The sequence below is a fragment of the Thalia democratica genome, chromosome 4 (assembly GCF_965202585.1).
Source record: "Thalia democratica chromosome 4, ktThaDemo2.hap1.1, whole genome shotgun sequence".
In the NCBI taxonomy this organism is placed as follows: Eukaryota; Metazoa; Chordata; class Thaliacea; order Salpida; family Salpidae; genus Thalia; species Thalia democratica.
Window position 1 is genome coordinate 57,219,659 of NC_139168.1, and position 72,089 is coordinate 57,291,747.

General features: G+C 26.2%; 3 protein-coding genes across 3 annotated transcripts; 1 reads left to right on the forward strand and 2 right to left on the reverse strand.

The window, feature by feature from the left end:
* Positions 1–10,754: 10,754 nt before the first annotated feature.
* On the reverse strand, positions 10,755–19,599 carry LOC145834009 (uncharacterized). Its single transcript, XM_082941311.1, has 4 exons — positions 19,320–19,599; positions 16,432–19,030; positions 13,628–13,772; positions 10,755–11,190 (listed from the first exon to the last, which is right to left on the reverse strand). Exons 2-4 carry the CDS (start codon positions 19,018–19,020, stop codon positions 10,874–10,876), a joined length of 3,051 nt encoding a protein of 1,016 aa, XP_082797437.1. The 5' UTR covers positions 19,021–19,030; positions 19,320–19,599; the 3' UTR covers positions 10,755–10,873.
* Positions 19,600–19,610: 11 nt separating this feature from the next.
* On the reverse strand, positions 19,611–20,465 carry LOC145833461 (Fanconi anemia core complex-associated protein 24-like). Its single transcript, XM_082940637.1, has one exon. It carries the CDS (start codon positions 20,463–20,465, stop codon positions 19,842–19,844), a length of 624 nt encoding a protein of 207 aa, XP_082796763.1. The 3' UTR covers positions 19,611–19,841.
* Positions 20,466–44,946: 24,481 nt separating this feature from the next.
* On the forward strand, positions 44,947–49,091 carry LOC145832922 (tubulin-specific chaperone D-like). The gene has a single exon (XM_082940123.1). The coding sequence runs from the start codon at positions 44,990–44,992 to the stop codon at positions 48,569–48,571; it is 3,582 nt and encodes a 1,193-aa protein (XP_082796249.1). The 5' UTR covers positions 44,947–44,989; the 3' UTR covers positions 48,572–49,091.
* The last annotated feature ends 22,998 nt before the right edge of the window (positions 49,092–72,089 follow it).

Below are 72,089 nucleotides of genomic sequence, written 5' to 3' on the forward strand. Positions count from 1 at the left end.
CTAACCTTACATTTTAAATGAAAAGTTACTGTCATATGCGTAATTCTATAAAACAAGGATGTAAATCTAACAACTTAAACTATTGCTAAATGAGCAAATGTTAAACGAAATGATTATATGATGCCAAATATTGATCATTTAATTTCACTTTGAAAGTGTGGCTGTTTGCTAATTTTTGAAACCTATTTTCAATAATAAATAGTTCACAGAGTACTTAACTTTAAATAAATATTATTAATAATCAGTTTGTTGTTAAACGTAAAGTAATGTGTTGTTATAAGACTAATATATTATCTGACACGAAATTTTCTAACTGATTTTTTAAAATTCTTTGAAGATAAGTATATACACTTTAAATTTTACAATTTATTTCAGGGGCTTTTTTTTAAGTAAAATAAGGTTTCGTTAAAATCTAAGATAAATTTTACCTTAGCTAAAAACCCAAACCTAAAAAATAAAGTAAGCAGTTTCTTACAAGAAAGTATTTCTTTAAATGTTAAAAACTTTACGTGTTTTATTAGTAAAGTATACCCTTGTTTAAATAATTTTGTTGTTCAGTACAGCCAAAAAGTTTAGTAGGCTACTGCAAGTCTAAAATAAGTGTATAACAGGGGTCGAAAAATCGGAATCTACAGGACTTGGTTTGTTCCATCGTCTAATTACTTCTGTCAACGACATTTACTTTAACTAAAATTACACTTTGTCAAAATAAGTAGACTTGGTTTTTATTGTAATAGTTTACCGTTAGGCTCATAATTTATTTGTGTGTATAATATATGCAATGGTGTTAATATAACCATTATTTTTATAAATTTTTCTTTTTTTATTTAGCATAATTTTCAAAGTTGTTGCGGTCTGCAAAAGAATATTTAAAGCAAATTTAGCTGCTTACTTTTAAAATATTGCTAATTTCCGACGTAAAGTTTTGCTATAAATTAGCTAATTTTCTATTTTCAGTTTAGAAATATTTTACTCATATTTTTTTTTCTCAATTCAAAGCTTTTACTACTACTACTACTACTACTACTACTACTACTACTACTACTATAAACTTTCTTAAAAAGCATTAAATATTCCAACTAAAGAGTATTTTAAAAATGAAGTTTAAGTTTATTAAACAACCGATTTTTTAATTCCTTTGTTAAGGAAAATTAAAAAAAAAAATTAAAAAGACTTTAAGCTACTTAGATGATTACTTTTAGAGATTCATTTTAGATCGGAAATATAAAAAAATCTCTAAAGAAAATTTTAGTTATTATTTCTTAATACATTTTAAGAGAACAAATATTAGTTACAATTGTAATGGACATAAACTTAAGTTATAGAAAAATAAAGTAAAAATACTCATAAATCTATAGAATGTCTAACCTTATGATTTTATAAGTTGTGTCAAAATTAATTTTTAAAGTATAATTTTATTAATTTAAGTAAAATCAAGTTTTAAATTTACTCTTCTTTCAAATGAATTCCAAATTATTGTTTGTTTAAGTGTATCATTGTAAAACTTCTGTAGCCATTAAATACACTCACAACAATTATTTTTTTGAGAACTATACTTTGTTAATGTTAGGAGTTTTAATGAAAATTACTCAAGGTAAACAACTGCTGTCAATAATTTTATCATGTTATAGTTTTGTAAGTTTTAACTTATGTTTATATTGTTAGTATTTTGAACGCAGAATTTTAAACTGAACAACGATAAATTTAATGTACATAGTAATTGCAATACTTAAAAAGATTTCAAGCATCTTATATGCTTGAAATGGTTCAACTATTAAATACTAAGAATATTTTGTAAAACAAAAGAAATCAAAGATCATAACTATTGTAAAAGTACCTGGTTTACAAAAAACCTCTTGATCATAGTCCTGGACAATACATTAAATTGTATCGAAGTTGTTTACGAGTCGATAACTTAAAGGCTTTTTCGTACACTAAATTTTTAGTTAAACCAAACTTTTTTTTTGCGCTTTTTTTGTTGTTCAATAAACAATTAATAGAAGTACAAACTTTTATAATTAAAATATTTAAAGCTATATAAAAACGTTGAATTTTAAGATTTTTGAAATAAAAAAAACTTTAAACTTAGTAAAAAACAATTAACTAAGTAATAATTTTTTATTATAAACGATAGTCTTTAAACAGTTAATAAATTTTTTTTAAAGTTTTAAAACCTGCACAAAAGACTTTTTTAAAGCATGAAATTTAAAAAATTATTACAAACTAGTGATCTACCGGATCCACTATTTAGGATGCGAGTATTTTTTTTTAATTCAAGGTCCGGCTAGAATCGGATCCTGATCTTATTTTTAAGTTAAGATCCTAAATGTTTTAAGTTTTATGTAGTCTTAATAGAGTACAAACGTATAAAATTTAACTATTATAATACTATTAATTAGTTAAAATTGTTTAATACAAATACTTTGTTCATAAAAAACAGAATGTTATTTTTGAAAACTTTTATTTTAATACTAGGAAAAAGTACGTTGTAAAAAATAAAATAAAAAATCTACTTATACGAAATATCAGTTTAAATGTTAAATGTCAAGCTACTTATACGACTAAACTTGAATTTTGTACCTTGTATGAAGTAAAATAAATTAAATGTTACAATGCTTTAAAAAATAACGAACTATATTTGTTTTTTTAGAATAAGCTTTAAATTATACCTTAATTAAAAAAAAGAACTATAAGATGATCTATAACTTCTTTAGCAGCTGTTTACATATAAAAAAAAAGTAATTTAGTAAACAGTATCTATTAATATCAATGTCATTTAGTTACAAAGAAACATATTCTTGCTTTTTCAAGTTGATAAAAAAAAAAGTTTTTCGCAGGTTTTTGGAATCAATCGATTTCGCTTCTGTTCGTACAAGTTACAAGCTTCTGAAAATAACCTTTCAGAGTAAACAGAAAATGGTGGTGCCGAAAGATACCTTCTTGCAAACCTGGCAAAGTGCGTGTGTTTTTCTTGTTTGAGTTCCACTAAGACAAGACTTCAGCTTCTTTTACTTCTTTAGCAGATAAATTTTCTTCAGTCAAAAAAAAAAAATCTGTCTTAATTTCTTAATCAAGTGAACCTTGTTGCTCACTTTCGGGAGCGTTTGCACTTGTTTCCGATTTAAATGTAAAATAGAACGACAAAAAAATTTGGGGTTCATGTACCACAAAAAATACCGAAAAATACCATAAAAAATCATTTTTAGGTAGTTGAGCTTTAGATTTATTAGGCGGTACTAGAGGAACTTAACCACTTTGACCAGTCTCACGGCAACTACGATTTTTTACCTCTGATTTCAGTAGCCTTACAACCTTCTGTTTGAGATTAGCAGGGAAAAAGTCAAGTCGGTACCGTGGATCAACAGATTTTGTGAGTAAAAACAAGTCGTGGTTATATAGATTTATTCGTGAGCTGTTATTAGTACTAAAAAAACATCTTTCTAAAACCTTTTATATATTTTATTCCAAGGTTGCTAAAGTTGTAGAACTACTTTGACCTGGTGTCTTTATGATTAAACAACTTTTTGAGTACTGCTGCATGCAGATTTACACTTGAAAGCAATGCGTTGTTTTTACTACACTGCTGCGTTACTAATGAAAAAGTTTCGAGCAGTTCATTAAGGAGGCTAACAAGTTTCCATTCATCAGTTGTAAGAATATTTTCGGATTTAAAATTGTTGTTTGCCCCGTAGTTCTGGGCACTATTTTTTATTTTTCTAGTCTTTTCAGCATAAGGTAGGTTGATTTCCACCTTGCTTCAACATCTTGTAAAAGTAGCAAGGCTTTTTGCACCGACACTGATGAAACTAAAGTGACCTGGACTTTTTTTAGTTTCTCGCACGCTGTAGAATAATGACTAAATAGGCCAACAGTTTGATGGGCCTTGGCTTTAACACACTTATGTTATTTTCTGAAAACAGTAAATCTTTAATTATCAGTTGAAGCGTGTGATTGAAACAGGGATGGACAGAGACTCTAATGGATGTATGTACCTGTATATTTACAACAAATTATTGAAATAACTAACCTTTAATTAGTCTGTTTCGCTTGACTAATTTTATATATATTAAACATTCAAAACACAATTTTATAAGTATATAAAACTAAAAGAAGCTGAACGTGGAAAACAAAGTCTTTCCAAACAAACTGGATCCGGATCCGGCCAAATCTCAGCTAGGATCCGTTAGATGATTATTACAAACACAGTAAAAAAATGCTACAATCAGATTTGACCAATTTAAATTTAACCTTACGAATGTAGTAAATATTTACTATACTCGAAAACAGAGTAATTATAAGTATTTTGCTAAAAGATATAAAAACAACATATCTATGTATATATACTTTATGAAATAAAGAACTTGTGCATTTTGAAAAAGTTTCAATAATTGCTATAAAAGATTTTGTAAACAAGGACGGGAAAAGTGAATTTTGGTTGCAGACAAATCAAAATAGATAAAGCAGGCAACACTAAACCATTAAACAATAAATGTAGAATGTATTCATTATTAAAAACACTTTTTTAGCAAAATTAAATCTAATCAAGTTAAAATCTATGTAACATTAAGCCGCGCACACGATCAGTTTTTTTTTCTATTTCACTTTTCCCGTTTGCATGCATTTATAAAAACCTTTTTAGCAATTATTAAAACGTTTTCAAAATGCATATACAAGTTCTAAATTAATAACAAAAAGAAAAGCAGCATATGTTCCACCTTAACTTATCGTAAAAAAATCTTCAACATCATTTACTACGTTACGTTACAATACCGACAACTTTTCAAATTCTAAAGTTCTGTGAAACATATCAAATAAACTAAAGCTTTTCTGGTGATTATATGAGGTAGAAAAATCTATATGAAACTATATGAAACAATCGTCAAAAACTGTCGTTTATTGTTTAATTAGATATTTAGCTGTTTTTTTATTTTTCGAGCACTATCGAAATACGAAAATTTTAAATAACACTATACATATATGTACTTCATTAACTCGATATCTTAGTAAAACTTTCCTCAGTTCAATCTAGAACTTACTAAGACGGCTTTGCTTTTTATAGTAATAAGGTATCTTATTCTGTAATTTACTACTCTGATATTAAAGACTCTTTACTATGTATATTATTACATTTTGGTAAAAAATAGTTACCGAAAGAAGATTTTGTAGAATTTAGACTGTTCAGGACTTTATTAATATTAAAAAGTATACCAAAAATTAGTTGTAAACAAATTATTTTTGAATTTGTCCATAAAAACATTTATATAAGTTTTCATACATAGTGATATTTATATAAGTTTAAGCATTTTGTATTATTTTTATTAATTTAGGTTTCTTACATTTTTTTATAATAAATACATCTAATTAATATTTTAAAAAATATATAAAAAATATTAGACCCGTTTTCAGCCGAAATCAACAACTATCCGTGTTTTGATTAGAAATTAACTATTGAAAGTTCTTTTGGGTTGTCAAAATTGAGGTATTATTTGGATGTAAGTACACTTTAATGGTGTATTATAGTTTATTTTATCCGCATATTTAATACTGAATGTCTGCTTAGGGTGGTGCTGCTGAATGTTATTTGAAACAAATTGTTTTGAAACAAAAAGTAAAAAATAATATAAAGGTATGTTTACCGTGTGCCTGCTTTGACCCCAACAAACCCACTGTTTGTGAAAACTGCTCTGCTGAAATTAAATGATGGATTTAAATTGCAAGTTTGTAAATTAATCCAGAATAGTATGACTGAATTTGATGTTGAGCATAAACGTTTTACTTTTTCTCTTTCTCTTCACTCACACAATACAAGGTTTTCTAAAAAATAAAAAAATAATAACTGGAAGACCAAGAACAAGACTTAGTCTAAACTCCTTTAGATATTTGGGTCCAAGGTTTTGGTCTAGTGTCCCAGAAAATTTAAAAAAACTAAAAAAAAAAAAATTTAAATTCGGTTAAAAAATTTTTCAAAAAACTTGCTACAAGGAGTAAAACTGGAAGGCTTTTAATTATATGTCTAAGTAAATTGTTTTATTTTCTTGTACTTTTGTGCATTTGTGTATAAACTAGATTAATTATATATTTTGTTTTCTCTTTTGATTTTTGTCTAAATTTAAGTTTAAATATTTTATGTTATTTACCTTATTTTTATTTATAAAGGAATATTTCTGTTGAGATTTTGTACTTTTGTTAATAAAACTTTGTTACGAGAGAAATTATTTGTCAAGTTTTTAAGTAGTGATCAAGATTTGTGTTAACTTATTGCTAGCGCTAAATTACATTAGTTTTTCCTTTTTTCTTTTAGAAGTTTGTTGGTTTGTAGTTTTTTGATTTTAATTTATGCTGCTTAATAGTATTTGCTACTTTAAATTTTTGCTTATAAAGAGCTAATTGTGGAATCACTTTGGTGGCAATGATATCAAAATTGGGTTGTTGTTTTGTTCAGAACGTCGGCAGCTCTTGCTTGAGGATTTGAGCTTCATGATTTTCCACACTTTGTGGTTTTTTATGATGAGATTTTAATCTTTTGAGTGTTTGCCAAATGACCTGTCACCAGCGGTTTTTTCAATAAAGGGTTAGGATTACTTTTTATTTTGGTTAGTTAAAAATAAAAATTCTAGTTTTTTTTTTTTTATAAATAGGTTTAATTTTATTTTTCAATCAAAAGGTAACTTTTTCTTTATAAATTTAAAGAGAGGGAAGGTGGAATAACACATGATGAGCTAAAACTCACTCGCTTGACCTTCAGAAAACGTTTATCGTTGCAGAGTGAGTTCTTATGTTTTTCTACCTTAAAAAAAAATTTGAAAAGCATTAAACTTAAAAAAATAAACGTAGTGATGCAACAAAACGATTAACAAAAATAGTAAAAAAAACTGATACAACCATTTATATAATTTCATTTATTACTATTCAGATGTTTTCGTTTTTATTGATATTGAATTTCTTTAAGTCTTTTAAAAATAGAAAGCTGCAATTTGCCGTGGTTAATAGCTAGTTTCTCTTACTTATCAGTGCTCCCATTCATGCTCTTTAGGTCGCGCTTGTAGACGTCTTTGAAATGTTATGTTGGCCGACCATCGCCATGAAAAACAGAGACTTAGGGACTCGCTTGTCGCAAATCCTCAGAGCATGATTAACAATATAGTCTGATCTTACTGAATGTAAAGTTTATATTGGTGAAACCAGTACGTCGAAACACTTTTTGTGAGTTATCTTTTGTTTTCATTTAAAAACAAAGAAATGACGGAGGCATACAAGGTATTGATTTTATTCTTTTACTTACTCAACAAGGTCCAAGTTTTTCTATCGTAACGCATAATATTGTACATAAAGGCTCAATAAACGTAAGACTTTGTGGCAGTAGCTAACTTTTTGTTAATAAATAATTTTTTAAATGCACAAAACTAGTTTACGTTTACATTCAGCTTATAACACAATACTTGAGTCAAGATTTTTTTATTTTAGAACTTCTTTTCATTAATCTTGACTAGTGTCAGAATTTATGCGACAAAATTTAGGACTTTAGATTTTTGGCCCAATGGTAAGGCTGAAACTAAGCTTGCTTACAAAAACTGACTCAGTAGTTTTTGGAGATCTTTAGCAGAGTAAGCTGCGAGTGCAACACAAAGAAGATTTCGTACTTTCAAGTTTTTCACCTTTTGCATTGCTCTCTGACGTGTTAGTAAATTAACTCTTTTTTTATTTGAACTGCCCCAATACACTTTTTCTGATGTGACTTATTAGAGTAAGTTAAGGATTATGTATAAGTTTTATTTAAATATCGTTATTTTTTTTAACTATACTTAGATTTTTAAGCAAAGTGTCCTCTAGTTGAATTGGTATTCTTTTTTATTTCTAGCACGTTCGCGTTGCCGAAGCTAAATTCGTTGAATCAAATTACAAATATTAGAAAATCAATTTAAGAACAAATCTAAACAGTAACTTTTAATTTAAATGGTTTTAAACTTTTTGTTTTTAAAGATAACAATTAAAGATCTCAACTTATTGATAAAGAGAACATTGTATATTTTTTTTTCAAAACAATGTTATACTAAAAAAATGTTATCATTAAGTTGATAATAAAATATGGTAAATAGATAACAAGACAATAAGCTTAACTTAAATTGAAACTGACAATAATGTATGATAAAAAAACAGAAATTAAGTTAAAAACGAAAATACCTAGTAATCTAGCTAAAATCTTAAAGCTATTAAGCTGTTTATCAAAATGAATATATGTTAAGATTATGAAGCTTTTTTTGAAAATTTTATTTTCAAAACCATTTAAAATACTGTAAAGTAATTTCAATTTAATCAAACATGCTTACAAATTACTGGTTGATAAACTTGTGAAGTACAAACTAATTCTATAATCAACAGACTAAATAATAAATTATTGAGCTTAATGAAATTTAAAAACTAAAAAGTTAACTAGTATAAGTCTTAGAATTATTAAGCTAAATGAGTTTTATCAAAGGTTAGAAAATTTTTTACAAGAAAGGTAAACTATATTTTATTGAACGGCAAAAAAAACGCTCAGATTATTTGGTTCAAGGACCTGGTGCACTAGAAAACTTTTCGGTTATCGAGTCGCACACCACGGATACCTTTTAACGTTCTTGTCCATGACAAAACACTACTTTTAAGTTTAAACTTTTTAAAATTCTACTGTAAAATTAAAGCAATATACTTATAAACTTATGGCTGGTAAGCTTGTAAAAAAAACAACAACTTTTTAGTGAACTAGCCTACAAATTATCAGGTTTAACTTAAATAAAAACTGGCAACAGGTGTAAAATAATCAGATAATAACTAATAAACTAACAAAATAGTTAAGTGTTAATCAAAATTAGTTTACGTTGAGGTTGGAAAACTATTGCAGAAAAAAAACTTTATGGGCACCATAAATTTAAGTTAAACTATTCAAACTTATAAAATATTGGCTGGCGCACTTGCAAAATAATTAGACTCTAGCCTAACTGAACTAAAAATTGTAATAAAGCTTGTTTGCGCTAAAATAATTAACTGCTATATAGTGGGGTAATTATAAATTTTGCTAAAAAAACTCACTGAAAAAGTTCAATTGTAACCCTTGAGGCCTGCGTTAAGAGATTATTGCTGTATTTTATACATAGAGCTACAGCTCCTCTTGTTATTTCATTTAACAGCCAAAAGCATAGGGCATTTGGTGCTGAGGGCAAGACCTACATTTTCTGTAAGCTTCTTTTAAAAAAATTTTCTGACCTTAGATTGAATTCATTTTGATAAACAGCCTAATAGTTTTAAGACTTTCACTAAGTTACCAATTATTTATTTTGGTCCATGTGTACCTTAATGCTAGTTTGAACTTTAATTAAGCCCAATAATTTAGTATGTTGCTTATTAAAATTTGTACTTAATAAGTTAATCAACCAGTAATTTGTAAACGTTTTTGATTAAATTTAAACAGCCTTCAAGTATATTTACATAGTTTTAAAAGTAAAATTTTCATTAATAGCATCATAATCTTACAAATATTCATTGTGATAAACAGCCTAATATTTTTAAAATCTCAGCTAGATTACTAGGTATTTTTGTTTTAACTTTATTTTTGGTTGTTTTCATACATTATTGTCAGTTTCAATTATAGTTAAGCCTAATCTCTTCTTATATGTTTACCATATTCTTTATTTCTGAGAATGTCATATTTTGAGTGAAACATTGTTGTAAAAATAATACCTTAAAATATCGGAAGTTAAAATTATTTTAAGTAATTGAACAACTAGATTGTTGTTGTCTAATAGAGTCAGTTCTTACATATTTTCACAGATATTTAAGCTATTAGTTTCGTCTTATGTAGTAACAAATATTTAAGTAGTACTCTGTTAACATTTTTTCATGTATAACCAGTGCTTATATTGATAACATTAAATTTTTTTTTTTTTTGTTTAACTAAATAAAATATATCTTCATCAACAGTTTTTAATCAAAAATTCTTAAACTTTTTCAGTCTAACCTTAACTTAATAATGGACGACCATACTGTGGGGCTTATTTTAATTTTCAACATTTTTTTACTATATAAAAAACTCTAATTTTTCACTGTTGGTCATTAAAATAATCAACATTTTACTATTTTTTAAATCATTACAATTTGATCTGGTTTAATAAAAAGATACTTCCTGAAAGTTTGAGCTGAATTTAAAAGGAAATGAAAATATTACCTTTTAGCAAATTTTTTTAAACTTTGGGAAGGTCGGTAATGAAAAAACTCTGCTTTGTATGTATGTATCTGAAACTTGTCTTTAAACGGATTATATCAAAAGAGTAATACAAAATTTTGTTGCTGTAAAATAAGTATTTTATCGCATACAATTTAAGCTTTCAAATAAAAGTCAACATTAATTTCTGTAAAAAATATTTGATTCCTGTATGGCCCGAACTTGCTTCTTTATCTGTATGTTTAAAAAATAACTTAGCTACATCACTGAATGGTAAAATAAAAAGTTTGACTTTTTTAATATAATTGATCGATAAATCTTTAATTTTTTTCATATACGACATATAACAAAACTACAAGAATATTTACTATTTGGTCATTTTTTTTTTACAAAAAAACGAAGTTTAACTGTTTTAAATTCTCACAACCATATAAATGCAAATACATGTGATCTTTTTTAAGCATGCATTTTGCTTTACTCATTTTTAAAGAAAAGAAAAAAGAAATATTTAAAACATATATACAAATAAACTTTAAAAAGAACCAAAGCACGTTTATTTATACACTTTAAATGATCAAACAGTTCTAGTAGAAATTTCTAACTTTTAAAATACTGTTTATGTTATCTTAAAAAATAGCAATGAAATATTTTTAAAGATAAAACTAAAAGTATTAATTAAAAATCAAAATACTCATCTTCAGATAAGCTTTCATTTCGATCATTCGTTTGGTTAATTTTAAAATCCTGACGCTTCCATTGCAGTTCTTCACTGCTACAAATATTTCTTTTTTTCTTTCTGCTACCAGCAAATTTAGATTCAAATTGAAGACGGTCTCGAGTTTTTGCAAGTTTTCTTTTCTCTTTCAATGTCCTCTTTATTTCTTTTTCGGCAGCCGGCCTTTTGCTTTCCAACTCAGCTTCAATTTTTTCTATTTTTTTAGCTGTAGCAGATCTTGACTTTACATTAACTTTGCTTGAGATAGTTGACACTTCTGAAACGTAATTTTAATTTAGTCTAAATTTTTAGCTCTAGGTAAATTAGTTTTATAAAAACTTATATATTACAAACTCACTTTTTAATTAGGTTTTTTTTTAAACTATATAGATCAGAGACTTATACAAACTATAAAACTATTACGTACGAAAAAAAGTAATTACAAACTTGCTCTTTTGAGTAAAAGGGATTATTGTTCTTTTTATACTGTTAGTTAACATTTTCTTTTAAAACTAACTATAACTTTATTTGTTAAAGGTCAATGTTATTAAATATTAATAATAAAATAAGTATGTATAGCTATTTAAACATAAACTATTTCAACAAAATTTTAAAGCTTTTTAACTAAGTTTATTGTGAGAGCTTCAATATAAACACGTAAAATTACATAAGATAAAATAGAAACGATCAAAAATATAAATTTAAGCGTTTGTTAACAAAGATCCGAGCGAAACAAGTTCACTGGAATACATAATAATAATAATTTAAACAGTATTCTTAAGTAACAAATATTAAGATTTGTTATTTTATTTTGTACTAAATGTTACAAATATTATGCAGTTTTATAACAGTCAGATTTAACATTATGTATTGTATCTATTATTAACAATTAAGTTTTAAGAGTATTTTACTGTAGACATTGAAGTTTCATTTATAGGTTTTTTGCTTTTACTGTTACCTAACAAGTAAGTAAGTGCTTTAAATGATATTTATAAAACATTTAAACATCAAAAACAAAGAATTGCTTTCGTAGATTAAACTATGAATTAGTAAAAAAATTTGGACGCTAACTATTTTTTGGTTTAAACACTAAATGCTAACTTTAAGAACATAAACAATGCATATGACAAAAACACTTCTTAAATTGTAACAGTATTATAATTAAATTGTTTCGTTAATACAACTATACTTCAATTTTTAGATATATTTTATATCATTAGAAAAATAAAAACTTTATTTCTGAAATCGGATTATTAAGGAACTATTATACCAAAACTTATATTGGAATTAAAAAACGTGATTAACACACATAACAACAATAAAAAGTAGGCTTGAAAACAACAACTATAATAAATACATAAATAAATTTAAAGTTTCAAAACTAGCACGTAAACATAATATTTTAAATCAAACATATGAAATTAAGTAGAATACAAAAACGTCAAAAAGTGCAATAAAGTCATTATTAAACAATATTTTATGATTTTGTTACACATATAGTGTAAAATATTTATTACAATGAATTAAAATTAAACTGTTATTATGGATCGTGTTTGTACTTGGTACAGTAGCAAATCTTTACAGGGTTGCGACGCAAAATTTTGTAAACTTAGCCTGACTTTTCAAGATTTTGACCGATTTAGCCTGACTTTTACTTTCCTTTTAGGTAAGCGTTTTAAGTACGCTCTTCCAGTTAAATACTAATTATCAGTATGCATATTTTGATAAGTACGTATTTTGAGTACACATATTTTGACAAAAACGCATTTTAGTACGCACTTCTCATTCAGTAAACATTTTTGAATCGAAACAAAAACTTTCTGTCAGGTTTCTTTTTTGATTACAGTTACAATTTTTAGCTACAAACTTTCTATTGAGTAGCTTCTATGTTCAGAATGTATATTTCAGCGAAAGATAACTGTAATAATAAGTTATTAGAATATAAAAACAAATAATAAAAATATAATTACAAAAATTTTGCAATGAACTAGTTATACTATTTCTCACTGCTTACCTCTTTGCAAATAATATCTAAGTCTCACAAATGTGAAATAAACTACTGGCAAATATTTTTAATTGAAGTACTCAAACTAAATTATAATTAATTCTGCAAAACAAAAATTTTATTAAAATTTAGACATTTGTTATTAACTTCGTTAAAACTCTAAAAAAATAATATCATAATTTATATTAAAAAAATTAGCTATGATCTTACATAAAATATCTTTAAAAACCTTACAAAAACAAAGGAAAATAAATAAAACAACACATGCAATGAAATAGTAACTATAACTAAGTAATTATATTAAACAACATGTTTCTAGGAAAATTTTGCAAGTTTAGTCTGACTTTATAAAGAATTTTTTGTTATTTTTTTACTATTTTAAGGCTTTGAAAATTAAGGGATTTTGTATACTAGAACTGACAAATTTTGAAATGTAGCCATTTTGACCTAAAAAAACTGACTTTTGGTTATTTTGGACCCAAAAAAACTGACTTAGCCTAACTTTTTGTAACTTAAAAAAAAACTATATTAGCCTGCCCCGTGACAACCCTGCTTTAGTAAAACATCAATAAAGGTTAACATATAACCGTCAATAATTAGAACTTCTACGATAAATAATTTTATAGAGTGTGATATATAAGTTTAAGAAAAAATATTTTAAAGAATGAAAACAAAACATTTTAAGTAGTATAATTCAACTAAAACTGACCAGAGTTAAATGACAAGTTCAATGAAACAGCTTTTCCAGAAGAAGCTGTAGACGATGTAGTAAACACACTAGAATGGATGGAATTAAAATCAGTCGAGTTAATAGGTAAAACAGTATATCCAGGTGTTTCGATTCCATCAACCTTCTGAAAAAGTAAAAATTTTGGATTTTATTTTTAACAGTTTTCTTTTCTTCTAAAATAACTTCAAGGGTTGCTAAAATTATTTTAGATATAATATGGTACACTTTATGTAATTACTATACTTTTATATTTTACCTACTACTTATTTATTTTGCAAAGTACAGTAACCTGCCACATAACTTTTTAATGTTATAAAATTTTTTAAACACGTACCAGACGCAAAGAACAATGGCAGATTTTAACTTTAATTTTAAACTAATGAATAATTGGCATATTTGTTGTTATTTATATGTACTACAAAATTTAACTAAAGGGAGAACATTTTACAAACGTGGCCATATTATTGATATAAAGGTAGTCCAACCTTGTTTTACACTGTTTTATACAAGTTGATGTTAATATGTAGAGTTTTATCTTAGATATCGGACATTTTTAACCGTTTAACAAAATCTAAAGTTACTATCAAGATATAAGTCATTAAAGTCAGTGAACTAAATAGATTTCTTGTAGGAGTGGCGAACTAAAAACAATAAAAAAACTGTTTAATTAAAAACCTATCTTTTCCATAACTTTTTAACCAGTCTTCATTAATTTTTTATAGTACCACACTATTAATATATTTTTCCTACTATTATCATTATTAACTTTAAAAAATATATATATATATAAACCTTTTTTTTTTTAATTATGCTAAAAAATTTAATATTTAAAATTCCAACATTCAAGTCTTTTAAACTATAAAAAGGACTGTGTCTTGGAAATTTTAGGTCTCTAGTTTAAAAAAAATTAAAAGGAAGATCAATAGATTTTTTTTTTTTGATATAATTGACAAAAAAATTGAAGTCCATCAAGTTTGAATTAAAACTATTTTCTTTTAATTGCAATATGTCAAAAAATAAATCAACATTTTAAATTCTATAAAAAATGGTTTGTATATTGTTTTATGGGGAACGGGTCAAAATTACATAAAGAAAAAATTGCCTAAGTGCACAAAGACAAATTTGCAGGAGAGCACAAAATTGCACAAAGACAATTTTGCACTAAGGGTCAATTTTTCACGTGTTACAATTTTGCATGGGATGAAAAAAACCAGAAAAAAATGTTATAAAAAAAAAACAGAAAAAAACTAAAAGATAAATTAATTTAAAAAAAAACAACAGTGGTAGTAAAAAAAATGTTTTAAAATAAATAAAAATAAATAATTCAACCCGTGCAAAAATGTCTCCGTGCAAAATTTTCTGATTGTGCAAAAGTGTCTTTGTGCAAATTTATCTTCGTGCAATTTTGTCCCTTTGTGCAAAAGTGTCTTCCTGCAAAAGTATCTTTGTGCAATTTTGTGCGCTTGTGCAGTTTTGTACGTTTGTGCAAATTTGACAGCTACCCTGTTTTATGTTATGTTTTATACAAAAGCCAATGTTGATTTCTGTAAAAAAAAATGTTGGGTCCCCAATGGCAATAATTAAATTACTAACTGATAAAAAAGTATATTCTAAAAGTTCCAATAATTATTATTAATAATGAATGTGAGCGTAAAAAGGTGAAAACTTTGAAGTATCTATTTGCAGGACATAAATAAATTATAATTTTGAGTTTTAAAATTTTAGACACTTTTTAGTAGATTTAGGAGAGTTTTAATCTACCATTAAAAATAAAGCATAACATTTTATCCATAATGTGTTTTTAAAGTGAAAGCTACTTAAAGATGAAGTTATGCAGGTGACTATACATTTACAGAAAACATCACTACTTGTATGTAGAACTTAATGGGATTTAAAGAATAAAAATGGTTTTATTAGCAATTACTTGTCACTTTGTAAACAATAAACAAATGTATTGATCAAGTATGATTTAAACTCCAATGTAAACTTTACTTGACATCCTCACTAGTATATTTTTTATGGGTTACAAACTTAATAACAGAGCATTATCTTTTTAATTGTTTGTAGTGTAGTAAAAACAGAAAAAAATTAGAACTTATAATACTCTTTTCATAATCTAGATAACTGACTGGAGTGTTAAAAATATTAAACAACACTTTGAAGAAAAAATTACTTAGCTTGAATAAGAACTTTTAAAGTATAAAAACTTCTTAAGTTTAAGTATTAACTGAAAAAATTTAACCGTAGTTTTGAAAAATCTACAAATTTTATTGCACAACACATAAGTTTAAAATGTTTTCAGATTTACAATCCATCATCAATAAATTTTCAATAAACTAATAGAACTAAAACACATTTATGCAACTGAGTAAATAATAGTGCATTATTAAAATATGTTATGACGTAGTAATTCAAAACTGAGTATAAAATAAAAAAAAGAAAATTGACTGTGTACTGGACTGATTTAAGCATTATTTTCATAAATAAATCTTGTCTAAAGTTTAAGTAGACTTAAAATTATAAATAAGGGAATTATCTTAGAAGTGGTGCTAACATTGATATAAAATTAAAAAAACATTACAACAACTTTGAAGTATTAAAATTGAAAACTCAAAAAATGACATCCCAGTAGAGATAAGTACATCAGGAAAAATTGTTTAAAATGCACATTATATTTTATCAATATTTATTCATTTCATATTGAGTTCAAAACTTTTTATCTAGAATAATTAGGAAATTTTACATTATAAAATGCTAAGTATAATCATGTAATGTAAACTTACCCCAAAAATGTCTTGCTGTACCTGGTCACCTTTTGTTTTTAGTTTATCAATAACTTGACCACTTAGTATAGGAACTTTATTTTTTATTTCTTTTATATTTCTTTTACCTCTAATCATTTTATTTGTTTTACCTAACTGATTACTATTATTTTGAGCACTCATTTTCTTTTTAAGTAATTTAGCATCACTTTTAGTTTTTGAATTAAAAAGAGTTGTAGGTATATTCTTTTCTTTAAGCTTTCTAGATTTTACACAAACTCCAGAGTTGATCCATTCACTAACGTCATTTAATTTCTCAAAATTATCATGAAGACATTTCCTTTTTTGTTTAGTAGAGGTTTTAACTTTATTCTGTATTTTTTTATATCGCTTAGGTCTAGTTTTATTCTTAGAATTATTTTTTTGAGATTTTACACAAACTCCAGAGTTGATACAATCACCAGCATCATTTAATTTCTTAAAATTATCATCAAGACATTTCTTTCTTTGTTTAGTAGAGGCTTTAACTTTATTCTGTGTATTTTTATATGGTTTAGATATAGTTTTATTCTTAGAATTATTTTTTTGATTAGCTGCTTTGCTTCTTGTAATAATTGTACTTGCAATAAACGGTGTAACAGTCTTACTTACTTTATCACATGGCTCATCTTTTTTGCTTAGAAGATCATTTTGAATATTGCTTTGTCTCTTTTTTTCTACTTGTAGTTGCTTACTCTTGTCTGATTTTTTATTGTAATTTAGGAAACCAGATTCTGGTTTTTCAATTTCAACACTTAAACAATTAATTTCACTAGTACTTAATTTTTTTTCATTATCATTTTCTCCTTTTCTTTTATGGGCTTTTACTAAAGATTGTTCTTTAACTTTGTTCTGTTGACTTAAATTATTTCTTATTGAATTGTAATGTATCCTGGTTTTGCTTCCTTTGCTTTTAATATCAGAACTAAGATTTTTAATACTTATTAAATTATCTAAGCTACTAATTCTTTTTGTTGTATTGTTACTTGTTTTTAAAGATTTAACTTCATTTTTTCCACATGTTTTATTTTCAGTAATATTATTTTGTGATTGATTATCTTTAAAATTGTGACTTGGTTTTTTAGGGCATTTGTCAGAATTTTCGTTTTTGACAATTTTGCTAGTATCTTTATTTACCCTTCTTTGTAATAACTTAGTTTCAAACAAACTCTTTCTAGTATTGCTTTTTTTTGGTTTTAAAGGTGTAGATTCACAGAAACCAATTTTGCAATCAGGAATACTTTTAGCAGCTTCTAAAAATGCTATTGATGATAAAGTAGAGTTTAATTCACTAGGCACAGCTTCATCTTTTTTGTTTTTACTATTTAACTTCAATTGTTTTTTATCAACTGAAGTTGATTTTGAGGATTTTGGTGCTAAAAGCAGTTTTCTTCGCACTGGTCGAACTTCTGGATTAATTTTGGGTTTTGCTCTATTAGCAGGCGTTTTATTCTTACTTTGATTAATACTATCTACTAATTGCTTATGTTTTGGAGTTTGAAGGTTTGTATCAATATCACTAGGAATTTGTGTTTTTAAACGCTTGACTTGAACTATATCATCTTTTTTATCAAAAGTTTTACCTATTTTAGGTGACTTCATAGCATCGTGAAGATGTGATTTAGATTTAACAAAATCATTAATTATGTTTTTGTTTTTTTCTAAACAACTTTCATTTATACTTGTTCTGTTGGATGGTAAAATACAGTTTTTATTAAAAAAAGATTTATTTTTCAGTAAATCTAGTTTTATAGAAACTTTAAAACGTGTTTTGTTAAACCCTTTGAAATCTTTAATTTCTACAGGAGTAGCAATAATTGCATCGACATTTAACATCATTAGCTGAAAAGAGTGCTTAGCTTGATTAAGTTCAGTAAGAGATATTGTCTCTTTACCTTTGCTTAAAATTAAAGGGTCTGAACTAAAACATTCATTATCTTTAGAAATAAGTGAATAATTTCTTTTTTTAGCATTATTCTTGCTTTGTTTAAATGGTAAAACTTTAGTTGAAGTTAAACTTGGCAATTTGTTTTTCTTTTTTTTTTTTGAAAAAGACTTTTGTGGATTTTTGTTTGTTTTTGAAATCCAATGAATTGGATCTAGAGGTAAGTTTTCAACATTTAAATTAAGATCTAAAGGTAATTTACAATTTTCTCCACTTTCAATCTGTAGTTTTTGATTTAGTCCATTCATTTTGTTTTCTCCATGGTTTTCATTGTCTTTGTAGTTTTTTTTTGAAAAACTGTCTTCATTTTTTTTTTGTTTCGAAGGTAAATTTGTATTGATTGGCTTTATTAGTTTAGCTAGAATATTTTTCCACTCTACCGGAAGTCCTTGCTCAAATGCATTGTACAAATCAGATGGCAAGTTGGTTTTGCTAACAATAAAATTACCTTGTAACTTGTACAAAATACCGTCAAGAGTTTCTATAACACTTTTGCTAATTCTTTTACTTACTAATGAAGTTTTCACATAAACAAACTGGTTTTCTTTTTGAACAAATCCATTAAGCTCAAATCCTTCAAAATTATACAAAACTGACCAATGGTATAATACTTTTTTTGTTGACATTTTGTTACTACTGCAAAAAGTACAGAATTTCATATATTAAATACTATTTACAAAATCTGACTTAATTTTTTTTTTCAATAATGCAACTAACTAGTTTTTAAAATCAATATTTTTATGAAAGATTAAAAATAAACAATTAATTAAGATATATTTTGTGCACATAAACAAGTTTTATGTAAATTGTCTATAAAGAAAATGAATGTTCTGTGAATATATTAATAGTCAATACATAAAAATTTAAAACTTTTAGAATAAATTTTCAAGTTTAATAACTTAAAAATAAAAAAACTTAAACTAACAAAAGTATAGAATAAGTAGAATTGCCACTCTAAGAGAAAAAAAAAGCCAGCTTGAGTGACTGAAAACTAGCATAAGTTACACCAAATTAGCCAAGTTGGCCTGAGTTTATGAGAAAAATAAAACTATTACTGTTAATCAAGCAAAAAACCTAAAAATACCAAAACAATAAGAAACAGAAAAACAAAATCTTTAAATGAAATTTCTCCTATTTTTAGTAAAACTAGCCTGAGCTTAAGGAAAAACACATCTAAATTTTGTAAAAACTAATCAAATTAAACTGATTTGGCCAAGTTCAAAATTTAAAACTAGCCTGAATTATCCTTAGTATCATAAGTATTTAAAAACCTTGTAGAAGACAAAATATTTTGTTTTTTTTTAACCTTAAGTTATAAAATAAAATACAAGATGCTTAAAAAAATTAACCATGTAATCCAAATTATGTCTTGATTTTTAAATGTAATCAAATACTTTTATTAAGACTATGTTAGGTTTTATTGTTATTCCTTCCATAATCTTTAACTTCACAGTTCTTTTATAAACTTTGCACTTTGAGAAGGAACAATTTTTTGAAGGTCAGACAATGGTGCATCTAAAATATTCTTTACAGTCTTATATTTTTCCAGCAATAATAAAGCTTTTGATCTACCTACACCTTTGAAACCATTGACAAATTTCAATACATTTGAATCAACAAAACATTTGTTATGAACGGCATTTGAAAAAATATTAGTTTTCATCAAAGAAATTGAAACAAATTGTTGTAATGCTGATGCTACTTCTTCTAAATTAGAGAAACAAATTAACTTGAGCTTATAATCTAACACCACAAGCTTTTGTATACAACTAAACAGATGATTTGTAAGACTATTAATTTCAACTAGAACTATCTTATTCAGCGGTGTAGAAGATCTAAAAAAATTGCATATTCTTCGCTTATAAACTGAATTATCTACTAATAAGTCACTTTCTGAGACATAGATTGCAGCTACAGATGATGAAGGAAAAAAATCAATATTTTGAATATCACTCATGAAAATTACTTTTGCTTTTTCATTAATATGTGATATCAGTTCGGTATTCTGCCATTTCAAGTTTGCTACAATATGTCCTGTTGGTACTACAACAGTACTTTCATCTGTGCTCATTATTATCCAAAACTTTGAAAAATTAAATAACAACTAAAAACATTTGTAGTTCTATTACAAAATATATAAAAAACCTCTATGACTTTAAAATTTTCAAACTGATTACTAAATTCATATTTTTATTAACATGCCACAAACAACACCTAAAAAACACAGCAGAATTTTAACTTATTTAAAATGTCAGTTAAAAACTTCCTTCTGAAATTGATATTTTTTAAGGTTGTAAAATATTTTAAATTTATTGATTCATAATTTTTTTTATAAAACTGTTTCACTCATTAAACATATTAATGAGGTTCTCAGTTAATATTTATAAAATGTTAATTTATATGAAAACTTAAGCTTATTTGATAAAGATAGCAACTATGAAGTTTAAAAGATATAAAGCATGAACTACTGATAAGTGTAAAAAATATCTAAGGATACAGTGCAGGGGCAGAGCAAGTAACAACAATTTTTTTAACTTTTTGAGCTTATACAAAAATTAAGATTGCTTAAAATATATCTGCAGCTTCAGATTAGTTTGGAGTTACTAAGTTTTGTCTTTTGATTGATATTGGATTTTTGCTGCAAAGAGCTATGATTAAAAAAAGTGTGGCCACTATTATTTAGTAAGTATTTATCAACTTTAAGCTTTTATTCAACAACTACAAATTTTAATTAATTATTATATAAAGAGCTATAAATATACATGACTGCATACTCTACAAATCTAAACTACTACGTCATTTTTTATCAGAGTTCTTTAAAGTATGGTCAAATTTTATTCAAAAATAAAAAACCTGTGTAACTACAAACTAGCCAAAGATACTTAAATTAGGTTAAATTAAACGACAAAAAATTTGCCACAACTCTTTAAAGTATTTTAGTCAAAGTATTATCTAGTGTTTCAAAAAATCTTTAGATTTAAACAAGATAATATTAAGAGTTAAGCCATATGGTATAAATAACTTTCTACAAGTTGCTTTCTACAGCGTTTTAATACTACAAACAATTTCTAAATAAAGATGATATGGTAAAATTTAAGAGTATGTTAGATTCCTTATACAAGGATAAAATTATCATTGTGAACAAACAAAAATTACTAAAAATCTATCTCTTCCTTTGTTTTCTGATATATTTAGCTCATTTTATTATATATCATTGTTTATATTATGTATGTTGGTTTATATTTGTACAAATTATAATTTCAGATTTACATTATTAATAAAGTGTTTAAACACAAGGAGTTTTTCTTCATAAAAAATGCAACTACCAGACATCAGATCAACCATGTAATTTAGTTTGCAGAATTCTTGAGCTGCACAAAATGGAACATGAGAAGAATTCTGGGTCATTATATGCTGTTATAATGCCAAATGCATCTCAACTGATTTGGCCTAGAGTGGACTAAGTTGTCAGTCAAGAAAAATCGCTTGCCTTCATTTGCAGGTGGGAGCTGTTCAAAAACAGGTAAAATATAAGCAGCCAAAATGCAAGCTTACAGCTTTTTCAATGCCTGCATGACAAACTTACCAATCTTATGTTGCCAAATGATCCTAGGCTGATGGCTAAGTCAGAAGAATATGTGGCTACTGGAACTAATGGAGTCAGTAGAAATCAAAAAAATGCAATTGGGGTCAAAAGAGCAGAACGTATGACTGAGCTTGCATCAAGAGCACAATGAACCATTCAGAACATTTGCAACCTGTGTTGCAGCAAAGCAGAAATTTGTAATATCTGAACAGTCAGTGAATGTTAATGTGGAAAGAAGAACATGGCAAGACATACAGAAGAAGCAATAAAAAGTGTGGTGCTTGCAGGTGTAGATGACAATTACATTAGAGGAGTATTTCTTAGCACTGAAGAATCTTGTCTAGATCAATTTTCTAAACAATTTTCTTTATTGAATGCAAACAATAAGGCAGACATGCAACAATTAATCCATGTACTGTATCAGCAGTCTCTCCTTTTCAACGTCAGAAAAAGCAATGTTACAACATAAGAAATAAGTCCCACTATGTTTCTTGTCAAAGTGTAAAAGCTTTTCTATCCATTAAAAGAAAAAGGAACTCGAAATTTTAAACCATTCAGATACATTTTTTTGTTTTTTTGTTGCAACCAGTCAAAGAAAGTTAATGTTGTTCAAACTCAAGATGATAGCTCCTGTTTTATGCAACAGGATATTCAGATAATATCATTACGCACTAACAAACAAACTATGTTGTAAAACACTAGATTCAACAGGAAAAAATTGCATAAAGCAAAGGCTTTATACTAGGGGTGGGCAATGTAAATAATCAACAGGCCGGATCTGGAAAATTTTAGTCCTTTAAGGGCCAGAGTATTTCTGATTTATTGGATCCAGCTGGATCCTTGTTTAGACCTAGACCCTAATTTGAAAGTATTTTCCTGATCTGGCTAAGTACTAATTTAGATAAAGATCCGGATACAACTGGAAACTAATTTCAAAAAAGGTTAGGATCTGGCTGGATGCTAATGGATCGGATATTTCAGAAGCTTGAATTCAGTTATTAATTACTAAGTTTCTCAAGTATGGAATTTTATGTTAATGTTTGTTATGTAATAACTCGTGGCCGAATTAATACTAGTAAGTCTTGTAAATACAATAACAATAAAACAATTATAAAACCATAATATTTCACCTGTCATTCATAAAAATATAAAAACTATCCTGAGTTGGCTGAGTTTTTAAAAAAATTTCAACTAGCAAGAGTATTTAGTAGTCTGAAAGTGAGACAACCTTTCTCTAAGTTCTTGAAGTTCTTTCAAGGGTTCTTAACAAACATAAAAGTTACTTTTATTTTTTTTATTTTCTTTTAAAAGTTAAAAAGTATAATTCAAAATTTTAATAGATAGTTAAATGGCATTACAAACATAAAAAAAAAACAAATTTGTTGAACAAATCATGTTTAAAATTAATGAGATAATACTTTAAAATATTTATCAAACAGTCATCACTAAACTTGACCATATAAATAATCAATAAGTCTTTGATAAAAATCAAAAGCAAAAAAGAGTGCAAACTGTAGCCTCAGCTTAGAATGTTTTGGTAAGTTTTAAAGTTGAGCAGTTTGAATTAAAATAGTTGTCAATTATTTGTTTGAACATTAAAAACTTTTTACTTTTCTTAACATTTATAAAAACACAGCAATTTTTGAAATGTCAATTGTTTATGAAAGTCATTTTGGTAGTTAAGATCATAAAAGTTACTTAAGTATACAAATTGTTTTTGATAATTTTAAAAAGGAACATTCCAATTTATTTGAAACAGTACAAAATACTAGAACAAACTGGTGTTTTTATCATTACAAAAAAATAATATAATTTTAAAAACAGTTTTGAGTTAAAGTTTTGTTTTGTGAAAATTATGAAAAAAGTGTTTTTTACAAAGTTTGTAATATTTACATTTCATAAAATTTTGAAAATGCTTAGCCAGATTCAATTTAAATTTAAAAAAGATTTTGAGCTGCCGGTCATTTTCACTCCACAGGCCAGATCCGGATTCACCCCTACCTTAAACCATCTACAGGCATTAATTAAAACTACTAAATACGGTAAAAATAAAATTTGTATGATAAGTGCATTAGCTGATACTGGTGCACAGTCCAATCTTTGGGGATGGAAAGACTTTCAAGATGCTGGTTTTGATAATAATGATTCCTGTATGAAGTCAATCTTAATTTGTTGTGATAATAAAATTTAAATAAACATTTTAGGCACTTTCAAAGCTACTTCTAGTATAACATTTCTAAAGTATGAGGTAATTAGCTGCAATGGTTTTATCAATATCAGCAACTCAGTTACTGTTTTTTTTTTTTATGAAAAAATGGTTGACCTCCTAATTATCAATAGAGATGTTACCATATTGGTTCTCAGCTGCCTTATCAGCACTCTTAATTTGTTGCAAATTTAAAAGAAAAAGATGAAAATAAGCTGAACTAACATGATGTAAACTGCAAATGCCCAACAAGTAGCGAAGTTCCAGTGGCACAAACCAAGGTTTACAGCAGAAATTTTCCATGGAATATGCGCAACAATGCACTGTCATTGAAGAAACCCATTAGAATGACATCAAAATACCACCAGAAACCACTGCTAGGTCAGAAAAATTAGAAGAACTGAAAAAGAGGATTCCACCAAGGTGGTTACAACATTTCTCACCATTCCAAAAACAATGGCAACAACATCTGAGGACTACAACCAGGCCACGGATACCACAGTATACCAAGTATCCTGATGACAGACCAGGACTGCAGATATAACACAAGGAATTCAATTTCAAGAACAGCCCAAAATAGAAAGAACTCAAGCCATTGTTAAGGCATAAGTTATCTAATCCTTCTACAAGTCCTTTTGAAAATATGTTTGCAGATTTTTTCCAGTTAGCTGAAAACTATTATCTAGTAGTGGGCAAAAGAATGTTATGCTGGTAAGAAATATTACCAGGCCCATTATGAAATTCTTAAGCAGGTTAACGTAGGTTGAGTGTCTTTGAGGCTTATTTTTCAGATTTGGAGTAACTGAAGAGTTAGTTGATGGTGGACCAGAACTTTATCCAGTTCAATTAAGAAATTCCTCACAACTTGGAATGTTACACATTAAATAGCTTCCAATTATTAATATCCAAGATCAAACAGAAGAGCAGAAGTTGCTGTAAAGCAAAAAATTTACTTTTACAAGGTCTAATGTTAACATATAAGGTAGCATAGATTGCAATATACTTTTTGGTGCAATGTTTCAGTTGAATAGCACCCCTGACAGCAACTGAAAAGTATCCCCAGCTGAGATTATATATGGACGTCAACTTCAAGATGGTTTTGCATTTTTAAACAAGCTGGAAAAGTTTTCTAATTCTGCTGTGTCTGTATGGAGAGACAAATGGAAACTAAAAGAAGAGGCAATGCAGGAAAGATTTGTTAAGAATGCAGAAGTGATCAACCTTAATACTGGAAAGTTGCAACCTCTGTATTTTGGCAGTAGGTGTCTACTGCAGAATTAAAGCAATGCCCACCTACATAAATGGGACAGGAGTGGATTGGAGGTGAAAGTGCTTCTACATGATCAGTTTGTGGTGAGAATTGATAGCTCCTGGAGACTAACGCGGAGAAAAGGAAGGTTACTAAGGCATGGTTGCCACTGATCAAGCTGAGAAAAATTTCCTGACTTTTCCTGACTTTTTACCAAAATGTTCCTGACTTTTCTAAATCAGTTATACTTATGTAAATTGTTCACTTAGTTTAATAAAATACTACCTAAACTATTTAATATAAAATCCTTAAATTATAAATCAATTAAAAAAGGATATACTCAAGTAACTGTAAAAAAAAGACATAAAAAAATAAACTATATATCTGTTGTATAAAATATTTCCTCTTATCATTTAGTATAAAATTTGTAACAAATAAATAAACTCTTATTTACTTTAAAAACTTAAGTTACTCTACAAAAAATAAGTAAACTTAATCTTGGCATATACCTCTCTTATAACTTATTTTATAAATTTAAATAACTTTGAAAAAATTATAAAGAGGTAAAGTATACACATTAACTTGTTACATAAAATACTAAACTGACTGCTTAGTTATAAAGAACTCAATTATTCAAACAAAAACATTTTGATTCTAAAATTATGCTAGATAAACTTTTGTGTATATATCACAGTTTCACTATGGAAGTGTCCTTGCTACAGATCATCAATACTAAAAAGCTTACAAAATCTGCTTGTTCAAATAGGGTACTTCTTCAATATGATAATAAGAAATTTTTGCAGTTTTATAAAGGATATTTTACTAATTTATACTAAGTGAACGCATTGAAAATAAAATTAAATATTTTTGTAAATTTCTAGGAAAATTTTGGAATTTTTTTCTGATTTTAAAGGACTTTTAATTAACTTTTACAATTTGAAGGCTTTTGAAAACAAGGAACTTTGTAAACTTAAACTGACAAAATCTGACTTTTTTTTTAAATGTTATCAAATTTCCTGACTTTTCCTGACATTTATTCAAAACCCCCCATTTTTTCCTGACTTTTCCTGACTTTTGTCATTTTTTAAAAATTTTCCTGACTTTTCCTGATTTCCTGACTTTTCCTGACCGAGTGGCAACCCTGCTAACGATGTACAACCTAGTCTGAACATGTATTGAAACACAAGCTAATCATGGGTTGAAGAGAAATATTTTCAGCTTATAGGAGAGCATTTTGTGTCAGCAACATCCTGATTCTCCTGTAAACGTTACAGAAGACTACAACAATGCTAATACTGACAAAACAAATAAGATTGACAGATTTGAGTTCAAAAAAAGTAAGGTTTTGTTTGCCTTGCATGGGTTAAGGGCATAGGGGAAGTCTGAATTCTTTTTTACAAAAACTAACATTATTAATTAAACATAATTAAGTTAACATATTAGCTCTTATATAAAAGAAAACTATAAACTACAAGTCAGTTTTATAGATTATAAACATTTTAATTGGTTTCTGAGATATACACCATTTTGCAAAAAGTTTCCAATACAAACATATGGACTACAAATTTTTCAGGGTCAATTTTCTCAGAAGTTTAAAAATTCACTAAAAATCTGTCTCCTCCTTCATTTCTTGAACTAGTGATCTCAAATTTCCGGAACTGTATATGCAAGAACTTTGCCATAAATAGGGTTCTATTTAAAAGCTGTAGTTGTTTTTTTGTGAGCTTTTAAAATTTTATAATAAACAAATGTATATGTAAAAAAAATTGGTCTAACCACAGTCAAAAACAAGATTGCCACTCTTTGATTGAGGCAAAAAAGCCAGTCTAAGTGACCAAAAACAATCCGAAGTTTTTAAAAGTGTAAAAATAATTAAAATGAGCCAAAAAAAACACCTTTCAAGCTTTAATACTTAAAAATGCTAAAACAATAACAAAAGGACTACAAGTAACAGATTTTTAGAAAAAAAGACTTAAGGTAAAAGAAAACTAAACTGAGATAAGAAAAAATTACCCAAATTAGCCTGAGTTTTGAAAAAAAAAAACTAGCTTAGCTTATCAGGATCTCCAGGATTTAACGCCTTATAACGTTACATCTTATTATTATATTATATTAGTAACTATATATTTACATTGTAAAAATTAAACTTATTTATGATAAACTAAAATATTCAATTTACTTTATTTTACATTATTGTAATCAATATGAATTATTGTAATGATATAATCGCTTTGTATTGTCTAATAAAAGCAATTAAATATTTAAGTTTTATTAGTTTATGATAAATAAGCTTTATTTTATTTATGTATCTATAAAACACTAATTTTTACAGGGTTGCCACTCTTTGGGTCAAAAAATCTTCTCTGAGTGACTAGAAACTTCCCTGAGTAACCTTAAACTTTCCTGAGTTTCCCTGAGTTTTTTTTAATTCCTTAAAAATTTTATTATTTATTAAAAATTTACAATGTTAATTCTAAGAACATTGAAGAACTAGCCGCAAGGCTTAAAAATTTCTAAATAAGCACTTAAAACTAAATAAAATTAACTATTTTGAACAAAATTTTGAAACTGAATTAAGTAAATCTCATTCTAGATCTAGAAAAAAATTTCCTTGAGATTTTTTAAAAAATATTAAAATTTGCCTGAATTTTTTAGAAAAAATATAAATGCCCTGAGTTTCCCTGAGTTTAAAAAAAGAATCAAAATTCCCAGAGTCTCCCTGAGATTTTCTATAACTTGAAAATTCCCTGAGTTTCCCTGAATTCTCTGAGTGTGTGGCAACCCTGTTTTTAGCCGAAAAATATGATTATAAACCACACTGAATATAATATATTTTCAGTTTGATATTGGTGTGACATCATCCAAGGTAATTAACATAGATTTTTATAATTGAGCTGTGTTTAAAGCAAATTCTAAACTTTTTTCTAAGGTAGAAAAACATCAGACTCACTCTTCTCTCTACAATGTCCCTTTGTATAAAATAACAAATATATTAAAACATTAAATAAAGTTTTATGTATATTAAATTTTTCATGTTTTGTATATGAATTTTTTTTTGTGGGATATAAATGTATTTTATTATATTTTATTCTTAAATTTCTTATTATTTTTTTTCATTGTGTTTTCTGTTTAAGTGGCTCAGGTTTTGATGCCTGAGTCGAACATTGCACAATAAGCTATATAATAATAATAAAATATAGAAGATTAAGAAAAACATTGTGTTAATTTGTAAATTAAAGTTTACATACACATTTTGGTTATGGTTAACTTTAGGTGAGCACCAATATCAAACTGAAAATATAATATATTCAATGTCTTATTTAACCTTAGTTTTAGGCTAAAAAAATCAATACTTTGTTTCAAACAAGCTATATAAATACAAAAAAGAACTAAATTAATATATTATAAACTAAAACATCTAATCAATTTTATTTTACAATATCATAATCACTATAAATTATTGTACTGATATAAATAATCACTTTATATTGTAAAATAAAAGCAATTAAATACAGAAGTTTATTAGTTTATGATTTATAAGTTTAATTTTGTTTATGTATTTCATTATGTATATAAATTATAATATTCCTAATTCTCTTAAACATGCTGAGGTAGTGCCGATTTATAAAAATGGTAAAAAAAAACAATGTAAATAATTATAGACCTATTTCTCTTTTGTCTCCTTTTTCTAAAATTTTTGAGTCATTGGTGTGTGAGAGACTGAGTGGTTATTTTCTGTCAAATAAATTACTTCACTGCAAACAATATGGGTTTAGAAAAAATAGTACGACTGAGTTAGCAGTAAATCAGATTGTTGAGGAACTAATTGAGGCTGGTGAAAAAATAAAGATAAATTGCTCTGTTTTTTTGGATCTTGCTAAAGCTTTGAATATTGTTAATCATAAAATTTTAATATCAAAACTTAAATGTTATTATATAAAATGCTCAATGTTAAATTTTATTGAAAGTTATTTAAAAGATAGAAGTCAGTCTACTGTTGTAAATAATGTTGTTTCTGAGCGTGAAATTTTGAATGTTGGGATACCTCAGGGTTCTTGTTTTGGTCCATTGTTGCTTCTTGTATATATAAGGATATATTTTCAGCTACAAATATTAAATTGAGATTGTTTGCAGACGATGCTTGTCTGAGTTATCAACATCATGATATTGACCATGTTAATGCTGTTATAAATATGGAGTTGAAGAAAATTGATGAATGGCTGTGTAAAAATAGATTGTTTATTAATTATTCAAAGACTAAGTTTTTGCTGTTTAATAGAACTGCAAAAAAGAATGAATTCAGTGTTAAGGTAAATGGTTTTGTGATTGAGCAGAGTGAAAATATTAAATACTTAGGTGTGGTATTAGACGATAATTTAAATTGGAAGGCACATTTAAAGTACCTTAAGTCTAAGCTTTCGAGAAGTTGTTTTATGATGTCAAAATTAAGATATTATTAGGATACAAGTACTTTGAAAATGGTGTATTATAGTTTGTTTTATCCTCATATCCTGTATTGTATATCTAGTTTGGGGTGGTGCTGCTAGTTGTCATTTGAAACCAATTGTTTGTATGCAAAAAAGAATTGTAAGATATATTTGTCGCGTACCTGCACTGACTCCAACAAATTCATTGTTTTTAAAAACTGGTATACTGAAATTTAATGAGGTGTTTAATTTGCAAGTTTGTAAGTTGATGATGAATACTTTGAGAGGATTTGAGGTTGACCACAGTTGTTTTACTCCAGTAAGTATGGTTCATACACACTATACAAGACATTCAAAAAATAACAATTTTTTTATTGAAAGACCTAGAACACAACTTGGCTTAAACTCCTTCAAGTATTTGGGCCCTAAGTTGTGGTCTAGTGTTCCAGAATTTTTTAAAAACCTAAAAAAGATCAGTTTAAACGTAGTTACAAAAAATTCTTGTTGAGCCAGTATACTGAGTAGGTTTAGAGTGCTGTGGTTGAGTATTTTGTGTTGCATGCAGATTTTGATTAATTGCTTTTGGTTGTTATTTTTATCTGTTTCTTTTAATATATGTATGGTCAATTTTGTTTGTGTCTACTCTGATCATGATTGGCTGGTTTTGGTCTGTTGATGGGGAAATATATTGTATGGTTGTGCGTGATTGTTTATTTGCTACTATAAAGTTTTTATTATGTTTGTGATATATTTATTTGTTAGCTGTATATATTAATTATTATTGCATAAACATAAGTTTTTTTTCTTCTTACTTTTATTAGACTAAAATTAATTCAACCAATACAAGTTTCAGAAACTACATTTTTCTTAATAGTTTTTATTTATTTTTTATTTTTCTATTTTTATTTTTTTTTTTTTCTAATTTAGCTTAATTTTTAGATTTTTTTTTCGAGTACCATTTCAGTAAATTAGTTAGTTATTAATCTTTAAGATAGTTATTTAATGCTAATGTATTCATTATAATACTAGTTTTATGTATTTGCTCAACAACTGATTGTGAGTTCACTAGGGTGGCGGTGATCACATGATTGGATTGTTGGTGTGATTTTTTTTTGTTGTAGTGCCAGTGAGCACTTGCTTGGGGATTTGAGCCTTATGATTTTCCCACACTTTGTGGTTTTTATTGTTGAGATTTTAGCCTTGTGAGTGTTCTCCAAATAGCGTGTCACCAAGGGCTTTTTTTTATTTGTTTAAAAGATAGTTTTTTGTTTATTTTATTTTTGGATAGTTAAAGTTAAATATTAATGGGGCAGGTAAAATTACATATGATGTAACACACTCACTTTTCCCCAGAAAACGTTTATTGTTGCAAGGGGTAGAGTTTGAGACTGATGTTTTTTTACCAAAAAAAAAAAAAAATAAGATAAATTTTTAGCCTGAAATAATGATTAAATAATACATCAAATGTATTATAATTTCAGCTAAATATTGATGCTCACCTAAAGTTAACCATAACCCACTTTTTTTTCTAAATTTTAAAATTTATTTACAAATTATCAGAGAGACTTATGGGAAAAATAAAGTTACATATATTTTAGTTCAAGTTAAGCTCATAAATCCAAACTTATTTAAATTTAAAACATTCCCCTAAAAAACTACAGTTGATAAAATAATTTATATTATATACTGTTAAGCAAAAACCTGACAGAACTTATTAAAACAAAACTCTTTAGCAATCATAAAAGCTTTTCAAGCCAAACTAGCAAAATATTTTTTTTTCAATAATATCTAAAAAAACTAAGAACCAACCTATATATGAAAATATTTAAATATTTAATAAAAGAAGTAGAAGTAGTTTCAAGATAAGCATTTTTATACAAAATTAAAATAGTTCTTTACAAAGTTCCTTTAGCATATTTAAAATCAAGAACAAACAAACTTTATTAATATCAATAAAAAATTTTAAGCTTTTCTAAACAAATTTGTATTGTTTATAGAACGACAATAAAAGCACTCAAAAAAATTAATCTAAGAATGAAGAACGTTTTAGTTATTGAGTACACGATACAATGACGAGCATAAAGTTAATTTTATAGGCAAATTTATAAATTTTTCAGAAAACATAAAACTTTAATGTCAATTATTTTCCTTATCTTAAAAGCTATCTAAAATTTTTTTTATCTTAGAGAACGCATCTTTGTCTTTAATTTAAGAAAAAAAATTTGGTTTGGGTTTGAATTATTTCATGGGGTCCCTCCAAAAATAAAGGGTTTTTTTTTCTTTTTTTCATTCATATTGCCTTATAACCAAAAATCAATTTTTTTTTTTTTTTTTGATTTCTCTTAGTTTGCATGTTATTTAAACTCTTAAATAGTTATTTTATAAATAATGTTAATATCTTTTACGATTTGGCCCCAAAACAATTGATGTATATTACACTATCATTTGCTTTGGCCATTTCCTAGAAAAAAAATTAATAAAAGGAAAAAAACAATTAATAAGAATGTGAATTACAACAAATTTAGTTAAACTATAATAATTTAATTAAATTTGTTGTAATTCACATTCTTATTGATTGTTTTTTTCCTTTTATCAATTTTTTATTTAGGAAATGGCCAAAGCAAATGATAGTGTAATATACATCATTTTGTTTTGGGGCCAAATCGTAAAAGATATTAACATTATTTATAAAATAACTATTTAAGAGTTTAAATAACATGCAAACTAAGGGAAATCAAAAAAAAAATAAATAAAAAACTTATTTTTGGTTATAAGGCAATATGAATGAGAAAAAAAAAAAAAAACCTTTATTTTTGGAAGAACCCCATGAAATAATTCAAACCCCAAACCCAATTTTTTTTTCTTAAATTAAAGACAAAGGTGCGTTCTTCAAGATATAAAAAAAATTTTTAGATAGCTTTTAAGATAAGGAAAATAATTGACATTAAAGTTTTATGTTTTTTGAAAAATCTATAAATTTGCCTATAAAATTAACTTTATGCTCGTGTTTCGTACAGGAACAGGACTAAATAAAGTATGCTAAACTTAAATAAAGGTGTTTTTTTTTCAATATTTCTAGGTATCAATTTTTTTTGATTCTGACAAATTTGTAACAGTTAGTTCACTAATATAATTAAATATTAATTACTTGTGGCGTTTTATGAAAGTTGTTTTATTTTTATAAAGAGCTATTTTTATTTAAACATTTAAAATTTTGTTCATTTTAATTAATAGAAAAATTATTCAATTTACTATTACGTAAACACCAAACTATATAAAAAATAACTTAATAGAAAATTAACATAGTTTATCTAACGACAATCATTCTGAAATAGAAAAAAACTTTTTATTTTATATAACAGCTTAAATGCATAACGAAATACGATATTTTTTATATTGTATATTTAGTACAGAAGTCTAATCTAAGCTTAATTTTTTTTGCTAAAATCATTGATGTTTTTTTTAGTTAGATTTTCTCAGTGTTATAGTATAAGCATTTGAAAAAATTAGCTATTCTAGCTTTTTTTTTAAATGCATACTTTTGAAATACATACAAGTTTTTGTTTACTTTTTTTTACAACTTTAATATAGTTAAGTTTTTTTATGAATTAGATTTTTGGTTAAAACTTATCGCTATTAGGATATTGCTCATATTTGCATTGTTTTAGGTGGGTTTTTTAAAAGTTGTTATATTTCTTGTTAGTTATTCGAGCTGGAGCACTTGGTTTTTTTTGGTTTAAGTTGTTAATGTATAAATAACTATTAAGTTTATGCATATTATCTAATGAGCAATTATATAAGCTAGTTATTATTAACTTGTACTTATTTCTAACCTTTATTTCTTGTGTAAGTTTGGTTCTACTGTAGTCAACTGTGTTGAAGTAAACTTTTATTTTTTAACTTTTTATGCTTTACCTTTTTGTAAATATTTTATTCACACTACAAAAACTAAAAAAAAAGAAAATAAATCTTTATTTTGTATAAATGTTTTGAGTTGGTTTTAAATTTTGTAAATATTTTATAAAACTTATTAAAAGTTCATCCAAATAATTAAATTATTCAAACTAAAATGAATTTAATTAATAAATATTTTTTAGGTAGAATTCAATGAGGTAGCTTTTATTAATTATTGTTTAACATATGATATTACAACGCTTGATTAAAATTTTTTTAAAGTCTTGAAGAATAACAACTGATGATCATATTTATTTAAAAAATCAACACCTATTGTTGACAAAAATTTTGTCTAATGTTATTCTTCTAAAAAACAGTTGTTACATAAATTTGATATCTTAAGATAAAAACTTTTATTTAGATTAAATAAAAATAAAAAATTTTGGTATGGACCCAACCAGGAGAAGAGGTCAACTTTTTGAAAAAGACATCATGCTTCACAAGAATGTTGGTTTTCATTTAAAACTTTTTAGTTTGAAAAAAAAAAAAGTCAACAGGTTATGCTTTTTAGATAACAATAATTTTTTTATATATCTTTGAAAAAGTATATTAAATAAGTTGCATTAAAACTTTGAGTGGTCGTAGAATGCAGTTTGCCATTCTTTACCTTAAATTGATATTTTAACTTATGATGAAAATACTTGAAATCAGACTTCGACTAAGATTAATAAGAAAAGACATGCGCGTTTGTGGAAAAGAGTACATGCTCAAAAGAAACCAAGATATGTTGAAAGGACTACAAGACCTTAATACTATACTTTTTATAATTTCTTAATGATTATGTATTAGTGATTATTATTTAAATATATTTTTAAAAGCTTAGTGTTTTCGGTTTATCATGACAAACTCAAAAGTTTTTTATTTCTTTTTAAGTTTTTAAATCTGTTTTTAAAGTAGCTGATTTTTATAGGTTTAACAAACCTACATTTTTATATTAATGAGTTTATACATAGTATATTTCAGTAAAATGTTTTTGGTTTATGACAAACTCAAAAGTATTGTATTTATTTTAAAGTTATTAAATATGTTTCTAAGTAGTTGATTTTTATGGAAACGGGTCAAAATTGCACGAGTGGACTATATTGCACAAAGACAAAATTTAACGAGGGCACAAAATTGCACGAAGATACTTATGCATAAAGACAAATTTGCACGAGGGGAAAAAATTACACGAATACAAATTTGCACCGTGGGTTAATTTTTCACGAGTTACAATTTTGCACGAGAGTAAAAACATAAAATAAATACAAAAACAAAAAAAAAAAAAAGATGAATTAACAAAACACAAAAAGAAAAAAAAGTTACTGTATGAAGGTAAGAGCTAGGTGTAACAGTGATAGTAAAATAAAATTTGAAAAAATAACTAACAAAAATTAAAAAAATAAAACAGTAAAAATTACAAAATAAAAATAAACTAATAAAAAAAAAACCGACCGAGGGTAAGGGTTAGGGGTAACAGTGATAGTAAAATTAAACTTACTAAAAAATAAAAAGTTATCGACCGAGGATAACAGTGTAGAAAAAAAAACTTAATTAAAAAAATTTAAAAAAAATCAACCCGTGCAAAATTGTCGGCTTGAGCAAAAATGTCTTCGTACAATTTTGTCCCCTCGTGCAAATTTGACAGCTACCCGATCTTTTTTTATAGATTTAACAAACCTGCATTTTTTATAATGATGAGTGTAAAGGTAAACATTATTTTTATATATAATTTTTTATGACAAAATCCAAAAATTTATAACTTTTACTAATTATTTAATCCTATTTTTACTGTCTTTGATTTTATTTATTTTAAATATGATAAAAAATAGTTTTATATAATTATATTATTTTAATGGTTTTGTACAAAATTATTAGGTCAATTTATTAAAAATTATAATTGTACTCTTGTTTATTGAGGACGGATTGTTTCTAAACGTTTCAAACTTATGTATAGTGGAAATAAAGTTTGTAGACTTTTCAAAACTGTCCTTAGATTAAAAAAAAAAACTTTTTTTAAATTCGAGTAAAAAGTATTAAATTGAGAATTGTTATACTTTAGTTTCTTTGATTGTAAAAAAATAAAAAAATTTAGTAGAAAAAATAAAGAACCCATGCTATAGTTATTCTTAATACTCCACCACTAGTAAGTAATCTTGGTATTTAAAAAACTGATGTTTTTATATATACTTTTATACGGATTTCGAAAAAGCAACAGTTTAGGGCCTAAACTTTGGGCAGTAATAATAACTAACCAAAAAAATTAATACATGTTATACTGTTACTTAAATTTTAAATTTGTTTTATAGAGTATTAAATGGTTTTCTAGCAATTTTAAAATAAAAAAATGTTATTAAAATTAGAACTACTAATAAAGCTAATATATATATATATATATTTATTTATTTATTGAACGAAATAAAAAGCGCTCAAAAATTTGGTCTAAGGACCTGGTGTACGAAAAAATTTTCGGTTATCGAGTTATACACCAGGATACAGTTTAATGTCATTTCCTGGACAGACAATACTTTTATTAACTTCTATGTTTAGCTTTAATATCTCCTATAACAATACAATAAATTGTCAATAGTTGCTTTGATAGCTACAATAAACTACAGGGCATATATAAAACTAATTAAAAAATTACAACTCACTAGTACTGATATTCAGGTTTGCGCTTGCTAAGTTCTTAAAACGTAGTATTATACAACCGCAGTTGCATTTTCTAACGAATAACTCGAAATATAGCAAATACTTTGTGATCTTTATCCACCTTTAGAACATGACCAAGCATGCGATGGCTAGGGTAAAGAAAGACAGGATAAAGCCTATTTTAAGGATAAAGTCTCTACCCAAAAGCGAGTTGGTCGCTTGTTGGCGCAATAATTGTCGTTATTCAAATGTCTACACTTGAAAATGTGACAAGCAGTTAAATGAACGGAAAAGTTTTTTTAAACCTAAGATATACAGTAAAAGAGAAGCAATAATTTAAGTAACCCAAATAGAAAAAAAATCAGTCTAAAATTATATTTTAAATTTTCTAAAAACTTTTCAAACCTATCTATTATTTAAATAAAATTTATAACTATTTTTAACTAAAATCTTAGTTACCAATCTACATTTTTAATTATTTTATTCACAAAAATGTTTCGTTCAAAAAATAAGAGATTATTAGTTAATAATAAAGTATTAACTTTAAAAAAAAGTATTTGAAAATAATATCTCTTTTTAGTGAAACTTTGTTTTAAATGTAAAATACTAATATATTTTAGTTTATATCATTATCCTTAGCAATAAGTTGAGATCTTTGGTTTTTATCTTTAAAGACAAAAGCTTTACAATCAAAGTTATATAAACTTTATAGTATTTTAAAATATTTGCTATCATACATTTAAATTTGAGTCAGTAATAAAAATTTTGTAGTAAATTTGTATCAACAAAGTTTTCTTTAAAAATCTTAAACTTTGAGCTAAAATTTTTTAATATTTATTACTTTGTAACAAATATTTAACCAAAGTTACGTGTTTTGAGTTTATTAAAACTAAACTTTATCTACAGTTTAAAGATGTTTATTTATATTTCTTCAAATAAATTTAAAGTACTTTAAATAATTCAGATTATTAATATTTATAATCAAACGTTTATTACAGAATTAATAAATGTGAGTTTGTTAGTATTTATAGTTACTTAAACAATTCTTATTAAATTTTATCGCATTTTGCTTAAGATCTTTAAAAAAAAGTTTTTTTTTTATTGGGTTCCGATAGTTTATAACAATCAGTTATTTTAAACTTTATAAAAGCTATAACGAACTATAAATTTAAAATATTTACTAGACTTAAAGAAAAAAAGTGTATAATAAATTTTGAAAATTAATTTTCTTTTTCAGTATTTATTAGTTTACTTTATATAAAATCTAATTAAAACTAATATTTCTCATTTAAAGCTTTACTTATATAAAAAAATTCTTTGTTGGAATTTTATGTCTTGGAAATTTTTCTATTTTCAATATTGATGAGTTTTGATTATGAACTTTCTAAAATAAACTTTTCATCACATACTTTTTAATATTATTTCTTTATTTGCATATCTTTTGTTTTGCTCTGGTTTATTGGTTTTATAATGTTTTTTGTTTACTGTATATAATAGGGGACTTTATTTTCAAAGCGTTTTGATTACCTTAGAAAAATTAGTGGAAATGCCAATCCACCATTTAAACTGTTATGAATTATAGAGAAGTAAATAGTATTAATTTAAGTGAAAGTTTTATATTTTTTAGAAATGGTCTCAGTCTACCAAAAGCTTGTAGTCTGATGATTGTATTGGTATGGTCAACTCTCTTTTTATAGAAATAAAAACTTTTGTTTCAAAATGCAGATAGTTTTCACACTAATATTTTTTTTTTGGTTGAAAAACATTATGATAAACTGCACTTATCAATGCTTTCTTTATGACTAAAAAAAGTACAATTTTCATTTGTAAAGTGTAGTGATTCATAGGGAAAATATTATAATAGCATCTTTAGATATTTTTCTATATTTTATTTTAATAAAAAAAATATATATGGTAGAAAAAAATCAGACTTACTCTTCCCTCTACAATAAACTTTTTTTTAGGTCAAGCAATCAGTTTTTTTATCATCTGTAATTTAACCTCCCCTTTTAAATTAACACTAAACTAACCAAAAATAAATATGAAAAACTTTCTATTTAACTGAAAAAAAAATCCCTTGGTGACACTTCATTTGTCAAACACTCATCATATGGTTAAAATCTCCACACCAAAAACCACAAAGTGTGGGAAAATTGTGAAGCACATATCCACAACCAAGTATCCACAGACCCTACAACAAAAAACACATCAATAATCCAATCATGTAATCATTGCCAACAGTGTGAACTCACAATCAGCTCTTGCAAACACTAATAAACCAATATTTAATTGAAAGAAATACTGTAAGTTAAGCAAAGAAAAAAAAATGCAAAATAAATTCTGTGCTGAAGTGTCACTCTGTGCTAAAGTGACACTCTGTGCTAAAATGTCACACCGTGCTAAATTGTCACACCATGCTAAAGTGTCATTCAGTGCTAAAGTGACGCTATGCTAAAGTGTCACTCTGTACTAAAGTGTCACCCGTGCTTTTCTGACCCGTTCCCCTTCAACTGGGTTATGAATGTTTAAAAAATATATATATCAATAATAAAATCAATAAAATAATAAGTATTATATAAATTTGTTAGTATTAACTTGACATAAAACTCGAAAAAAAAAGTTTGTATTAACTTTATATTTTTACCTCTAATTTCTAATAAAAATGAAATAAATAATAATAAAATCAACTATCTTAAATCTAACACAAAAAAAAAAGAAAACAAATTAAATGAATTAACCATAAATTTAATTTATTTCAATAATTTTTAACAATCAATCGGTCATTACCAACACATTCATAAAATAAAACATCTGATGCCCATATAACATGAATCAAATTTCAACAAAAACAAAGCATACATAGGCACTCTAGATCTACTCCTTTTAGTTATTTAATAAAAAGTTATAATAACTAAATTTTAAGTTTTTTAAAGTTTCAGGGACACTAGATCAAAACTAGGGACTCAAATATCTAAAGCAGTTTAATCCAAGTCCTGTTCTAGGTCTTTTGTTTTCTTTGAAACCCTTGTGTTGTGTGAGTGAACAGATCTAGCAAGTGTAAATCTATTGTGCTCTACATCAAACCCTGTTATAGTATTACCTATCAACTTACAAATTTGCAATTTATAAACATCATTTAATTTTAGCACACAACTTTTTTTAAACAGTTTGTTGTGGTCAAAGCAGGCACACAACAAATATACCTGATTACTCTTTTTTGCATACAGACAATTGGTTTTAAGAAACAGTCAGCAGCACCACCCAAGCAAATATACAATATTCAGGGTTGCCACTCGTTGAGCCAAAAAATCTTCCCTGAGTGACCAAAAATTTCCCTGAGTAACCTTAAATTTCCCTGAGTTTCCCTGAGTATTTTTCAAATCTTAAAAAAAAAAATTTCTCTTCTAACACAAATTATTAATACCTCATTCTCATTTTTCTTCTTTAATAATAAAAGGAAGGTTGTATATGTATGCTTCTGCATTAAATTTATGAAAAAAACTGTTTTCAAAAACTCAATCTTAAAAGGTTTAAACCAATTAAAAATTAAAAACTAAATTTTTGCACAACTTTGTGTAAACTTGTTAGTTAACTTTCTACATAAAAGAATAAAGTTTAATTTGTTTGACATTTTAATTGACAAAATTTAATTATACTATAATAATAATTTCACATGAAGAACTCACTTAAATGCATACATAATAACTTCATTATAACTTGTATGTCTTTCCTAGCAACTGTTCTGAATGCAGTAAATAAAACTTAAAAGCTTAACATTATTGTAAAAAAACTTGCAAAAAGAAAGTTTAAAGAAATATCTCATATCAAAGTACAACTTAATACCTAACAACTGATACAAAATAATCTAAAATTAAATTTTTTTTTGTCATTTAGATGTTCATACACAATCTATTTTAAATAACTGAAAACATAATTTTGATTTTAAAATAATTTCACATTACCTAAAAAAAAAATCTTAACACTGTTTTTTTAAGTATGCAATTTCTAAATCAATAGTTTTAATTTTATTTTCAAGTTTATTTGCGTTGTCCTTAGCAGCTATTCCTCTTGCTAATAATTCTTTCATTGCTTCTAAATCAGACTGTTTGTTGGCATCTGCAGTATATTTGTCATAGTCTTCATTCAAACATTTGAGTTGCTTTGTAAGTTTACTTTTTTGTTCTCCTAACTTGCTCAAAACATCACCTTTATTTGGAACATTTTTAGCAAAGCACTGTTGCTCAAGATATGCCAAATATTGGGCCCTAGAAGATTTTACAAATTTTAACAATTTAGAACTTAGTTCAACTGTGCTTGGTTCTAGACTGTTTGCATATAGATGATCTTTGATCATTATTCGGGACCTTATTGTCATATCTCCTATATTAGTTGATATTACTTCCTTATTTAAGCTAAAGCCCCGTTCAACACTTGCCTGGCCATTGTGAAGCACAAAAACAGCCTCAAGGACTCTTGTTAAATCTTTATACTTGCTTGGGATATCGAGTGTGTCAAAATAAAAGGTGTCTAAACTGTGACTTTTTTCAAGAAAATTTTCAAGAAGTATTTGAGTGTTAGAAGAACTTAATAAATCAATGTATTGATTAATGCTGTCATCACCCTCTTTTGCTTTTAGTATATTCATGCTGACAAGTTGTTGGACCAACCTTGTAAAGTTTCTGACACAATGGTCTTTACCCATTCCAATTAGACATGCCGGATTTAAAACAGCAGCCCTTCTTAAAAAGTTCAAACCAACAGTCATTCTTGTTTTATTTTTTTTTATTATAGCAAATATAAAAAGTTTACATTCAGAGTGAAATGACTTGAACAAAATGTTAGAAACTTTACCTTGATTTAGCAAATCTTGAATTAAAGTAGAAGCAGCACATCCTAACTCTACATCTTTTTTGTGAAAACTTTTATTTTGAAAATGCTCATTATTTAGTTCAAGTAGCTTTTTTCCATTTGAATGGGCTTCCATGAAAGAAGTAGTAAAAACAATATTCATTAATTTGTATACTAACTTCTGTATATCATCATACATGAAAGGAATGCTTGGACTGTTTTCCTGATACCTTGTTAAATATGGAACCAAAATTGAGGCAACAAAGCTAAAAAAATTCAATTTCACAACTATTAATAACAACTGTTTGATTTTACTTAAGTAAATATAAATTTAAAACTTAAAAAAACTACAATGTTAATACTAAGAATATTGAAGAACTAGCCGCAAGGCTAAAAAAATTCTAAATAACAATTTAAATAATAAAAATTACTACTTTTGAACAAAATATTGAAACTGGATTAACTAAACCTCATTCTATATCTAGAAAAAAATTTCCCTGAGATTTTCAAAAACTTCCCTGAAATTTAGAGAAAAAATCAAAACTTCCCTGAGTTTCCCTGAGTTAAAAGAAAAATGCCAAAATTCCCTGGGATTCCCTGAGTTCCCTGAGTGTGTGGCAACCCTGAATATTGGATGTGCGGATAAAATAAACTGTAATATAAAATTTTAAGTGTAATTGTGTCCAAGTAATATCTCAATTTTGACAAAAAAAATCAACTCCTAGACAATCCTGATTTCAAGGAACTCAAATGTTTCTTCCAATTCAGCTTATCATCCAAAACCACATCCAAGTATTTTATACTATCACTCTGCTAAATAAGAAAACCATTAAAATTTAACACTTTATTCATAGTTTTTTGAAGTTTTATTGAAAAGTAGAAACTTTGTTTTTGATTAATTAATAAAAAGTTTATTACAGGGTTGCCACTTTACCTCGAAAAACCTTGAAAAACCTGGAACTTGATAATTTAGGCAAAATTAACCTGGAAAAACCTGGAATTTGAGAAATTTTGAAAAAACTTGGAATTTTGAACAAAAATCACTAAAAAAACCTGTAATTTTAACAATTTTCACATGTTCAGTAGTAAAATTTTGATTTAACTCAAAAAATCTATCATATAAATAAAGAAAAAATGTCCTCATCAAAATTTTTTTTTTGTTAAAAAACATATTTAAAGTAGCTTAACATTATTTTTTCAACGTTTTTATACTATTTAACACGGTTTCTTACTTTAGACTTAACAACTAAAAATAGACCCGAAAATGTGTACTTTTAAAAACCTGGAAGAAATTTGGAAAACTGAAATTCTAAAAAATTTAAGGTTAGTTCAGGATATGATTTTTTTTTTAGGTCAGGACATGTTTTTTTCTAGATCTAGACTGAGGTTTAGTTGATCCAGTTTCAATATTTTGTTATTTTATATAACCAAATTTGTTACATGATTTTTATTGGTTTTAAAATGCTTATTTAAAATTTTTAAGCTTTGCAGCTGAATCTTTTCACTGTTCTGAGAAATAACATTTTTAATCTGAAGTTAATATTTATCGTGGTTTGAGTTTATATTATTCATAAACAGTTTAGAGATATGAGACTTTAACTATGCAACAAATAGTTTTGTTATACTTATTAGTTTTAGTTACTATATAGTTTAATAAAATTATATTGTTTTATAAGTCCTTAGTTCATAGATAAAATTAATTGTTTTTAATAATAAATAATTTATTTTAGTAAAAACATTTAGCAATGAGTATAGGCAATTGTTATCTAATTTTCAAAAACAGTATTTTTCGTAAGTTAAGTGAAAATCTAATTTAGAAACATACATGTATAACCTAACTTATAAATACATACTTCCTTAAAATGAATACAAGGTACAAGTAGTTTGTGCCAGAAGCAAAAATAAATTAATGGATTTGAAAAAAATTTCAGGATGACTCAGGGCAGTTTTAATTACTCAGGGTATTTTTTAACTCAAAGATCGGCAAATTTGTGTGTAAAATTAAATTAAGATTATACTGAAAAAGTTCGAAAATAATTGCTTAAAAACTATAAGGAATGATAGATTTTTTATAAAATATTAATTTTTCTGTGTTTTTAACTTTGCCCTTCCATAAAGATGCTATTGAACTACCCAATTTATCCACTCATATCTAAAACACTAATTTTTGTTAAATAAAGCACTAAAAAGCAACTAGTAGCTAAGTTGGAGATCTTTAAAATAAATTCAAGTTGTAAAAAAAAATCTTCTCCTATGCCCTTAAACGTTTTAGTTTATGAAATCTATAACACTAGTCAATATGTGACCTGAAAACTTGAGGTTTCTTGTCCAAAAAATTATAAAATTGAATATACTTTTAGTAAAGTTTTAAATTTCTGAGGAAATTGATAATAGAAAAATTGTGTTTACACGTTTGTATTAAAAACTTTATACAAAAATTCTAATTATAATTCTAAAATTCTATAAGAACTGAGTTTCAAATTTATTCTTTTTAAATAGCTTTTATAAATTTACAACAGTCAAACTTAATTTTTTCTGAATTAGTTCTCTTATTCCACTACAGCAGGGTTCAGCAGGCCGAAAAAAGAATGATTTTAATGTGCTTAAAATAGCATATTATGTTTTCAAGATAACACTAAAATTTAAAAATATTTTCTTAACAGAATTATATAAATTTGCTGAAACAAAATATTGTATTTGGCCAGAGGGCGCAGTTTGCCAACCTCTGCTCTAGGGTGTCAAGTTATTCAAGTTGTAGTTACCATATATAAAATAACATTTCTACTCAAGTTGACAAACTCTTACTAGTCTAAAGAAATTACATAATTTAAATTGTTGTTTTAATTTTGGCAAACATATAAATTATAATATTCAGGGTGGCTAAAAAACCTGAAAAAATAGAATTTGACAGTTTAGGCAATAAAAAAGGAATTTAATTTATTTTGAAAAACCTGGAACTTAGTACACAATATTTGCAATTGATAAGGTTTTACATTGACTATTGAAAATTAAAGCTCAACATTTTAAACTTATATTTATGACGTAACTATGTTGTTGTTTAAACTAATATTTAGTAAAAAAAGAAGAAAGAAAAAATTACAAAAATAAAGTAAAAGTAAAAACTATAAAAACTTATATACAATAAACTAATAAAAAAACAAAAGTATAAAAAAAAGTTATTGACGGAAGGTAACGGTTGGAAGTAACAATGATAGATAAAAATATTAGATACCTAATAAAAATTAATAATCAAAAAAAAAAAATAGGAAAATAAAAATATTAACAAAAAACAAATTGTAAAAAACAAAATAATAGAAAATTTACAGCCCGAGGGTAAGGGGTAATAAGAGCAAAAAAAAAAAAGAAATTAATAAATTAAAGATGTGCTAAAGTGATGCTTTTGCAAAAGTGTCCCCTTGTGCCAAAGTAACACCCACCCAAATTAAGCAGAATGTTTTTCAAAATGAGTCAGAAAATTTATGATATTAAAAAAATTATCTAGTTTTAAACTTATGTAAATGGTTTTAGTTATTGATATAAATATAAAAATTACATTCTCATTTTGTAAACAAAACTTATGTAGAATTGAAAAAAAAAAGTTTTGCATTTCTATTCTAAGTAGGTATACTTAAAAAGTAATATTACAGGTATAAGTTAGACTATTTTTTTTTGCAAAATCAATAAGTATTAAAAAATGTCATTTAATGAGGAGTCAGATGACTTGAAAAACTCAAATAGTGAAGAAGGCATCAAAAAAGGTTGTAGTCATTCTGAGTTTGAAGAAATTGAAGAAGTTTTAACTATAATTTCCAAGATTCCTAAATGTATTGGTAACAATATTACTAAAGAAAAATGTGACGAAGCTTTTACTAGAATTGTTGATGAATATCTTGAGCAGCCCCATCTGTTAGATCCTCACTTAGATATACTTTTAAAAAAGCTAATTTCATACATACTAAAAGAAAATAGTTCGAAACTTGAATCAGACTTAGCCTTTAGATACCTTTATCTGATTTGTAAAGTAAGGGGATATAAAAATATAACAAAAAAATTTCCTCATGAAGTAAATGACATTGAGCCAGTTTTAAATCTTTTGTCAAAACAGACTACAAAAGATCCATGGGAGACACGTTACGTTTTGTTGATTTGGCTGTCAATGATTTGTCTTATTCCATTTAATATGAGTTTGTTTGATAATCCTAGTGAAGTAGAAAAAGGATTAAAACCTATATCTGTTAAAATAATAGAAATAGGAAAGCACTATTTAGTAACATCATCTGATAACAGTCAAGAAGCTGCTGCAGTTTTACTTGCTAAACTTCATATCAGACCTGATATATCATCTAAATACCTAGAATCATTGATAAACTGGTGTATTTCTGAATTGACTGCTAAGGGTTCTAATGAGTTAAAAGGTATAGTAGTAGTAAAAGGTTGTCTTAGGTGTCTTTCTTTGCTTTTTAAGTTTGGGAAGCGAGAAGAATTGATACCATTGACTGGAATTGTTCTTCAAACTCTTGAAAACTGTAAATTTTTGACAAATGAAACAGTGTTACGCAAGTTGTCAGTTAAAGTAGCCCAGAGAGTAGGAATGACTTTATTAAAGCCGCGTGTTACTGCTTGGAGATATCAGCGAGGAAGTAGAAGTTTAGACTCTACTTTGACAGGTGATCATGCAATTTCTAAAAACATTCCTAAAAAAACTGACAATAATAATTTAGATGAAGAATTTGAAGTACCTGATACTATAGATTCTGTGCTTGAAATGTTGCTTGTTGGTTTAAAAGATAAAGATACAATTGTTCGCTGGTCTAGTGCAAAAGGTGTTGGTAGAATTACAGGTCGATTACCTAAAGAGTTTGCAGATGATGTTTTGGAACATCTACTTGAAAATTTTACAACAACAGAAAGTGAGTGTGCTTGGCATGGCAGCTGCTTAGCTTTAGCTGAACTTGGTCGACGTGGTTTACTTCTACCTGAAAGATTGCACCAAGTTGTTCCTGTTCTGATAAAAGCATTACTGTATGAAGAACGAAGAGGAGCTTCTAGTGTTGGATCAAATGTAAGAGATGCTGGTTGTTACTTAGCATGGGCATTTGCACGTGCTTATGAGCCTGAAGCACTAAACAAATACATTCACAAAATTTCTCAAGCTTTGTTAATTACAGCAGTATTTGACCGTGAAGGTCATTGTAGACGTGCTGCATCTGCTGCTTTCCAAGAAAATGTTGGAAGACAGGGTTCTTTTCCACGTGGCATTGAAATAGTGACCATGGTTGACTATTTTACAGTAAGCAACATTAGTAATGCTTATCTAAAAATATCTTCTAAATTAGCTGCCTTTGGAGACTATACCAACTCTTTTATTTATCATTTAGTTGATCACAGAATGAATCATTGGGACAAAGAGATTAGGTGGTTAGCTGCTAAATCAATCAATAAAATGGTGCAGTTTAGACCTCAGTTGATGGCTGAAGAAATTTTAGAACGAATAATTCCGCTTACTACAGGACTTGACTCTTCAACAAGACATGGAAGTATTATCATGATAGCTGAGATTCTAAAAGCTCTAAATGAAGTTGAAACAAATACTTGTAATGTAAGTTTACTTTCTAAAAACAAAAGGCTACGAGAAGTGTACAGAGTAGTTAAAGTTTTAAAAGAAGCTCATATGTTTAAAGGTTTAAGTGGTGAATTAATGCGCTCTGCATGCAGTCACCTTATAACATGTATAAATAAATGCAGTGAAATATGGAATGTTCCCCCAACAACAAATCAGTCATGGGCAGATCTTCTTCATGACAACCTTTCACACTTGCACTTGTTTAATAACTCGGAAGAAATTTGTCAGTTATCCATATCTGCTCTTTCAGCAATGAACAGTATAAGTATGACTTCAGCACCTTTTGTGAACTTAGCTTCATTAGTTCCAGAAAATAATAATTCAAAAATTTCTAATGATTCGTCTATAGATCAATATTTGTCTTTTCTTCAAAGTGACAATGAAAGTAAAAGATGTGGTTATGCTCAAGCCATTGGTTCTTTGCCAAAACCAGTTTTAGAAGAATGCTTTGATAAAGTACTCAAAGGTTTTTTTAAAGCATCTCAAGTAAATGTACCTAGTGAAACTGCATTTGCTGAATCACGAAGAGATGCTATCAATGGACTGAGCCGAGCCTGCCAAACGGTAGGCGTGTGCAGTAAAGATTCCACTGCAAAGGGTATAAACAAACACAATGTAAAAGAAATCTATGAAATACTTTTCATTGCTTTAGAAGACTATACACGTGATTCAAGGGGTGATGTTGGTTCCTACGTAAGAGGGGCTACAATAAATGCATTGCATGATATTACTTTAAAAGTTGTTGAAAATGATCCAAATATTTTAACTTCTGAAATTGTAGAAAAAACAATGTCGTTGATTTTAAGACAAGCGTGCGAAAAGCTGCATAAAATCAGAGAAATAGCTATAAAAAAATTTGTATCTTTGTTACACTGCCAATTATTACCTCTTATACCACATTTTGAGGAACTAAAAATAATTTTTCCTACCAATAGCAATTTATTAAAAATGACACAGGTTTTTAAGCGATTTACCCAAGCCTTGAATTTAGAAAAGTACGCATATCAAGTTCTTTTTGGTCTTGTAGTTTCTGTTGGGGATCTTACACTCTCTCTTGCTGAAGCCAGTGGAAATGCTCTTTTACAGTATATGGGTAAGCATGGTGAAGATGTTGATAAAATTGAAAAAATATTTATAAATATTTTACATATACTTCAATATAATTCAAAAAATAAAAGAGTCACTATTCCTCTTCTTAAAGTAATTAACAAGCTACTAGTCAAGAACTGTTTTGAGGCTTTAAATTCAGACCGTTACATGCAACTGAAGTTAGATTTAATTTCTCAGCTAAAAAAAGAAATTCTTAGATCTAAAGATGCACATAAAGTTTTGCTAAGCGTGCCAGTTTTTTGCAATATGATTGCGTTTGAAAATAAAAAAGTGAGAAGTAAAGTAATAAGTCAAATGATGGTCTTTTTATGTCACAGATTTCCAATTGTTCGTAAAACAGCTGCCACTCAACTTTATGAGCAACTTCTCATATTTTTTGATTTGATAACCAATGAAGAACATTTGGAAACAGTAAATAATTATTTACTAGAAATAGAATGGGACCAAGAAGATGTTTCCACATTACGACCAATGAGGAACGAAATGTGTTCTTTTTTTAATGTACCTATTCCTACGTTTAAAGGCAAACAGTCTACAACTTAGTTTTTATCTTACTTTCAGTTTCAATTTTCTAATGAACTTAAATTTTAATTTGAAGGAATTCTAGTAATTAACTTTTTATACATATGAACTAACTTTGTCTACATAAATTTATAAGTCTTATTATTTGCTGTATAATTTATAAAATTATTTAGGGTTGCCAAAAACCTAGAATCCTGTAATTTGACAATTCAGGCTGGAAAAACTAGAAATTTTGAACAAGAATCCTGAAATTTTAAACAAAAATCACTATAAAACCTGGAATTTTAAACGATTTTACATGGTAGTAAAATTTGGATTTGACACAGTTAATCTATTGTATAAACGAAATTTTTTTGTCATCATCAAAATATTGTTATATTAAAAAACACATTTAAAGAAGCTTTAAGTTATCTTTCCAGTGGTTTTATACTATTTAACACAAGTTTTTTACTTTAAACTTAACTTTAAACTAAGAACAAACTTTAAAACATGTAATTTTTAAAATCTGAAGAAAATTTGCCAGAAAAATTTGGCAACCCTGATCACTACATTCATAATTCTTTTGTTAGTAAATTACTATTTTAGTATTTCGTTACAACTGTGATTTAGTAATTAAAGCTTATTTAGATAGTTAAACACATATGTTTTCTATTCTAAACTAATACTGTTCATTAATTAATAATAAAATATATAGTTAAAACTAATAGTTGATTAAAAAGGGTTGTTTTAAGTAAAAAAAATAAAGACAATTTTTTTTTTATAGTACACTGTAATCTGAAATTTATCAATTGCATTATTATATAATTTTATTATCTAGCATTGCAGGACATATTTTAGGACTGTTATATACTCAGGCTCTAGTTTAAATTTTTTGTAAAGCTAAGTCTATGCATTAAATAACTGGGTTAAGGTTTTAGTTTTCAAGGTTGCAAAAAAACCTTGATTTTGACAATTAAGGCTAAAAAACATAGAATTTGAGAAATTAAAAAAAAAAAACCTGGAATTTTGAACAAAAACCTGGAATTTTAAACAACTTTTACATAGTTACCTGTTTACATGTTAATATGTTAAGTAGTAAAATTTTTTTTTGACACTAAAAATCTATCATACTTAAAAAAATTGTCTTTATAAATAAAAAGTTATAAAAAAGCACATTTGATTAACTTTACAGTATATTTTAAATGTTGTTATACTTCTTAGCTCAGTTTTTAATTTTAAACTTAGCTTTAAACTAAAAATACCCCAAAAACGTGTGCTTTAAAAACCTGGAAATTTTTTTTTTGAATAACTTAGCAACCCTGAGTTTTACAAACTATTTTTTTTAATGATCTACATGCTCGCGGGCCGCAGTGTCATACTTTGCGGGTCGGATTCCAATTAAATTTTTTAAAGTTTGGCGGGTCCATAATTTTTACTCTGCGTGCTGTACAATGCCCATTCCTACTCTAAGAGGATGAATGTTACTTTGGGAAATTTACCTAGTTTTTTTCTCAAGCGGGTTTTTCTTTAATTTTTTTTTAGAACCCTGTTTATAGAAATAAAAATTTATAGCTTATAACAATTAAATAAATGAGAATCTCTAATTTAAAATATTCTACAGATCATTTGTTAATTTTTTTTTGTAGTTTAAAATAAATGCAAAAAAACTGCTTTAAATGTTTTTAACTCCTACTTTTAATTTATTAATAAAACAAAAAACATCCTTAACTATGAGGTAAGTTTTAATAATACACACTCTCGTTTGTCGATTTTAATTAAATTTTTATAGTATTATGTACATAAGTATTTAGCTTTATCTACAGTAGTTTTCCGCTTTAGTGCGCATTTATAGCACAAACAAATAAGAATACTCGACTGGAAATGTGTACCCAAAAAAAAAAAGCCAACAAACAAGGAAAAAGCATTTTGAACAAAAAAATTCTTGGTACAAAAATGTGTACTCAACAGGAATATTATTGTGTATGTTTTTTTTTGTTAAAAATTTTCTTCTATCCCTTATAAAGTTTGAATTTTAAGTAATGTTTATAATCAATGTTTTTATAATTAAATTTAAAAATCATTTCCATTACTTGAAAAGTCAACAAAAACATCGGTGAAAGTCAGCAGAGCAGAAGTCTGAACTCGTATGCCGTGAGACAAAGCTTAAGTTTAACAAAAGGGTTGATCATATCAATTTGATCATAAGACCACAAGCCCTAGGTAGACTTAGACCAAGCCTTCGGTTGAGGCTGACTGATGACGAAACCGGTCTCAGTCTACCGAAGGCTTGTGATCGAATCGGTATGATCAGCCCTTTTATTATTTGAAAAAATTATAATCTTTAATTAAAATTGATTCAATTACAAACAACTATAATTTTACTTTTTTTTGAATTCATAATGACTTTTTTAGGTTAAAACTGCACAATATTTATACTGCATTATGTTTGAAGAAAATTTAGTTTTAGATTAATTTGCAAATCTTCTCAGCTTAGAAAAAAAGTATCTTCTAGACAATTAATATTTTCTAACACAACTTGTGTTATAAAAAAAAACTACTTGAGAATTAAAATACTGGAACTAGACATGTTTACAACAGCATAAAAAAGTTTATAAGTTACATATTACAAACTTAGATGAAATACGAGTTATAGATACTATCTTTTTATTTTTGATCCACCTAAATTGCAATAAATAGTTCCAATTTTTTTAACTACTACAGAAAGGCAAAGGAGGTTCTCCATGAAGATTTCTACGGATTGCTTCAGAGAATATATTTGAAACATCAATAACCTGAATTTTGTGCGTGTTAATATTTTCACTATGATAAATTAAATAGTTTCACAATTTTCTATAAAGAGCTAATACTTAACATTAAAAAGGCTGTTTAATATTTAACACGGGTTTCTTTTTTGCACGGGTAAAAAGTATAAACTTTCTTGTGTTTCGATAAGACTATGTACGTGAAACAGTTTATTTACTTTAAAAAACAGTTTGTGTAAAGTTTTACATTGATTTAAGATTTTATTTTTCTTTTACTTAAAACAATCTAAACAGTAAAAAAAAAAACTTAAAGCTTTATTTGAAAGTTGAAATTACTACTCTTCGGAAGTGTATTATAATAAGAAGCAAAGCTAAAATTTTGTTTATCTCAATCAAAAGTAATCACAATAAGTTGGTATAGTGGTACAATAAAAGGATGGTGGAAAAGACGTTATAAATGAATATTTAAGTTTTATTTCATATACAAATTTTAATAACTGTATTTCACAACTTCATAAAGTATCTAGTGAAAAATTAAAAGAAAACTATATAAAATAAACACGAGTTGACATGTTTTCTTAAAACAAATTTTTTTAAATAACTCCCGAAATTGAGACTAATCTAATAAGTTTTAAAAGTAAAGCATCATTCAAGATGCCAAAAGTATTCAAAATTTAAGTTTTGCTAGTAAAGAATTATATAGTGGACCAGCAACTCGACATATAGAAAGATTTTTTTTTGTATTTGTCTTTAAAACCTAATACATAAAAAGCCAATATCATAGCGCATTTAAATCTTAAAACCAATTCTCATTTTCCGTTTACAATAGAAGTTATGCCAGTTGGCGCAAAACGAATTGAAGGACTTAACAGAGTTTAAACTTTTATGTTTCTAAAAATAGATAATAAAAAAAAACCTATAAATTGTAATTGCATATTAAATACGATTAAAGTATATTTACAAACGTTTCTTAGGTTGTACAAGCCTATGTCTAATTCATCGCAATTGTGGTCCATTGTTTAAAGTCCGCATTATAAAATTTAGTTGTGATGTATAACTTATTTTTCAACTTAACTTTCTCAGTTTATCTCAAAAATGCATGTTTCAAAATTCGACAAGACGTATTTTTAGTATGTACGGTTAAGAAATAACTGTTATTTTGAATGTATTAAAATTTTAAACACTAAGTGCATAAAACCTTGAAGTCTTATTTAGTAGTTTTATATACTATATATTGTACTTAATTACTTCTAAGTTATTAAACATGTTTAAAACAATTTAAAAAAGCTATAAAAATGTAACTAGAAATAAAAATGGATAAATAATGCAAAAGAGTTTTCTTTGGAAATTAAATACTCTAAAAAGTAAACACTTATCAGTTATATTTATTAAAACTCTGTACATAAATCATTTATTATGAAAAATAAACAAAAAAAATTATAGTTTTGTTTATCTGCTCATTGAATGAGAGTTTATAAAACCTAACTTTGTGTAGATTGCAGGGGTCGGAAAACTGCAGTCCGCGAGCCAAATGAGGCCCGTCAAAGTTAATTTTTAGCTAAAAACATACTTTTTTAACACAATTAAAAAAACGCTTATTCTCGTAATAACTTGCAATTAAGCTTTTAACATAATAATTATTCATTACTAGTGCTTTTTTATTGCTTGTTTTATCACATTTTTCATTTATTTAGTATTTTTATACTTATTACTATAATTTCTTTGAAATAACAGTGCGGCTTGCAAGCAAATTTTCATAGGAAAATTAGCTTGCGATTAAAAAAAAAAAGGCTGCCGTGCCTACCCATGGTATAGTATAAAATTTGGGAAATGTTTAAAATAGTAACCTCATAAAAATTTAAACGTAACGTAAGTCTTTGTTTACAAATTAATTTTAAATTAAGCTATTCTTAACCGATAAAAGTTTATCATAACTATATTTATAATAATTATAATAACATAAATTTCATAGAAAATCTATTCTAAAAATGAACTAAAACCTGAAATGATACACTCTTATTTCTTTTGAATAAAATGTTTTTAATTTAAAAATCAAGAGAACAAAATGTAATCTTATCACTTGAACTCGTTTTTATTATGTTTTTTGGAATACATTAATGCTTCATTTTAAAGTATAAAACTTTATCTATACTTTAACAATCGACTTAATTTAATTTAATGATGGATCGTTTCAGTTGTAATTGGGTAATTGGATTAAAAAATATAATCGAGTAAAGAATACAGAATATAAGAAGTCAACTTTAAGCGTATCTAAATAAATATTTTGAGCTATTAAACGTGTTCAGCTAATATAATTTTTTTATTTTACATTAATAAAGGACTAAGAAAACTATACTTTAAAAAAAAATAAGTATAAATATCAGTTGTATTAACTTTTCGTGTGTAATAAAAGCTTTTTTATTTTTATTGACGTAGTTGTAAAACTCAATCACCTAACATAAAACTTTCTTAATAACTTTAAATAAAAAACCGCATATGCTTAACAACTTGTAATAAGTTATTCTACAATAAGTTACACAAGACACACAATTTCAAAAACAATAAATATATTTCGAGCTATTCTCATCAGTAGAGTACAAAGCTAACAAGTAATAAGTTTCTACAAACTTATATAGTAACCAAGTAATCAAGTAATCACTAAGTAACCAAGATATTAATAAAAAAAAAAGCAATTAGTAAAAGTAAAAATCAAATAAGTTCACTTATGTTATAATTGATCTACAGTAAAACTAAACATAAATAAAATGAATACAATCCTTATAAAGTGTTACGAAAATTACGAAACAGTATAGTCAAAATCTTTTTGCTTGCATTAAACAGGTTTCCGTAACAAAATACAAATGGCTTCTAATTTAATCAAATCGAAAACATTACTACAAGTTTTAATGATTTCAAATCTATTTATATTATAACTGTTTGCACAAGTTGAATTATTAACTAAATGTTCTGCATTAGATGAACGTTTGGATGCGTTTATAACCTTGACCGGCGCATCATCTTTCTTATCTGAAAAGCAAACATTCTCTACTCTTTTTGGTACATGCTATATTATTCCTTTCCTTAGATGTTTTATCGTAAATAGTAAACGTTAAATGTTTTAACGACAAGACATCTAAGGAAAGGAATAATATAGCATGTACCAAAAAGAGTAGAGAATGTTTGCTTTTCATATAAGAAAGATGATGCGCCGGTCAAGGTTATAAACGCATCTAAACGTTCATCTAATGCAGAACATTTAATTAATAATTCAACTTGTGCAAACAGTTATAATATAAATAGATTTGAAATTATTAAAACTTGTAGTAATGTTTTCGATTTGATTAAATTAGAAGCCATTTGTATTTTGTTAAGGAAACCTGTTTTATGTAAGCAAAAATATTTTGACTATACTGTTTCGTTATTTTCGTCACACTTTATAAGGATTGTATTCATTTTATTTATGTTTAGTTTTACTGTTGATCAATTACAACGTAAGTGAACTTATTTGATTTTAACTGTTACTAATTGTTTTTGTCTTTTATTAATCTCTTGGTTACTTAATTACTGTATAAGTTTGTAAAATCTTATTACTTGTTAGCTTTGTACTCTACTGATGAGAATTGCTCGAAATATATTTAGTGTTTTTTAAAATTGTGTGTCTTGTGTAACTTATGGATAATTACTGGTCACTTATGTTCCAATATAAGTTTTTGTATAATAAAAACACAGATGTTTGAAAATAGATAACAAAAACAATGATTAAAATGTAATTTCTATGATAAACTTGTATATACCATACCTTTATCTTTGAACATAACTCAAACTTTTGAGGTACTGTGTTGGTAATAGCTAATGTTTCAATTTGACACTCGTTTATTTTGGCAAATGCATCTGCAGTAAGTATTCCGTGTGTAACAATAGCATATACTTTTTTTGCTCCGTTATCTTTTAATCTAGTCATGAGCTATTAGTTATTGATAAAACTCTAAATCTTTATAAGCTTACCTTGATTTATTTTTTATTGTTTTTAATGAGAAACTAACTTAACTAATAAACTTATTATAATGTTCACTAATATATTTAATTTATTTGATCTAAAATATACTCTTAATCAACTGATAGAATTTATATAAATTATTTTTGAACAACGAAAAGGTATATAACAAAAAAAGTGTTGTTTAAAATTTTGCGACGATTTTTAACAAATCAGATTATAGTTTTTTAAAATCATTAGCTAGAATTAATTACTAAGTTTATATAATCTGATTCCTTTTTAAAAATAAAAATATATCGAACATTAATTTAAAAGTATGTTCATTAACACTGTTAGTTATAAACGTAAAATTTTGTAAGATGTATTTCGCTTAAATTTATCTTAGAAGTTTCGGTGTGTTTTTATTAATTTCAATTACAATAAATATTATACCTTTCATTTTAAATCTTGACTTTAATTTAAAGTACTGGTTCTTATATTTTGCAAAAGCTGTGCACAGTAAACCACTGAAAAAGTGGTTTCATTTTTAAATTTTTAATTATTACATAAACTAAATTTCTTTTTTGTATTTTTTACAACAACCTGTTTTAGAACTCGTAAAGAACTAAAAGAAAACATCTATAAAAAATAAAACGTATTGGAATATTTACCTTCTTCAAAGTATTTTTATTGCTTACTAAAACTTATATGCAGTGCATGCATATTTGTAAATAAGTTTCTTTGCATTTTTTGAGTAACACTGGTATAAAGCACAATACTTTAATGTTAAAAAACTTTTTGTAAATTTATAGAACTTTTTTTGATGAAAAATCTAAGTTTTTTTTAATTCTTTCGATGAATATAAGTTATATTTAAAACACTGTTTTTACTCTAGAATAACAAACTTTTTTTTTTACATTACTAAAAAAATAGGAAACCGTTCAGTTCCAACCCGCACACAATTCCCATCCGATCAATTCCAACCCAAATCAAATCCCACCCGATCATTTCCCACCCGCACAATTCCCACCTGAATCAAATCCCACCCGATCAAATCCAACTTGAATCAAATCCCACCCGAATCAAATCCCACCCGATCAAATCCAACCCGATTCAAATCCCACCCGAGCATTTCCCATTCGAATCAAATCCCACCCGAGCATTTCCCATTCGAATCAAATCCCACCCGATCATTTCCCACCCGATCATATCCCACCTGAATCAAATCCCACCCAAATCAAATCCCATCCGATCAATTCCCACCCAAATCAATTCCAACCCAAATCAATTCTCATCCACATAATTCCTAATTATCAAACCCGGTTATATTTATTCTTGTGCGAGTTAAAAAATTTTAAAAGTTTGGAACTCACATTAAAATTTTAGTTTTTGTATTTTTAAAAATCATTTGAAATATGAAATTAGTACGGTAAAAACGATTTCTTTATTTAAGCTAAAACTGTTACTGTTGCTTATTTTAACATGTTTTTAGTTTAATGTCAGTTTTGTTTGTTGATAACTACGATAGTTAAATAATTACGACTTGCGAGCAACAGTCTTGAGTCAAAGAGCAGCCTAAGTAAGTTGGTCTGTTATTTGTAAAATGCTATCATTGTTACTAAAGTTTAATCCAGATCAGGTTTAAATAATGATTAAGTTTTTAGTATCAGAACCATTTTCTATCATGGTAACTAATCTATGTCCAATAATTTTTTTTTGTACGAGTTGGAACAATTGACATTGACACTTAAATCTATTTAAGTTTTTGTAATTAATTAAAACAACAAAATAATATAGTACTGTACAACATAGTTTTCTTTAATAACAACATTAGAATTTGAAAAGTATATTAATGCTTATTTTATTAAACTCTAGACCTAAATTACTTTTGTTCGTTGATTACTAAATTTTTTTAAGTAATTACGGCCGGCAAGGAAAATTTACCTATCTTTTGTAAAATGCTTTTACGGCTCATACAATTTAGTCCAAATCAGGTTCAAAGCAAATTCAATTTTTTTTAGTATCCGAACTATTTTTTATAACAAAGTGTTCTACGGTAACCGATTTATGTCCGATTAATTCTACCTTTCTAAAGACTATAGAAATTAATATTGCTCGGCATAATTTTTTATAAGTGCAATTTAAATTTTTTTTTTGTTTTATTAAGCTTAATGTTTCATATTTCTTGTTTAAAACAATACTTCCTAAGTTTAATTTAACAACAATTTTAAGTATTTGATGCCTGCGGTGCGAATAGCTTATTATAGAGAATTTGGTCTTTTTAAAAAAATATTTGTTATTCAAAAAAGTTCAGTTGTTATCCAATTTTTTCTTTAAGTATTAGCTTTTAAACCAACTAAATTAATTGTGTACTATATCTACCTAAAAATGAACTTAATTTTATTGCAACTATAAAGTTTTTTTTCTAAAACATATGTTTTATTATTTATGTGAAAATAGATGAGTTAAAAAAAAATAAACAATTAATAAAAACTTACTGTTACACAAAGACTGATGTAAATGTTTAAAATAATAAAAGGTAAAATACATTTGTCTTACTTTATAATTTAAAATCAACTTAATCTAAAATATGTTTAAATGCATATTTATCAATTGTCTTTTATGCTATGTTTAAACATCTCCTAAAAAATATTATAACTTATCTACCAGGTAACCAGTCTAAACACGCCCCTGCAGTTAGGTACAGCTTATTGAAAATGAAAACAATAAAAATTTGTTAAATTGATAATTTCTTTCATTAAAAGTTATTATAAAATTTTGTTTTAATTGTTAAACGTTGTTAAAGAAAATTTTTTTGGTCGAAATATATAAGTTAATGTGAAATTTTAAACTTAAAAAATTGGAACTTGACTGAAACTTATAATCAATCTTTCTTCTAAACTTTACATGAACAAAACTTAAACGGATAAGAATTTATGCATAAAACTATTGATCTGAACTAACCGTATAACATATAAAAAGGTTGATAATTATTTTATTTGAAACATTTATGAACTGGATTGAGTCAAATGATAATTCATTCGAGTGATAATTTACCTGGATGGGAATTAAACGTTAGGGAATTGATCGGGTGGGACTTGATTTGGCCGGTATTTAATTCGTGTTTGAATTGTGCGGGTTGGATTTGATTTGGGTGGAATTTGATCGGGTTGGATTTGATTTGGGTGGAATTTGATCGGGTGGGATTTGATCGGGTTAGAATTGATTCGGGTTGGATTTGATCGGGTGGGAATTGATTCGGGTGGGAATTGATCGGGTGGTATTAATCGGGTGGGAATTGATTCGGGTGGGAATTGATCGGGTGGTATCAATCGGGTGGGAATTGATTCGGGTTAGAATTGATCGGGTTGGAATTGATTTGGGTTGGAATTGATCGGGTTGGAATTGATCGGGTGGGATTTGATTTGGGTGGGAAATAATCGGGTGGGATTTGATTTGGGTGGGAATTGATCGGGTTGGAATTGATTCGGGTGGGATTTGATCGGGTTGGAATTGATTCGGGTGGGATTCGATCCGGGTGGAAATTAAGCGGGTGGGAATCGTGTGGGTTGGAATTGAGCGCGGGTTGGAAATGTTAGTATACCAGAAAAATAATAATAACATTTACTGCAGTACAAATGATAAAATTAATCTACTTTTGACTTTTAAATGTATTTCTCCATCAAGTATTCAATTTATTTATTTTATTCCAATTTGATCTAAAATGTGCTAACTTTAAATGCAGATCAGACCATTTATTACTTAAAAATTTGATAGATATTTATAAAACCATAGGTTTTTTTAAGGTTATTTAAACTTACAGTTTAGTTGCTTGAAAAATAGTTTTAAAAGTTTCTGCCATGTCATCGATTATTATTGCTGTTTTATTAATTATGTTTCCAACTAATATCATCTTGCTTACATTGTTTGCCATTTTTCTTCCCTTATGAACAATTGCAAAATCTATATCTAGCTTATCAGCCATGGACGATACTCTAAGTTTTTGTTTAAAGTAGTTCAATAACACTAAATTAGTTTTTATGATACATTTTTGAGTGAAATAAAGTATGTCTTAACTTTTAGACTTAATGATAAGTATATTTCAAAAGCTTTCTTTTAAGTTTTAATAATAAAAGTTTGTTATCAGTTTACTGAATTTTGATACTGAAATAATAAAGAACTTTAATTGTATAGTTTTTAGTTTTATATGCTCAACTATTTATAAACTATTTTTCTCAAGCAGTACAGATTGTTTATGCTTAGGGTAGCATTGACCTAGAACATACGAAGAAATTACTAAACATAATTACACCATTGTTTTTATATAGCTTCAACACAGAATGGGTCAACAAAATCAAAAGAAGTTTAATATTTAAACTAAATCAAAACAACTTCTTAAACTGTTTATAACTGTTTTTTATTTATTTCTAGTAAATAAGTATTATTCAATAATGGTACTTTTTATTGAGCAAACAACTAAAATATATTTTTAAGCTAACCCTTATCAACTAATTTTTAAATAAACTTTGAGTAAGTAAACAGTTATAGATTTCATCAGAATATACTCAACTGATAAAATTAAGTAAGATTTATTAAAGATAGATTAAAAGTTTATATTTACATAATTATAAATTAATTAGTAATTTAATAAGCGGTTTCTCGCGACTATGCCTGCCTGATGAGTCCTAATCAGGACGAAACCGGTCGTAGGTTGTCTCGGATGCTGTTGTTGTTGGTCGTGTGAAGTTCATTACTTATTATTTATAAATTAACTAAAACAAGCATGCATAGAAAGTTTAAAAGTAAAATAAACAATAAGTAAAATAAAATAAACGACAAACAACATTTATAATAACTTATAAACGGTCTTAACTAAAACGTTTAGACCTAATTTATGCAAGCAACAGGACGTTTATAAATCTAACCTTTATAAGTTGTTATAAATGTTGTTTGTCGCTTATTTCATTTCAATTATTGTTTATTTTATTTTTATTTTTGTACGTATGCTTATCTTAGTTAAATTACTAATTAGTTTATAACTATGTAATAATAAACTGTTAATCTATCTCTAATTAATTTTACTTAATTATATTAATTGAGTATTTTCCGATGAAACCTATAAATTTTTACTAACTCAACATTTATTTTAAAATTAGTTGGTAACAAAAGTAGTTGATGAGGGTTAGCTAAAATATATTTTACTTTTTTGCTCAATATAAATGTTTTTGAATGAGTCTTGTCTCAAATTGTTGTTTAATGTCTGTAGTACTAAAAAGTTATTCAAAACAATATGTTTATTGAACACAATAAAAATAAAATACTCAAAAAAATTTGGTCTAAAGACCTGGTGTAAAAAAAACCTCTCGTTTATCACAATACACAACATGCTTAGATTCACTATAATGAGCTAAGAAAAAAGAATAGTTTAAGAGTCAAAACTTGAATTTAAAAAAAGTCACAATAATGCAATGAAAAAATAAATTTAACAAAAAATATGGAACAGTTTATTTAGTAATATATTTACGTTAATTAAACAGTACTAACTAAAAACTGGTCGAAAAACAAAACACTTCAGTCATGATATATTTTAATAGTTTATTTAATAAAAATCTTAAATATAGAAACAATAGTTAAAAACTATGTGATAAAAATTAAATACTATGAAATTAATATTAATAACAAATAAGTAATAATAAAAAATTTAAACAGTACTCTTTCTTTATTAAACTGACACATGTTTCTGGGTGTTAACAAGTTAACACACTTCAACGGAGCTTAATAAAAAAATAATAGTGTAAGGAAAGAATAGAAGCTAAAGTAGGTGCATGTTTGTTTATTAAAAGTAAGAATAATTATTATAGATTATTGTAGATTATTAGGTAATAACAGGTACAATATATAATATTAAATCTGACTGTTATAAAAATATATAATATTTGTAGTTATCAAATCTAAATTACAATAAAGTAAAGTAAAATACAAAATAAATTAACAAATCAAAATACAAACCACTCACATGAAACATGTGTTAGTTAAATTTAAAAAAATACTGTTTAAATTTGTTATTATTATATATTCCAGTGAACGTGTTTCGCTAGGATCTTTATTAGCAAATAATTAACTTTAAGTTTTAAATATTTTATAAATAAATAAAAACAAAAACGTTTTTTTTAACTGTTAATTTCACCACTTCAAACAAACAATGAGAAACTAAAATTTTACTTGTAGAGAAAAAATCATTAATAAGAGACATAAAAGACATAAAATGTTTATCAATTTCCTTAAATGTCCTTGACAAGACGTTAAAATGTTTCCGTGGTGTGCGACTAGATAACCAAAAGGTTCTTCGTGCGCCAAGTCTTAGGACAAATAATTTGAGCGTCTTTTTTTGTCATTGAATAAACTATAATAGTAAAAGAAATAACAACAAAAAAAGGAAAAACTGAAAAAAAAAAAAAAATTAGTTTTTATCAGCAACTAGAGCTAAAACTTGAGTATTCGATCTTTAATAACTTTATATGACTAAAAAACAATTAGTAAACAAAACCTGAGTCTAAAAAGAGAATCTCAACCATTATAAATTGTTTTAGTTTCAAGAAATTGATAACAAAATTTGCATTAAAAATTATAAAACAATATACTCTTTAAAGTATTAAGTTTTACAATTGTAAATAATTTTTAAACAAAAAATGTAGTAGACGTAAAATATTTATCAAAAACAATAATCAGACTTACGGTAAAATTCGAAAGGTTATCTGACATTTAATGCTTATGAAACGTGTATTGAGTTCAATATTACAAGGTCCATTTATAATTTTGAACTTTTTCAAATTTCAATTTTATTAGTAATTTCAGCATAAAATTAAATCATTTAACTTTTTATTAATTTTACATAAAAAAAAGGTGTTTAGATAATAATCAAAATATCTATAAATTTAAACTCAGTTTTAAACTTGTTTTAACTTCTAAAAAATAAAATTGTAACATTTAAAATTTATGCTTAGCATAAAAAAGGAAAATAAATAGATCCTTTTGAATAAAACTATAATTTTTACAACTTTAATAAATTTGTCCAAGTCTAGTAATTTAACTATTAGCAAAATAACAATGTAAACGGGCACAAAGTATACTTAAAATAGTATATTAGTTTTCTATGTAAACGATTTTTTTTTAATAAAGAACTTTGTCAAACTATAATCAAGTTTACATTTTATCAGCAACTTCAATTTATAATTTAAACATTTAACATTTTTGATAAAATATTTAAAGAGTTTTGTGATTTTATTTCCCATAACAGAAATGCTAGCTATTTCATGAAATTATTTCTTAATATACCAAGATTACAAAAAAAACATATAACAAATTTCTACAGTCTACATTGAACCAATGCCATTGTAACCAAGTCAATACACTCAAAAAAAACTTTTCTGGTATATGAAAGAACTGAAAATTTACTACTCATACATAAAAAAAAGTTATCTCTTTTCTTCTTATTTAAACATTGTTTAGTTAGCTGATCTTTTAATAAATAATCCTTCAGTTCAACCTGGAACCTTCCAAGATGACTTTGGTCTTTTAAATTGATAGGTAGCTTTGTCCAAAACCTACTACCTTGATAAATTATTTATGACCATATTCATTATTAAATTTTGGGAAAAAGTCTGTTTTTGAGCACCTTCTTAAATGGCTATGTACTTTGTTTATACTTTTTAAATAATGTGGTAGAATTTTTTTTTAACATAAAAACACCCAACTCGTATTTAAATAGTTTTTTAACATATATTCTTATTTGTTATTTTTAAGCTAGTTTAATACACTTTCGTTCTATTTTAAATGATATATGCACTTAAGTGCTTTTTTATGAGAACGTTGACTTCACTAACTTGGTTATATTAGTTCTGCCCAAACACAACAGACCGTAGCTTGTTTGAATTTCTAAAAGTGAATGGAAATTAAGTACATAGATTTCTTATTTAAAAATAACTTTGTTTTATAAAAACTACCTTCTTGCCTAATTACCTAATTACCCTTTGCCTAAATTACCTAATCATTCATTTGAGAAAATCTTGCCTTCAAAAGTTTACTTTTTACTATTTCTATGCGTTCCTGACTAGTTTAAAATACTTTCTATTATAACTTCTAATAAATTGTAACTTCTTACCTTTTTTACAACTTTTTAACCTGTTTTGACTTCAAAATTTATCTTAACTTTATTTTCATAAGATGAAGTATTTACTTATTGTTTTATAGATGTGTAAATTTTCTTTTAGTAGTTTTGACACTAACAAATTTTAGTTTTTAAATACAAGTCATTTTTGTGGTGAAAAAAGTAACAGTCTTTACTGATATAATCTAAGTAAACAGACTAATACCTTTTTTTTCTATCACATTTACTTTTAAATTTTAATGAAGTGAACAATACTAAAGTTTTAATTGCAAATAAAAACCTTTTTGTTCCACTTATATCAGGCGACACGAGAACTGAACTTTTATAATCCACAACATTTTTTTTCAACCAGTCTATCATTATTTGCTCGGGACAAAGGTTTTCTACTGGTATGTCGTAAAAACCCTGTGCAGATTTTTAAACAACACATTTCTTAATTAAAGTAAAAGTAATAATATGAAGTACGTATTATTATTATTCAAAAACTATCCAAGAAGGTATTAAAAGCTAATAGTAAACCTGGTTTGAAAGGTTTTAATGGAAAATCGCTTTTTAATCATTTATATTTTAGTTTTAGCTTAAAGAAAACTAAAAGCTTATATTTCAACTTGAAAACATTCAGAATTTAAAGTTAATCGTTTCCTAATAGAGATCATAGCTAAGCAAGCAAGTTCACCGGAATTTATGGTAACAAATTTACACAGTAATCTTTCTTTATCAAAAAAACATATGAAAATTTGTTAGCATTTTCACTTGTATCTATTTCTAAAAGTTTCTATAACAAAAAACCATAAAAAAAAAAAAAGTTTTAATGGTACTGTTGTAATGATATTAAGATTTTATTTTACAATTTTAAAGCGTGTGAATAAATGTGGGATATTTTGCAACATCAAAAACATTCGATAAGCTTTCTCAAAACATTTTTACCAATTCCCTAAACAACATTATTATTATTCAAGGGAGTTAATTTCATTCCGACGCGTATATATCGGCGTTTGTCTTTCAAATACGCGTTAAAGTTAGTTGTTTTACTTACTTAAAGACATTTCATTAACTAGTTTCGAGAATCAAGAAAACGTTTACATCGCGGAGTTGATGTTAGTATTTTACATACATTTACGATTGTTAATACTTTTTATAGATTTTATTTGTGTCGTGATTTATTAGTTTCTTTCTTCAGAACTAAGAATTATTAATTAAAATAAAGTAAATTGCATTTAGTCAAAGTGTGTTATATTCATAACTTAGAAATAAGTTTTGTAACTTATTACTGTAAGCTACTCGTAAGTATAGCAGTCAGTTTAATAAGTTACTGGAGACCACGTAGTTAAGACATAAACATAACCAACATTAAAATATAACCCATTTGGTTAAAATGTAATAATAAGCTAAAAAACAAACTATCATGAATAAACAGCGAAACTACTGTATTTAACAGTAAAAAAAATCGCTTGTTTATTAGAAAACTACATCTTTAAAAATATTTCTTAAAAAATATTTTAAAGTCAACTTGAATTCATACCAATACACATTTAACATTGTTTATTAAACGATAAAGAAAAGCGCTCAAAAAATTTGGTCTAAGGACCTGGTATTATTGTGAAGTATAAGTAATTCTAAATAATGTAAGCACGTTCTATAAGGTAATATATTCATATTTCAAAATCAGTTTTTCATTCAAACAAGAAATGTTTTAAAACGTTTACTATTAAAAATAGTTTATATATTTTATTTTATAATAGTTTACACTCATAAAAAGAGTAAGTTTGTTAATTCGAATTAAAACAGTTGAACAGTTAGGTATTAAACTAATCAATAACAAACTAAATACTTTTGTAAAATATTTTCATAGAATATGAACTGAACTTTTTTTTTAATTTTGTTTAAAACAAAATAACAGATTAAAACTTGTATACAAACCTTTAGAAATTTAAACTAACAAAAACTATTTTTTTGTTTTGAAAATTACTTATTTGAGCCAAATTTTAATTTGATCTTAGCAAAAACATGAACGTCAAAGTAAAAAAAAAGTGGTTTTGCATTTAAAGTATTAAAACTCTGCTCTTCTAATATTGAATACAACTTACTTACTTGATTTATTTTGTAAAAATATTAAATTTGTTTAGTAACTTAAGTAAAATTTCCATACGCGTACTATTATTTTTATTTCAAATAAATAAATAAAAAAAAAATTATACATAGTTTTATGCAGTAGGCATTCTAATATTATCCCTTAATTAAAAAAAAAAATTATAGCCATTGGTTGAGATGATGCATTGATACTATATTATTTTCTCATAACTTTAAACAAGGGATCGGCAAACTGCGACCCGCGGGTCAAATGTAGCCCTCGAAGTCATATTCTGCAGCGCGCAAGGTATTTTAACATTCAAATATACCCTTTTAGATATAGTAATAAAAAAGGTTTTTGGGTTAAAAACTTACATCTAGGCTCTTAATTTAAAAACTATTTACTATTAGTCCTCTACAATTGCTTTTTTTATCATTAAAAGTAGTATTTTCATACTGATTACTACAAATATTTCAGTTAATTGCAAAAAACCTTTTTTAAACATTGTGGTCCGCTAGCAAGTTTTTTTACAAAAATTGTTCTGCGACTTATAAAAGGCTGCCCTTTACCCCTGCTTTAAACCTAAAACCATGCATTTTTAGTCTAATCTAAAATCACATTAAATGCAACTAAACAAAGCAATTTTTATTTAAACAATAGATAAAAAAGACATAAACTTCCGGACTTTAAGACCTTACATAAAGTTTTTAAGTTGAACTTATAAAAGTAAAAAAATACATACTTGAATCTGAGGTGTGTGCAGATTCATTGTTATCAGCTCATCCGCACCGGCCTTTACGATAAAGTCTGCTACTAGTTTTGCCGTTATTGGGCTATAGTTCTAAAGATTTTGTACCGAATGTTAATAAAGTATAAATTAATCACTAGAATACAAGCATTAACAATTAAGCATAATGTACTAAAGTAATGTTTTTCTCATAAGAGCTATAAATGAGTTTTTTATAATTAGTTATCTAGTAAAATATTTTAATTACTCTATAATTCAACTCAATTTTTATTGACGTTTTAACTGAAAAGATTCAAGTATTTTTAAATTAAATAGATGGCTTAATAACTTATATTAAAATTAAAGCGGTAAGTAATATGAATATAAAAAAATACTTTATTTTGAAAAAATAATGTTTACTTTTACTACCACCGTTAAAGAGTTTGTTACTACACACTTTAATAATTTTTTTTTTAATTCGCTGTGTGTTAAAATACTTTAATTATTTTGTAAATAAAGATCGTGGCTAACTTAATATTTTTTCATGTTTCAGAGTCAGGTTAAGAGTTACAAAACTATTTTGTATGCAATAAAACTATGTTATTAATAATCAAAACAGACTGTGTTTGATTTATCTTGTTTTGAGTATGGTAGAAGAGGAGCAACTACTACTACACGGTAACAACTGGCAGATTTACAAGCACTAATGATCTGGCACATTTCCATTATATTGTCATTCGTAGGAAAACATGCAGTTTGTATTATGTAAACATGTTTTTTGCGAATTGCTTCACATATTTCTAAACTGAAAAGTGTTATTTTTTATCATGTATTTATCAAATATAGAAATTTAAAGAGAAAAAACGGCGAAAGCCTATAGAGCCGATGGCTGGACTCTTTTGTGTCCAGACACAGTTTTAAAAAATTGCCTTTTATCAAAAGATTTTGTTCATACGACCTAGATCATAATACCACAAGCTCCCGGTAGACTGATACTTAGGTGCTGTTCTTATTGATACTTATCAGTTAGTTGTAACTGAAGTCAGTTGTAGTCGTCAAACTACAAACAGAGTTTATATTTAAACAAGAACCTACCGTTTTCTGGTACAATTAGCGGTATCAGCTTTTTCTAATTGCCGTACATCTTGTAAACATAATACTGTACAAAGGGTTTTAAATATTTATATACTGTTACATCTCTCTTGCTAGCATATATATTTTATGTACAAACGCTAGTAAGACAACTGGCACGCTAGTTAGTGGTAAGAAAAAAAAAGTCGAAATTCTTCAGAGACAAAATTTTAACTTTCTGCGTCTAAGGAAAATGCATTTTAAAACAAGTGTTTTAACCATATTTATCAAAGATAACCAAAGTTTATTATTGGAAAATTAAATTTTTTACAGCAATTAGTTTTTCATAGTAAATTTTTTTAAGCCAAACGCTTAGAGCGTTTGGTGCTGAGGGCAAGATCTACATGTTCCTGTTCCTGCTCCATAACTATAAAAAGTTTCAAGAAAGTAAATATTAGATATTTCAATTTTATAAGTTAAATATAGGTGTACAACAATCAGTTTTACAGTTACAAATAGTTTAATATTTATAATCTAAATTAACAACAGCAACAAAGAAACAAACAATTTATAAACAATATGTTGAAACTATGTTCAACTGGGTGAATTTATAAATAAGGAGTTTAATACTTTTCAGGTACAGGTTGGCTATAAATGTTAAGTAAGTTAGTGTAAAAACAGCTTATAGTAGCAACAACAATTAATAAAATAAACATTAACCGCCCATTCATGACAAAAATGGCCGAAAGTTAAACTAAAAAAATAATAAAACAGGCCGAGTTTGTCACATCTGCGTCTAAAGACAATGCACTTAACAACAAGTCTTAACCATATTCATTATAAACAAACAAATCTTATTAGTGGACAATTAAACGTTTTACAGCAACTAGACACGTCTTCTTAGTCTACCCAGTGCTTGTGGTCCGATAACTCCAGGTGGTATGGTCAAAAGTTGTTGTAAGACATTGAACTATATGAAGCTAGTACTTGTTTGTTAAATTTTAGTATTTTCACGCTGAAATAAAAAACCTAGAACTTTTTCTGTAAAGTTATTTTTGTTTATACACATAAACTGTTTTTTATTTGTAGCTTTAAGAAATTTTAAGTGTGTTCCTGTAAATTTTCTTATAGCTGCATGGAAAATTTCAAAAAAAAACTCTTAAACTGTTTCTTATATATGTTTGAAATTAAAAAGTATACTCAAACTTTAATTTAATAATTTTGGATAATATATTCATTAAATAGATTTTTTGCTTGTAATAGCATGTAAAAATCTTAATAATACTACTCTTAAGCAAGTTTACTTAAAGCAGTTGTTTTGTATTTTTAAACAGGAAACTTTTATATTAAAGCAAATAGTAGCATAATATAAATCAGAAAGTTTTTTAGCCACCTACATAATAATACTACTATGAAACCAAAACTTTTCGTTAAACTAAAGCAGTTTTTATAATAAAGGTTAAAATGTACTATTTTTATTTTTGTAATTTTAATACTTACAATTGAAATTAAATAAAAAATACATAAAATATCAAGAAACAGTAGCTTGTATTTTCTTACTAATAAACCCATTAAAGTATTGGTTATATGCATTCTTATACAAACTATTTTCAGACTTTTAATAGTATATTTTTCAAAATAGATTTTTACGTAATTTAGATATTTCCCTATTTGAAAAAGAAACAATAATATAGATTAAGTAGCGTTGTAAATGATCTGCACTTTAGTATGCAAAACAATAAACCACCAACTTAGTCAACCTCAAGTACATATTTAAAAATTGTTTATCTATAGATAAGCATTTAAATAAAGTAATATTTCATAAGACAAAAATAATAAAATTTATGAAACAAAAGCTGTCGAAATAAAATACAGGAGGAGATACTTGAGATTTTAAAACCATTTCAAAAAGATACACATTACAAATTCATAGTTTGTTTTATGTTGACGCTGTTTCGATTTTTCCTCAGTCATTATTAAATACAAAACTGAGCAAAATAACTAAAAACTAGCGTTAAACAACTTAAATATATAAGACATATTAAATATTAAAATATAGATAAACAGATATATAATAAAAATTACAAATTATAGTAAAGGTTTTTGAAATGGTTTTTAAAAGCTGTTGAGCGAAAACTATGCACTTTGTTTATTCAAGTTAGAAAATTGCTCAACAGGAAGTTGGAGTAAGCAATACTCTACAAGCGTCGGTACTTAATAAGTTTTCCTAAAAAATATATAAGCACAAAAAATAAGTTAATGCTGTACAGTAAATAGTTTGAATTTTTTGATTAAATGAATTTAAGTTAGTTTTATGATTATAACTGTTAAAATATTTTTATGTCGTTACATTTTGTTAAAGACATGTTAAGGTTTTTATTACAATTCAAAAGTATAAAAATAAGCTAATTACTATTGAAATTAGGGTCAGTAAATATTTTCATCTTTAAATATATCAAAAATGGTCGTGAAGTACTAACACATTAATCACATTTTTAATACTTAATACCATTTAAATACTATTTAATTTTAATAAACATAAATACAAAATGGTTAATATAATAAAATAAGATAAGTTCATTTTAAACTTTTGTTTAATTTTTCTTACTAACTCTTGAATAAACTTTTTAAACGGAAATAGATATTTAAAAAACTTTTTAGGTATATACGGTAAATATAAATTGAAAGAAAGTCAGACTATAATTAGTACCGTAAATATTCAATTGTAAATTGTTTTTATTAGTTGCTACTTATTTGTTTTAAAGAAAGGACTAAGAATTACGTCAATTATCCATATTATCATTATGAAATAAAATATTGTCTACAATCTATATATATGTCTTTTGGTGCAAAACAAATTACTGAAACAAATTATAAAATGTAAATTAAAAAAAAATTAGAAACAAGAATTTATTTTGCAGTTTATTTCATTTTTTGTGAACTTAAAATTTTTCAATCTACCCTTTTCAAAAGTTCTTGTAGTTAACTAAAAAGATTTTTGTAAAGTAGTAAACTTAATAAAATTGTAAGATTATGCGTCATAATAGGTAAATAAAATTATATGTACAATGCGATGCTATAATAAAGTTGTTTAACAAAATTTTAAGTATAAAGCTCAAGTACTTTTATTAAGTTTACTATCTTTACAAAAATCTATTTAGTTATCACAAGAACTTTTGAAAAGGGTAGATTGAAAAAAAAATTTAGTTCACAAAAAATAAAATAAACTGCAAAATGAATTCTTGTCTCAAATTTTTATTTAAAGTTAGTACCGAAAAGAAGTTATTAAATAAAATGTAAATTAAAATACCTTATGTCTAAATTTTCCGATTTTTCGATTTTAATCTTTCCTGAACTACAATTGAGTCGGCTGCATATTAAATTACCTAATTCTTTATGAGAAGATCCACAAAAAATCGTAAAATTTGTCATTTTTTTACAGTTGATTAGTAGCTGCAAAAATAATAACATCGTTTTGAATTAGCTTTAAAGTTACGTCATATAAAGTATTTAATGTAGGTTAAAACTGAAATGTAGTTTACCTGTGAAACTAATATAGAAAACCAAGTATAATTTAAAGCGAAATGTCCAGAATTTATTTAAAGTACTGATGAGCTTATTGAGCAAAACTTTATTCACCTAATTAAATTTAGAATAAAAAAATTGTATTGATTCTTCTTTTAGAAGTTGAAATCTTTGTTTACTGTTTTTTAAAACATCAAAAATTTTATTAAAAAAATAACAACTAATGTTGAAAAACTCTCGTCTAAAATTAAACGTGCTCAATGGTTTGCATATAAAAATTGAAACTGGCTAATTTGTACTAAAAATACATATGCTACATTGTATAAAAACTATAGTTATAAACCTTAGTAACTGTTTATTTTAGTATCGTTTAAGTCATAACATTAATTTAAGCACAAAGCGACAACTTCGAAACAAATGACTAAGTTTGATTTCTACTCTATTAATATAGTAAGTGTTGTAATAATTTGATAAATCTAAACTAAATCTAATTCGTTTAAGTTGTACTAGAGGCTATTTTAGCATTTTCATAAACTTTCTCAAATTGTTAGAATAAACTAAAAAATGGTAAAAGACAAAAATACGAAACAGATAAACATACACTAGAAAACGTATAAAAAAAGCAGATAAACAACAAAAATATATAATAAAAACTATATAGAGGCTAGGTGATTATATTTTACTCAAGTTATTAAATAATTTTAAGTAAAAATATTGAATTTTCTGAACGATTTGTATCTAAAATTTTTAAATTCTTAGATCTGCGAAAGCTATTTCCAATCATTTTAAGTTAGAGCCAGCGAGTTTTACTAGGCTTAACTTTACTTGATTTGTGCAGAAGCTTCCGTTTCACAATAGCTTTCGAATTAATATCATGAGCTTTTGTTTTGTTAGTATAACTACTTAAGTTTCTACAGCCTTTTTCCATTTATTTCTGAAACTCTGGATGTGGTCATAATACCTACTCTTGAATTGATTTATAGTTTACCCTATGTAAAACATTTGTTTGTTTTTATGTTTAACAGCTTTATATATAGCTTCCCTGATTAGTATTCCTATTAACTGAGCAATTTTTTTTGGTCTACAATTAATTATATGTGCAATCATCATAGTTTGACCATTTTTAATTTTTTTAAGGTTTACATGTGTTTATACGTTTTATTTTTGTTATGCCTCTACTGATGCAAGGGTCGGCAAACTTTGCCCCGCGAGCTCTTTTCAGCCAAAAAATATACATTTTAAAAATAATGAAAATTATATTTTT

Coding starts and splice junctions, on each gene's coding strand:
- LOC145834009 (XM_082941311.1), bottom strand. CDS start 19,020: ATGTCAACAAAAAAAGTATTATACCATTGGTCAGTTTTGTATAATTTT. Junction 13,773..16,431: donor TACAGCAAGACATTTTTGGG/GTAAGTTTACAT, acceptor TTACTTTTTCAG/AAGGTTGATGGAATCGAAAC. Junction 11,191..13,627: donor GAACTTGTCATTTAACTCTG/GTCAGTTTTAGT, acceptor ATTACGTTTCAG/AAGTGTCAACTATCTCAAGC.
- LOC145832922 (XM_082940123.1), top strand. CDS start 44,990: ATGTCATTTAATGAGGAGTCAGATGACTTGAAAAACTCAAATAGTGAA.
- LOC145833461 (XM_082940637.1), bottom strand. CDS start 20,465: ATGAGCACAGATGAAAGTACTGTTGTAGTACCAACAGGACATATTGTA.